The 67,062-nt window shown below is 42.4% G+C and overlaps 1 protein-coding gene across 1 annotated transcript; it reads left to right on the top strand.

Annotated features, from left to right (window-relative positions):
* The first annotated feature begins 10,699 nt into the window (after window positions 1-10,699).
* CHRNB4 (cholinergic receptor nicotinic beta 4 subunit) lies at window positions 10,700-48,750 on the top strand. Its single transcript, XM_066589936.1, has 6 exons — window positions 10,700-10,832; window positions 17,887-18,032; window positions 29,887-29,931; window positions 32,254-32,363; window positions 35,178-36,126; window positions 48,485-48,750. The coding sequence occupies exons 1-6, from the start codon at window positions 10,781-10,783 to the stop codon at window positions 48,623-48,625; spliced, it is 1,443 nt and encodes a 480-aa protein (XP_066446033.1). The 5' UTR covers window positions 10,700-10,780; the 3' UTR covers window positions 48,626-48,750.
* Window positions 48,751-67,062: the final 18,312 nt, after the last annotated feature.

Raw genomic sequence — 67,062 nt, 5'->3', positions numbered from 1 at the left:
CAAAAATGCTCAGGTCGCCCATTGACTTCAATGGGGTTTGTTACTCGAAACGAACCCTCGAGCATCGCGAAAAGTTCGTCCCGAGTAACAAGCACCCGAGCATTTTGGTGCTCGCTCATCTCTAGTGACGGGCATTGTCATGCAACAGAATGACACCTTTGAAGAGCTTTCCTCAATGTTTTTCCTTAATATTTTGTCTCAGCTTTGTCAATAACGAACAGCAATATGTTGCACTGATGGTTAAACCCTTTGGGAGGTAGTCCACAAACAGAACTCGCTTCTTATTCCAAAAAATGGTTGCCATTTGCTTCTGCGCTGTCTTTTGCACACGAAACTTCTTTGGCCTGTATTCTTTGTGCCTCCATTCCTTGGACTGTTCCTTTGTCTCTGGATCATAACAGTAGATCCATGTCTAACCAACAGTTACCAGTTTGTCCAGGAAATCTGATTAATTTTTTGCAGAATGCTCCAAAACAGCCACCAATGCCTCCACACGTCTCCTCTTCTGTTCGGTTGTCAAAAGTTTTGGCTTCCATTTGGCTGTCAGCTTTCTCATTCTTAAGTAGTCGTGGATAATGGCACCAATTTACACACGTGATATCTTCAGATATGTAGCAATACTTTTGGCTGATATTTGGCAGTCCTCCATGATCATGTCATGGATGGCTTTCAAATTTGCAGGCAAAGGAGACGGAGACAGGCCTTCCACTGGGTTTTTCACTTCAACACCGAAATGGCCACTTTTAACATTTACAATCCACTGTTTGACTGTTGCATATGAAGGGCCACTGTCACCCAAAGTTTGTGATATTTCATCATGGATCTGCTTTGTACCATTCCCTTGGAGAAACTTGACTATGGTCCATATTCACTTTGGACCAGAAATAAAAGATAAGTTAAAATCATAGGTAGTTGGTTTTTGCATCATTTAATACAGACAAATAGACAAGTACACCCTGTAATTTACAGCTTTCTAGCTCGATTCTTTTCTGGGTAAGGTTCAATACTTATTAGCACCTCCTCGTAGATGTAATATCAGCTGATCTTACTTACCTGTGTTATTAAGGGAATAAATGCAGGCTATCTATAAGCAGAGAGATGGTGAGGGAACGCTTAGCTAACTTAAATGAATTACACCCTAGGATACTAAAGGAAACAGCAGAGGTAATTGCTGAACCACTCACCGTAATCTTCAAATTCATGGTGAACAGAAGTCCCAGAAGATTAGAAAAAGGCAAATGTTGTCCCTATCGTCAAGAAAGGAAAAAAGGTGGACCCAGGAAACTAGAGGCCTGTGAGCCTGACTTCCATAATGGGAAGGATCATTGAACAAATTATTAAACAGTATGTATGCAAGTACTTGGAGAAATTAACCAGAGCCAGCATGCTTTTGTAACAAACAAGTCATGCCAGACTAATCTAATCTCCTTCTATGACTGAATCACTGACTGGGTTGATCAGGAAAATGATCTCTAGTAAAGCACTTTATAAAGTATTTAATACCATACTTATTGAAAAAATGACCAAATATGGGAATGACAAGGCAACTGTTAGGAGGATTCACAAATGGCTGAGTGATTGTACTGAGTGGTCATAAATGGCTGCACATCCAAGTGGAAGAATGTATCAAGTGGGGAACCACAAGGCTCTGTCCTGGGCCCAGTGTTGTTCGACATTATAATAAATGATCTGGAGAAGAGAATTGAGGGGAAACTGATCAAATTTGCCGACGTCACAAAGCTAGGAGGGATAGCTAACACTAGAGAAGATTCAAAAAGATTTAGAAAAGCTTGAACAATGGACGGCGAATAACAAAATGGTATTTTACAAGGAGAAATGCAAATTCCTACATCTGGGCAAGAAAAATTTATAGTCAACAGTGTAATGCAGCAGCAGAAAAGTCCAAACACAATTCTGGGATGTATTAAGAAAAGCATAGAGTCTAGATCACGTGAGGTAATTATCCCACTCTGCTCTTCCTTAGTCAGACCTCATCTGGAATACTGTGTCCAGTTCTGGCCACCTTAATTTAAAAAAGGCATAGACAAACTGGAGCAAGAAGAGAAGAGCTACCAGGATGGTGAACAGCCAGCAAATCATGTCTTATGATGAATGGTTAAAGGATCTGGAAATGTTTAGCTTACAAAATAAAAGGCTGAGAGGAGATTTAATATCTATCTACAAATATCTGAAGGGTTGTCACAGTGCATAGGAATCAGCCCTACTGTCATTTGTACAAGGAGAGACTAGAAGCAATGGGATGAAACTAAGAAGGAGGAGACACAAATTAGATATTAGAGAAAAACTTTCTGACAGTGAGGGCGATCAATGAGTGCAACAGGTTACCACGGGGGCTGGTGAGGTCTCCTTAAACGGAAGTCTTCAAACAGAGGATGGACAAATATCTGTCTGGGATGATTTAGTGAATCCTGCATTGAGCAGGGGGTTGGACCCGATGACCATGGAGGTCCCTTCCAACTCTATCATTCTATGATTCTAACAGTATGTGGATGTACCTGTGTCCTACTTGTTTTTGCAAGTTTTGAGCTGATGGCACTGCTAGAAATCTTCTGATTTAGACGGGAAGTAAGCATCTGCTACACTGTTTACTTGGCCAACCACTGCTACTACGGTCCTCAACGTTTCCCATTTCTTTGTGTTTCTTCAAGGAGCTTGAACAGCACATTTTGAAACCCCAGTCTGCTTTGAAATGTTTCTCTGCGAGAATCCTTGCTGATGCATTATAACTAGAGATGAGCGAACGTACTCGGTAAAGCACTACTCGTCCGAGTAATGTGCTTTATCCGAGTACCTCCCCGCTCGTCCTGAAAGATTCGGGGAGCGCCGCGGAGCGGGGAGCTGCAGGGGAGAGCGGGGAGGAACGGAGGGGAGATCTCTCTCTCCTTCTCTCCCGCCCGCTCTCCCCTGCTCCCCGCCGCAACTCACCTGTCAGCAGCGGCGCTCCCCGAATCTTTCAGGACCAGCGGGGAGGTACTCGGATAAAGCACATTACTCGGACGAGTAGTGCTTTACCGAGTACGTTCGCTCATCTCTAATTATAACTACCATGTATCCTATTGCTGTGCTCAGTCTTGCCATGGTGTATGACTTGAGACATGAAACTGTCTTACACCACCTCCCCTTTGTAGTAGAGTTTGGCTGCTCTTCATCCAGTTTTAAGCCTCCTACATAGCTGTTTCAGTTAATGACTGTATTTCAACCTCCATATGAAAATAATAATCATTGTCACCTGTTTGTATAATTGGCTAATCATATACCTGACTATAATTCTACAAAGCCTTTGACCTTGTGCAAGTGTACACTGAAAAAGTGGTGCTGTTTTAAAGGCAAAGGGTGGTCACATCAATTATTGATGTCATTTAGATTTCTCTCTTATTCGTTCACTTAACATTTTTTAATTGTCAAAAATAAACTATTAATGCTTCTATTTTTGAAAGCATCCGTACTTTGCAACACTTTTTCTACACCTTCCTGAAACATTTGCACAGTACTGAGTACTGTAATATATATATATATATATATATATATATATATATATATATATATATATATATATATATATATAAAATCCTTAAGCAGTCTTGAGAACACAGTCTGCATAGTACTCCCTGAGTTGTAGTTTGCTTTGCTAATGCTGTAATTTGGCTTGCGACATGTTTTAGCATGAAACATTTAAAGAAGGAAAGTGCAAGTTACAAGACAGTGAAATGTTGGTATAGAAATCCACTTTGCAATGCAGAGGATCATAATATTATATGCTGGCTGTCCAAATGAATGGCCGATCATTTAGCATATAGATTGGCAATGTCCACCAAAGTGGGTTGACATATTCCTCTCCCTGCTTGACCACGTAGAAAGTATTTGAGGCATGTATAAATGCACACCTCCAGGACTTGCTGCCATGTCTGCTGTCAATTAACAACAGCACCAAACATATTTGGCAAACAACATGAATAATTACTTATTAGGAATTCTTTATTAATTACGGTAGTTCCTCTTTAATGGATAATCCAATAGATGTGCTGATGTGATCAAAGGGAGGGACCACTGTTGTAAAATGATGAAAAGACCATGTTTATAGAGCCCTCATTTAAACAAAAGGAGGAAATGTAAGGGTACATACACATTCAATGGAAATACTGTGATTCTGCACAGGTGAAAGCGACGGTATATGAGATATTAACAAATCTCATCCACATGCTGCATCATTTTTCAGCATGGAAATTGACCAGCGGTATGTATTTTTAAAACCAAGAGATATCAATTTCTCTTGCAGATTTTCACCACATGTGGATTTTACTGCAGATTTGCGACAAAATCTGAAGTCACTTTTGCGGTGTATTTTTCCATACCATGTAGAATTAAACTAAATATTCTGAACTTTGGAAAAAATCGAGGTGGCACTCTGTAACTCACGTGGAACAGGTTGCCATGGGAGGTAGTGAGTTCTCCTTAAATGGAAGTCTTTAAACAGAGGTTGGATAGACATCTGTCTGTGATCATTAATCCTGCATTGAGCAGGTGGTTGGACTCGATGACCCTCGAGGTCCCTTCCAACTCTACCATTCTATGATTTAGGCCGTCTGTCCACGGGTGAATATGCATTGTAGGTTCAAGAGTAGGCGTCCACCTCCAGGTTCCGCAGCAAATACTGCCCATAGCATGCAATGGACAAACCCTTTTTCCTGCCAACGAGTTGAGATCAATTGCGATTTTTCCACTCATGGAAGAAAAATTGCAACATGCTCCATTTTTGCACGGATTCCACCCATGGCTTTTATTGACATTAATGGACTCCACCCGGATGGCTTTTATTGATGTTAATTGGAGCCATCCGATCTGGGGGCCGTGGATTCTGCGTCATCACTAGGCCCACAGAAGCTGTACTGCTCATTTCTCTTATTGAGGACATCAAATAAACAATAACCTGTTAATCCTCCTCTAGCAAAAATTATGTCCACCAAACATTTCTTGTAGCTGTAAATAAAATTTCTACAATGTTGAGAAGAAATTTTGAGCCATCCCTTCCAGAAAATGTGTTTGAGTTCATGAATATTTCTGGGACGTTTTGCGTGCACAGCCTTATTCAAGTCATGCCACAGCATCTCAATAGGGTTGAGGTCAGAACTCTGACTTGGCCATTCCAAAACACAAATCATCATCTTTTCAACTATTCTTTAATTGATTTACTTGTTTGCTTTGAGTCAATGTCTTCTGGTGCAACTAAACATCTCTTCAGCTTGAGGTTATGGACTGATGCCCTTATATTCTCCTGTGAAATGTTTTGATACACCTTAGACCTCTTTGTTGCCTCAATGATCACAAAGTGTCTAGGCCATGAGGCGGCAAAGCAGACCCAAACCATGATGTTCCCTCCACAATAGGATGAAGTTTTGGTGTTGATGTGCAGTGTTCTTTGGGATTCTGCATAGCGGAGATATAATATCTGGGCCAGAGATTTAAATATTTTAGAGAAAATCAGTCCAGCAGCACTCAATTAGGTAACCCACTTCATGTGGGGGAGCAATGAATCACGTTATTCATTGCAAAGCTAGATGCCAGGGTTGTGGACCATCAGCCCAAATTTCAATCAGATGTGTAAAGTATAAAGCATGGTAGCATAAATAATGCAGACAACTGTCTACATAAAAAAGCCTTTATTATTCCATAGATATGTAGGCAACGTTTCGACCTTTCCGGTCATTATCAAGCATTGTGGAATCTAGAGCACACGTCAGCCTCCAGATTCTGCAGGAAATCCTGCCCATAAACATGCTTTTAAAAATTGCTTTTTCCTGCACACGAGCAGAAATCAATTATGATTTTCCATTTGCGGAGGAAAAATCGCAGCATGTTTTATTTTTGCACGATTCCATGAAGTCAATGGAAAGTCGTCCGATCCACGGCCGTTCTACAATGACATTGCGGAAGGGTCGCTGATTCGCTAGGCAATGATGCGGTAAAAGCAGTAATCAAAACAAAGCTGTACTGCGCATGTCCGATGGCGAGCTGTGTGGACCATCTGCAGTACAGATGTAGAAAAGGGAAAGCAGGTAAGTGCGGACGCCATTACTGCCAGGGCCAGATTCCGGTACGGGATTCCACATGCGAAATCCGACCTGCCCTTGTGCAGGTGGTCTTCCTTGAAGTACAGTGTAGGGGGATCTGGATATCTGATATGTGTGGCAATGTGAGTTGCACAACTTTGGAAATAGTTTCTCATACTGTTAGGCCTCATGTCCACGGGGAAAATCGGGCCCGCTACGGATTCTACATGTAGAATCTGCAGCGGGTCCCTCCTGCCCCGCGGACGTGAGCGCTTAAAATAAGAATAAATGAGAATAAACTCACCTCCCATCCGCTCCATTTCTTCTCTGCGTCGTGGCCGGATCTTCTTTCTTCGGCCGGCGGATGAATTCGTCACGCCGGCGGCACGTCGCCGTCACGCCGGCGGCACGTCGTCGACGTGCCGCGCGCATGCGCCGGGCACATCCGCCGAGCCGAAGCAAGGGAGATGCGGCCGTAAGGAAGAGAAGACCTTCCCGGCCCGCTGCGGGTGAGTAAATGCTTTTAAATTCCTATTTTAGGTCTCCCGCGGATCCGGACGGCTTCCATAGGCTTCAATAGAAGCCCGCGGGAGCCGTCCCCGCGGGAGACCCGCATGAAAATGGAGCATGGTCCAGATTTTTTCATGCTCCATTTTTAAAAAAATCACTTTTATTGACGATCCGCGGGTATTTATCTACCCGCGGGTGGTCAATGCATCCCTATGGGGTGCGGATCCGCGCGCGGGAGAAGAGTTAAAATCCGCTGCGGATTTTAATTCTTATTTTGCCCGTGGACATGAGCCCTTAATGTTTGTGTAGTATTTGCATTTTTTTACCCTCATTTGAAAGACCCTGTTAAGAGCTAATGCCCATGGCCATGACGGACTTCGCTAGAGGAATATCGCAGTGGAGTCTGTTATGGGGCCACCCCCACTTCCCCCAAAGACCCCATACTCACCTCTCGGATCCGCTGTGGGCGCCTCACCTGACACGCCAACAGGTATGCGCAGTACAGCGCATGATGTGGGTGGGGAGACATAAATACGCAAACTTCGACTGTGCTTGACTACAATGGAAGCCGGACACGCGTATTCCCACGGCAAATAGAGCATACTGTGGTTTATTTCACGCTGTGGAATTCTGCATTAGAATTCCACAGCGTGAACATTGAGCTATTAGGTTCAATAGAAATCCGGCCGTGGGCATTAGCCCTAAGCCTGGGACGATAGAATTGGTTTGTGTCTATCATTGTTTTACCTTCTTGAGTTTACTTGGACCTAGGGTGTATTTTCTTTTTTTTAACTCTTTTTTATTGACATTTTCATGGAATACAAACATGAGCAGACTATAAAAGAGGTCCACAGAGAAAATCATTCAGCATACATTATTTTTACAGAAAAATTACAGTGTTCGATCAGGAAATTTCAAGGGGAGCCAAGTGGTAAATGTTAGGTATGTTTGCATTTTCACAAACGTTGTCATATATGAATGTCAGTAACAAAATATGTTTTTTGTGATTTTCACATGTTCGTGATTTGTGAAAAAAAACTGACGTGATACGTAATTTTGAAGGTCATGTTTGGAATCTGTGGAAAAAATCCATTCCGATACACCTCTTCATTTCAAAACCACAAAACAAAACCTTGCACATTATCATTCGTTTTAAGCAGAGCTCGTTCAGTATTTCACATTCGCCTATACAGAGAACAATATATGCTGAACAATTTTGAATGATTCTCGTTGAATGTATCTGCCTGTCTAAACAGGCTACATGAGAGCGAATGAGCTAGTGATGACTTCACTTGCTCCTTCAAACGATAATCTGCTTATCTAAGAGGATAAATGATGTCTTTAACAACAGTACTGCTGCATTTTATGACATCCCTTTAACAAGGACTATACATTTTTTTATATTCTTCATGTCTCTTCTTCTATTCTCTTACCTTTTCATTTTTCCATACTGATCTCTTTCCAACTTGATAATTCCTGTGTAATAAATGAATGCATTGTCCGGCAGTCTGGTGAAGAGGTTTAACACCTCGAGACGCATTACCTGCTAATTCTCAAAAAGATTTCTCTTTACTTTGGTGGTGTCTTTACCAGTACCACTTCATCACCAATAGGTCTTGCCAGCTTCTTAGCCTTTTACAGTTGGTCTCTCCAAAGAATTACTTGGGCCTCATCCAAAGTAAAATATTCTTCATCAGAATAACTTATGGTACTTCTGTTAGCCTCTTCCAGATCGGTATTTGGGTATCTTGACGCCACCGGAAGCTAAGGGTTTGACAGGAGGAACGCCCCTTGCACACTCCTAGCTACTGATAGGGTCAAGCAGGAAACGTCCTGGAATTAGCTAAAGCACATGGGGAAGCGCCGTTGTCAGTGAGTGAGGAGGGCTCGGTGTCAGTAATGGTCCGCTCACCTGCTGCGCTAATACATGACTTAAGCATTTGTCCCCCGTCCTCCCAGCTGTCCTCCTGCTTCTGGTGTCTGCAGCCTGGTGGTTAGAAGACAGGCTGCCTCTTCTCCTAATGTTGAGTGCGGCAGACACATGTGTTGCCCTCCACTGATGGTTCTCCGCAGTACTGCTGCAGATGTCAGTTGACTGTCTGCCGCTGTGTACTGCATTATGCCGACCGGGGGTAAGGAAAGGAGCACCTTCAGCACCGCCGACATCAATGCCAGTTCACGAGCCTGTGGGTTCCCTTATGGGCACCCCAATCAGCACTGTAATGCACAGCGGGGTGCGTTGTTCTGTCCTGGCAGCGGTGCATACTTGTTTTCTGCCAGCAGGCCAGGGAATTTCATCGGCGCAATGCGCGGCTCCTGCGGGGGCTCGTAAGTCAGGGAGGTGAAGGCCTCCATGCTTTACAGCAGAGTGCCTTCTTGTGGCCGGCCGCCGGGGAGGGGATTTATCCTGGTCTAAATTGCACGCTCCCTTCTTCTGCCCAGGCGACTGGAAGGGGCTTTAAGCTGGCCGAGAGCATGCCTCTGGAACAAAGCAAGGTCAAGGGCTCCCAAAATTGCAGCAACAGCCTTTGCTTACTGGGCTGCCAGGACCTGCAATCTTGACTCCACCAGTTCTTCCTGGTAGCGTGAAGATACACTAATACCTTCCAGATCTATGCCCTAGTCTTTTAATACAATCCTTTATCTCTGAAATAGATTTTGGACAAAAGAGTTTACCGAGGACATAGCTTCTTCACACAAAGAGATTCGGCTCAAAGTTGAAACCACTATTTTAAAGTTGTTGTTCTGTCCTATTCGTGGGGAATATGTTTGGGCCTGCAAATTGTATTTACTTGCACTCTTCTTGCTTCTAGAACTTGAGAGTTTAGGCCTCATGCCCACGGCCATGGCGGACTCCGCTAGCGGAATATCGCAGCAGAGTTCCGACACGACGCCCTCCAAAGACCCCATTCCCCCCCCTCTCCGGATCCGCCGCGTGAATCCCGTCTACCAAGCCGGTGCAAATGCCAGTACAGTGCATGACGCAGCGGCGGTGACGCGTAATAGCATGATACTTCAGCTGTGCTCACAGCGGAAGTATCGCGTGACGGACGGCTTCTATTGACTACAGTGGAAGCTGGCCACTCATTTTTCCGCGGCAATTACAGCATGCCGTGATTTCTTTCATGCTCCGGAATTCCGCAGCGTGAACATTGAAATGCAGAAAGCTATTAGGTTCAATAGAACCTAATAGCTGCGGGATAATGCCGCGGGTTTCCACCACGTGAAACGCAGCAAAAATCTGTCCATGGGCATTAGTCCTGAAGCTTATTATCCAGAATGAAGCCTGTAGTAATTGGAATACCAAGCTAGCAGTTCATCGATAGACCACCAGATGGCCTCCCAGGACAACCTATGGTGGGACATGAACCATAATACTAGGCAGAAAGGTCAGGATGCACGCTGCTGGGCAGCAAACAGCTGGATGCTCAACAGAAAGAATTCCTCTTACCTGTTTTCCTTTTATAACAGAAGAAATGAACAAGCAGGAAACCTTGGGACAGTTACTAATGCTTGTTGGCATGAACATACTACCTTGCATGTGCAAAAAGAATGCATAGGCACTCGCTGCACCTACTGTGCTCTAAGGGGAAGATTGAGAACAATGTGTATTTTCATGTATGCTGTCCAAATTTTTCAACATTTGTAGGGAGAATATAATTATAAGAAACTAACTGGAGAGAAATCGTCCAGAATTGTTTATACACCTGTCCAAGGAGAGGACAGGAAACAGCAAGAGTGGGAAACAGGAGGAGGTTGTATTTATATATGTATATACTGTAAAAGAGCTAATGACTTAATTCTATATGTGTTACACTGGAAGGAGTAACCTCTGCATGTGCTACTGCTAAGGACGTAAGGGAATGTATGATTACTTGTTTGCTCCAGTGAGTGTGATAACGCGGTGCAGAGATATTTACGGCGTATACCGCTGCAGGAGAAGCTGCACACAGACAATAACCATCCAAGAAGGAGCTTCTCCTATACAAGTGCTGCTCTGCCACCCTGGAGGCACTTGTCTGCTGCAGAAGCTACGAACCTCCTCTGTGCCTTCCCATCTCTGCTGCTCACAAACTTTAGCTGCTCTTGTCTATGTGATCCTACAGTCGGATTATCCTCCTGCCAGCTCTCTGTATCCTGGAACTTGCAGAGTTTATCATTTACAACCCCGGTGACAGGCTATAGGACACATCTGATGTACCATGGGGGATCTGACCGCCCTGCGTTTTGTGGCCGTACTCCTCTTGGTAGACTGTGAGTAATGTAGACTTGATTCATTTTTGTTATTGAGAAGAATGTGCTGGGCGTCAGCATCACGGTTGGCATGGTCTGAAATTCTTAGATTAAACAAAGAAAGCTAGCAATTTTAAGAAATGAATGTATTTTGAATGGCCCTATACAAGGTATGACAGATGCCATGGCACAGAAGATAGTGGGACATAAAATAGTTGAGTAGGTATGTGATCTGTAGGATTTATTATATCCTACAACTGTGAATATGATCAATCAGATGTCTGTGCCAGATATTCTGATGCCACTTTGTTTTCTTAGCAGAGTAATATACACTTGAAGACTAGGAATCCCTAAGAAAGAATATAGTACAGTTATCATACTTCAATACTAGCTTGTCTTTTCAAGCATATGTTAGTATCTACTTAGATATTTAATAGATAATAATTAGCTGAAAGATATATCACACCTCCTAGAAGTAGTATAAAATATGATCAGTGGTTACCTTGCCATTATCTCTACACATGTGGGGGGACATAACATGAGCTGCTATTAACAATGGGTATTCGCTAAACATTTATTATCCTAAATAATCTTCTAAATATTCAGTGCTGTCAAAGTTATTTAGAATGTCCTGTTTTCAGTTTCGTTTTTCAAGCTCCTCAATGGCATTTAGTGCTTTTTGTCCTCTTTTCCCTTTAATTCCTTCCAGCATAACTGTTCTTTCCAGTGAGCTGAGTCTTAATATAATATGACCAAAAATAAGACAGCTTCAGCATTTTCATGTGAGCTTCATGCGGAAGATTAAGCTTGATTTAGTCAAGGATCCCCTTGCTCTTCATGCCATCCATGGCACTCTTAAAAGTCTTCAGCAGCATCAAAGTTAAAGGCATGGCATGAAAACTCACAATGATTGCGATTTAAATACTTTATATGTAGAGCCCACAAATCTAGAAATAAGACTTTAGACTTGAGATCACCAATGTAACCTATACATGCAGATTACCAATGCTCAGAACCTAATCATTAAGAGTAGATAATGAGGATATTCCTCTCTCGATTAATAACATTTATAATAAAAAATATTAAAACCAGTAAGAACCCAGCTGTAATACCCCGTAACATATGAAATTGACATATTCATCTTAATGTCTATTATTATATCAGAATAAAATGGAGTTACAGGGAAGAGCCGTCAATCAGTAGTTATATAGCTAGAACAGACTCATTATTACTTTGTAGAAATAATCGGGATTAATCACATTTACACAATGCTGACATCTAGTGGCCTATAACATGTATGTAAGCTATAAAATAAGTGTTCTGAAAATAATTCATTATTGTGTTCAAGTATTCATTTTAAATATAAGGAAAAGGAAAAGACTTGTTCTTCACTGCAGTGACAATTGTGTGGGTAATAAAAAAATATTATATCCATATTCTCTAAAACTTAAGGATTTTCTTTTAACCTTCAACTTTGCAAACAGATATTACCATGATACAGCCCTTTTAGATGGAACGATTCGAAGCGAGTGAGCCAGAGTAAAAGATAATTGTTCAGTCTGAATGCGAGCCAATGACAGAATAACTAACAAGAATCGTTCACTTTTCGCTCATCATTCATTTTATGCAGGCATAGTAATCATCGTTGACTCATTCACTTATCGTTCGCTTTACACAGCAATCGTTCAGTCCTTCTCATTACTTCTACAGCGAATGTGAAAGACTGAATGATTCTTGTTTGAAAGGGCCAACAATGTAGCTGCCTGTCTAATCCGACTGCACGAGAGCGAACACGCTAGCAGTGATGTCTAAAAGGCCCCATAGATGTAGTGTCTTAAGGGGATTTCCCCAACAACGACACTGATAGCATATTTATTAAAGAAGAAGCTATATCATGAAATTCAACACAGTACCATTGACATGAATGGGCTTGCTGTGGTCAATGCACAGTATTTCATAGGCGCTTGGCAATGTATCAGGAAAAAGCCAAAAAGACAGCTGCACATTACTTCTGTGTTGATTAATTTGCAGAGCTCCAAATTCCCTACTGACATAACATTAAAGGGTAAAAGTCTACCTTTCTGCAGCTACCACTAGAGGGAGCTTAGTCGTGTACAGTGTTATTAATAGCTTAAATGTGTAAGTCATATACAGTCTGGGTTTAATTTAGTAATTGTTTTTCACCTGATTAACCACGGATCATCAAGGCCTCTCCCAGCTACAGAGTTTGCCTCATGGACCTCTTTGGCTCCTCTATTTTGCATGCTGTTTCCACGCCCTATGGCAATACAAACCACTATGTTCTGCTAGCACATATTCACTGTGATGCATTAAAATTGCAAGTGTAGCACTCCATGATGGCTATAGTGTCTTCATATACCTATAAAAAGTCCCTAACATAGTCTCATAAAAATGCCACTACTGGCCTCCTTTATTAGTGTCTGCCAGACCTACATGAACAGTATCTTGGCAGGTGTCACCATACATGAACCTGCCTAGTATTCAAGGCCGTAACTATAGGGGATGCAGAGGATCAGTTGCACCCGGGCCAGGAGCCTTAGGGGGCCCATAAGGCCTCTCTTCTCCATATAGTAAGGGCCCAATACTATAAATAAAGCATTATAGTTGGGGGCACTGTTACAGGTTTTGCATTGGGGCCCAGAAGCTTCAAGTTACACCTCTGCTGGTATTCATATAAAAGTCTGCCCATGCCCCCTTCTCTTTCACATACTCCTTTTTCTTAGCTCCCTCGTTGCCTTCCTTTCCACTTCTTTTCCTGAGTTGAATTATAGCTAAGCCCTTATCCTTCCAGTCCAAGCATGTGACCAGGAGCAACTTCATTCCAAAAAGGGCCATTTACAGCCTTCTCTTCTGCGTGACCTTTGTCCTGTGACTGTGATGTCACCTTTTCTAGTTGCACATTTGCAATGATTTCAACAGAATTGTGGCACAAACACTGCAGGTTTGCCACAAAATACATCCAGAGCAAAGTGGCCTTTCAGAGCACTCTGCTGCACCATGGCAGTCCAAAAACTCTTCATGGTAGTGCCTGGGGTACCCTGGCTTCACTACATGCCTCATTGATTTAAAGGGGTTGTACCAGAATTACAAGTTATCCCCTAACAGGGAAGAACATGCTGATTGGTGGGGGCCTCACCACTAAGTCTCGTGTTCCTCTGTTATAATCATTGTAGGAAGCCTCTCTCACCCTCAGTGATGTCACACTAAATGGAGTGCTGGACAAGCATGCGCGATCAACACTCGATTAATATCAGCTGGGGTGATGGAAGTACCTGAGCACTTGTTGCTCGGTTATCCTCACAGTCCTATTTAATGTGAATGAAGCAGCAGCGCGCTTGTATGACCGTCACTCCATTCAGTCTCCTCCTCACTGCAGGGATGCAGTAAGGGCTCTTGTCCACGAGCAAATTTTCACTGCGTTCCCCGCAGCGATAATCCAGCCGGAGGGAACGCAGTGAACACTTTCCATAGCGTTGCTATGGAAAGCGCAACATCCCTGTCCACGAGTGGAGAATCATAGCGATTCTCCGCTCGCGGTCGGCAAATCGCAGGATGCTGCGAATTGGCCCCGATTCTACGCAGTGAGCCTATCTGTCAGATAGGCTCACCGCGGAGATCCGTCAGCTGGCTCCTGCTCCCCAGCGATGGCTCCCGCGGTGGATATCGCAACGCCCGTGGACAGGCAGCCTAAGCCTGTAGTGAGGAGAAGGGGGGACATGGGAACCCAGTCTCGGAAAACGTGGGGGTTTTAGCTGTGATGCCCTCACCAAACAGCAAGTTATCTCCAAACCTGTGTTAGGGGATAACTTGTAATTCTGGTACACCCCCTTTAAGGACAAACCGATTTTTGTGCATCTGCAAATTTTGTACAATAGTCTCTAAATTATTATTTTGGCTATTCCATCCAGTATGACACATCTTTGTTACAGGTGTAGTTTTGCTATCTAATATATAGATAAGTCACAAGAGCACCTGTTAGTAGTTTATACACAAATTATTCATTAATCAAGTCAAATACATTTTTGTGAAGATAAGGCTTGTGTCGTAATTTGCAACCTTTTTTGCCACTTTTGCCATGATAAATCCCCTCATTGTTTTTTTTTTTTTAAAGAAACGTTTATTGCGCATTCTCATACAATATAATACAAACATGCATAGGAAGAGATATCAGTAGTTTTTGTTAAAAATTTCAATAATCCAAACTTTTGTACTCCTCCTGTCCTTTGTAATTACGTATACCCTTTTATTTATTTCCGCCCAAAAACAGAACCAAAGATTCCCAACCTGGGAAATAGTAGTAACTAAAACATAAAAACAAGGTTTACGACACGACTGTCATCACAGCAAGCATTCAATATTCTTGCGCATAGTGAGGAGTAGAAAAAGAAAAGCCTCCAAATTTCCCCCTGGTCAAGAAGCTAATCAGATATGCCTGATGCAGTATAAGGGCAGTCAACCCACTGGCCGCATATCTTAGCAAATTAGGCGGGGCAGCCTCAGGCCATATATGTCAATTTATGTAGAGGGATGACCCTATTCACTTCACATTGCCAAGCAGCCCTAGTAGTTTTTTTTGGATGTTTCCAATTAAGCAATATCACTTTCTTAGTGTAAAAGAATAGAAATTTATATAAAGTACATGCTGCTGTATCAACCGGAACATCCTCTATAAGGCCAAAGAGACAAGTTTTAGGATGCAGGATGCGTGGGGCCCCCAGGTGCGCTTCCATACATTCAAGGATCTCTCTGCAATAGGTCTGTAAAACATATGCATGATTGTGCCTGCACTCATCAAGCATCTTGAGCAGTCTGCATTGGGGATTAGGCCCATGGTACACAAACGGGTGGGAGTATAGTAGATTCTATGTAGGAACTTGACATGGATCAACCTGTCTTTTGCACTGATCAAGGGCAGTCCTGAGCTGGCCAAAAGGCCATCTTGGTCGTCCGAGTCTAGGTTCGGTATGTCCAAGCCCCACTTTTCGAGAGCTCAGTCCCACAGTGAGGCGAAACCCCTTATCAGTTGTCTATAAAAACAGGAGAGCAGCTTCAGAATATCTGAAGCCAGCTTCTCTATTCGGGTCAGTGTGAAGGGGTATGTTCAGGCCTCCAAACTGGGCAGCAAGTGCATGACAGAGTTGGAAATATCTAAAAAGGGAATTATTAAGAAGGCCCGATCGGATCTGTAGTTGTGAGAAGGTACTAAGAACAACAGTCTCAACCACATCCGAGAGGGTACTTATTGCATGACGTCTCCAGAAGATAATGTCGAGCATTTCTTGTAAGTGCAGAAGCTAGGATTTCTCCACAAGGGAGTATGAAGGTACCATTTTGCTGCCTCATCTTGTATGAAGTGGAGGGCTATACTCCAAAAAATTAAGGGTCACCCACATAGGTGTAGGCAGGGCAGTTATGCATGAAGTTGGGCCCCTTAGTGATAATCCTCTCAAACTTTGTTCAGAATTTACTATTCTACATAATTCATACAAATTACTGTAATAAAACTTAATAGAGCTAAATAAAATGATCGTTTCCATAGAACATCTTATATGGGCACTTATATAAATGTGTAACTGTCTCATTTTTTTACCAAAAAGTACCAGCAAGTGAAATAGGTAATTGAAGGGCCTCTCTGGTCATTTTTCTTTTCCATTCATTATGTAACTAGACCTTTAATAAATATAAATATATCTAAATCAATATATTTCGCTATCTATCCATCCATCCATCTCTCTATCCCTCTTAGAGATGAATATTACCTTGTTTAATTATTTCCTTCTAGCTGAAACATCCTGGAGTCCTTCTCCTCATGTGGGTCATGTGATCTCATCCTGATCACCTGAGAATTACTTGGCTTCGTGTTCTCTCAAGGAGTCACTTTTTAAATCACATAATTCCTGTCTGATGAAACAGCATGGACTGTACCGCACAGTCTACTCACAGGGGAGGACGAAAACTCCTATTAATGATGATGATTAGAGTCTCCTGTAACACAGATACAATGAGGGAGCTGATAGTTCAGCCTCTTGACTGTATGCTTATAGTCTTTAGCCTTTTTGATGAATGTAGAAGGCAATGATAATTACACTGACCTCCCAGCAGGCAATATGGGTAGCTGTAGTTGGTCATGTGGTACGGTGCTGATGCATCATGGGATTGACAGCACAGCACAAAAAAAGAGAAAGCAGTGAGAAATATAAAAATTTAATTGTACTTGATTATCATCAGACAGGAGGCTGCGCTGCATAGAAGTGAGTACAATATATAACACAGACTATATTACATAACATCATTAAATGGCTGTGATAGGTTAACGTAGCGCCGGCTTTCATTGGCTGACGCGGTGCTGAGTTAACCAATCAGAGCATTAGCTTGCTGGAGGCGGGGCATTCAAACCCTGCATCCAGAAATCAATGCTCTGTTGGCGTGGAGGAAGGTGTGACAGCCTGCAGCAGCGCCGAAGACCATCGCGGAACGCAGGTGGTAGGTGAGTATAGAATCCCCCTGAGCCTCAGCTTGCACATTTTTTGACTTGCAAGCAGGCTCGTAACCCGAGTTTTTGCTTGTAAATCAGAGCAAAAATTCGGGACAGAGCCTGCTCGCAAGTCAAAAAACTCACAAGCTGAGGCACTCGCATCCCGAGGTACCCCTGTACTTACCTGTTGAATTCCCCATATATCCATGTAACTGCTGCAGCCAATCCACACTGACCTCAGCAATCTCGTGCCATATGCTGCTGATACCAGTGAATGACTGCAGTGGTCACAAGGGTTTGTGGGCACATAATTGCTGTAGTCAAGTAAACTAAGACTGGTGGGCAGAGTGGGAGTCATGGGGGATTTAACAGGTAAGAAACGGTTCTTTTATTGTGTTATTACATATTTCGCCTTCAGCCACTTTTTGCAGAACTCGGAAAGTCCCTTTAACCACACATGATGTGAAATATCTTGCTAAAAAGTAACCTGTATACAATTTTGAATGGTGATAGAAACTTTTTCCGTTCAGTAAATTTTGTAATAATATGATATCTGTGTTATGTGGTTTCTTTATCTAGATAGCAAAGCAGCTGATTCAGAAGAGAGATTAATGGACACTCTGTTAAGAAGAGATAGGTACAATAAACTCATCCGTCCAGCATATAATAATACCCAGCTGGTTTCTATTAAGCTTCAGTTGTCGCTGGCTCAACTCATCAGTGTGGTAAGATTCTTCAGAAGTATTTATTACATGTCTATGAATACATTACAGATCTCTTGTTTCCTGTTGCTTATACATCTCCAACATACCTCCAACAGGACTGTGCAGATTCTCATCAGTTTCATCAGTCCCAGTTCTAAGTGGGGTGCACAATCTAATCTCCTTATCTCAAACACACACACAATGCTTCATTTACACGAGGCGACAGTTTACTAAACAACTGTAGGAGTGCTGACGTCATCGCTTGTTGTTAGCGCTTGTACAGAGCGTTTAGACAGGCAAATCACCGCTGACTATCGCTCACTTCTCGTTCAGTGGGCAGCATTTATGGGCAGCAAGAAGTGAGCAAACCAGTGATGATTTTTATGCTGGTTAAAAGGGAGCAACATTTTTAATGTAAATGTAGATGGTTGTGCATTTAGGCGTAACGATTATTGACCATTTTCATTCTTTTGAACAAATTTTACGTAATAATTGTCCCTTGCAAATGGCACATAAGCCCATTTTTACACGGACAACAGTGATATCGGCGTGGGAAAATCGCAGTGATATCACAACTGTGTTCTGTGCGATATTGCTACGATTATGTGGCACTAAAAAGTCATGCGACTTTGTGGCTCTCTTTTCCAGGGATTTTTCAGCAGGCTTGAAATATAAGTCCTACCCTGAAAATAAGCCCTAGCTGCATAAAAAAACCAAACAAACAATACCTAACAGTCGCTGTCCACTCCTCCGCACTTCGTCTCCAGCAGTACCGTGGCACTTGTTTGTAGTCTTCAGCCAGTGCTTCCTGGTCAGGGGGTTCAAAAATCTCACCTTCAGGAAGCGCTGGCTCTAATTGGTTCCCTAGCTGCGTAGAAAAAAAACAATATATTATTTAACAGGGACTGATTGGTTTCTCGAGCACCACAGCTCAGCTAATCACTGCAGTGCTTGATGAACCAATCACAGCCATCATATTAAATGGCTGTGATTAGTTCATCAAGCGCTGGAGTGATTGGCTGAGCTGTGGTGCTCGAGAAACCAATCAGTGCCTGTTAAATAATATATTGGTTTTTTTCTACGCAGCTAGGGATGATTTTAGGGACAAACAGTAGGACTGCCTACTATAAAACCACAATGCGATGCAACACAAAGGAAGGTTCCATAGGGAAACACGGGCTACAAAACATCGCAAATTGCGCTGTGTAGAGCATGCCGCAATTTTTTTCTCGCAATATAGCAGCCTACAAAACATTGCTAATAGGAAGGATCTCATTGGAATGCATTGGCTTCATAAACATGTGATTTGTAGCACTGTCGCATTGCGAGAAAATCTTGCAATTTTGTGACCCTTGTGAAAGCAGCCCAAAGCAGACATCAATTGTTAAAACTATAGTGTTAAATTACAGTAATCTTGCATCCAAATAAATAAATGCATTCCTCTATTTCAAATGACTAGTAATTATTAGGAAATTATAGCTCCGGTGTTTCTCGTGGCGTAATTCACCACACAGCTCTGCTACATGCACCTCACACACACTGCTTTGCTACACACACGCGTCACACACACACAACTCTGCTACACGCACATCAGACACAGCTGTACTACATGCGCAGCACACACAGATCTGCTACATGTGCATCACACACAGCTCTGCTACATGTACGTCACGCACACACAGCTCAGCTACACGTACGTCACGCACAGCTCTACTACATGCACGTCACATGCAGCTCTGCTACATGCACGTCACACACCACACACAACTCTGCTACATGCACATCACACACAGCTCTACTACATGCGCATTACACAGACATCACACACAGCTCTACTAAATGCATGTCACACACACAGCTCTGCTACATGCGGCCGTCACACACAGCTCTGCTACATGCGCGTCACACACACCACATACAGCTCTGCTACATGCATGTCACACACACACCACACACTGATTTGCTACATGCGCATTTCACAGACCTCACATGCAGCTCTACCAAATGTGCATCACACACAGCCCTGTTACATGTGCGTGTCACAGATACACACTGCTCTGCTACATGCGTGTGTCACACACACCACAAACAGCTCTGCTACATGCACATCACACACACCACACACAGTTCTGCTACACGCGCGTGACACAGACACCACACAGAGTTCTGCTACATGCGCGTGTCACACACACCACACACAGCTCTGCTACATGCACGTGTCTACACACACAGCTCTGCTACATTCACGTCACACACACCACACACAGCTCTGCTACATGCGTGTCACACACACCACACACAGCTCTGCTACATGCATGTCAAACACACCACACACTGCTTTGCTAAATGCGCATTTCACAGACATCACATGCAGCTCTATCAAATGTGCGTCACACACAGCTCTGCTACATGCACGTGTCACAGACACACACCGTTCTGCTACATGCATGTGTCAAATACACCACAAACAGCTCTGCTACATGCGCATGTCACAGACACGCTACTCTGCTACATGCGTGTGTCACACACACCACAAATAGCTCTGCTACATGCACATCACACAGACCACACACAGTTCTGCTACATGCGCGTGTCACACACAGGTCTGCTACATGATGCACGTGTCACACACACACAGCTCTGCTACATTTACGTCACTCACACCACACACAGCTCTGCTACATATGCATGACACACTCAGCTGTACTATATGCGAGTGTCATACACACCATACACAGCTCTGCTACATGTGCATGTCACAGACACACACAGCTTTGCTACATGTACGTGTCACACACACCACATACAACTCTGTACATGCGCGTGTCACACACACCACACAGCTCTGCTACATGCATATGTAACACACACCCTACACAGCTCTGCTACATGTGCGTGTCACACACAGCTCTGCTACATGCGTGTGTCAAACACACCACACAGCCCTGCTACATGCACATGTCACACACCCTATACACAGCTCTGCTACATGTGCGTGTCATAGACACACACAGCTCTGCTAGATGCACGTGTCATACACACAGCTGTAGTACATACATTTCTAGTTAGCCTGTGCTAGTTTAGGATCTGTAATGATGACGTCACCATCATGTGATCAGGGAAAGAGCTAAAAGCCGGTGATTCATCACATGATGGTGACATCATCACAGGTTCTGCAGAAAGTAAAAAACTAGAGCAGCATTGCTGAGTGTTTGCATAAAATCAATGCATTAAGGCAGATGCTCCTTTATTGATCCAAGTTAAAAAGAGTACACACAACATTTCAACTCTATCACAGAGTCTTTGTCAAAGAGTGCTGCTGTTTTTCCTATTTTGCCAGCAAATCATCACAGGTCCTGTAAGCACACAGCTGCTGTCTGGATCTGCAGGTGTTTAATAAAGTGAAGCACCTGTGATGACATCACCCTCATATCATCAGGGGTGGAAGTCAGAGCCCAGATGACTGATCAGATGATGGTGACATCATCACATGCTCTGCATGTTTCATGCTTTAGGACCTGCGATGATGTCACCGTCATGTGATCAGGGGCGGAGCATGTAATGCACACACTCACGGACAAGTGGTCGTTAGCACTTTCAATTAGATGTCATATAAGTCAGCAGACATCAGTTGTTCTGAAATACCATAAACACTGTAGATGCTCCACAGCTAAAATTCTTCAATAGTGTTGGCACTGAAATCAGCTCATCAAAGTAGTATTCTAGTGACATATAAAAAAGCATCTCTATTTACAGTCATGAAAAATTAAAAATATCTTATGTATAGTTTTTTATTGTTTAATTTGTAGATACATCAATATTTCATCTTCATTGAAAGAGTACATAAAGATAAATGTGATGTAAAGAGAGCTCTCCCAAGCCTTGAGGAAGAAAGTTATTGATGCCTATGAGTTTGGAAAGCGATTTAAAATGATTGTCAAACTATTGGACAATCATCATTCCACTGTTTAGAAGATTATCTACAAGCAGAGAACATTTCTAACAACTGTTAACTTTCCCAGACCAGGTGATTACAGCAAGTTCACCCCAATAGCTGAACACAAGACACTGAATTAAAAGCTATAGACACCTTTGGGGACATATGTTTAAATAAATGCATGTATTTTGGGTTAAAAAACAGTCTTCAAATAGAGTTTTATTTAAAATGTCACTGTTTGGTTTCTGCAGCCTTTGTATATCACAGTGTGTAGCAAACTGCAAAATGCTGTTACCTAGCAAATACATCAATGAGCTTGTTTGACAGCTGAGTCTCCAGCCCCTCTCTCTTCTTTGGAACGAAATTGTAAGCTGTTTTACAGTATTTTTAAAAAAAAGTTTATCTTTGTTTTGGTCATAGTTCAGCTGATAAGGTTGTCCAAGACAGGACAGAGAGGCTGGAGACTGAGCTGTCAAACAAACTCACTTAACAGATATGCTAGTGAACTACTTTCTGCAGCTTTCTATATAATGTTATATGCAGAAGCTTCAGAAGTGAAACAGTTGAAAATAAAAAAAACAAAAACACAACTATTGCAAAATACTTTTAAGCCAAAAAATACATGCATTTAAATAAATTCCCCAAATGTGTCTATAGCCTCTAAGTAACTAAGAAGCACATAAGTCTACTATTAGAAAGATGCAGTGCAAATTACCGATATATATACATGTTAGATTTGTAAGGAGGAAACTTTAACTGTCCAGAAAGAACATCATGACAAAAACAGAGATTGCCCATGAATACTGTATGTAGGAAAACACCAGAACCAAAGTTAGCTTTTCACTAGAAGTTGATACCAACTAGAAATCAAAGGCTGCATGAAGAGAATATAAGACAATCATCGCGTCCAACCAGGTTTGGTTCTGGGATCACTGCCTTGCTGATAGTCTGGTGCAGGTTTTGTAGGTGTTTCCCCATCTTCTGGCTCTGTAGTGGTATTAGGTGAGATTTCCTTAGTCTCACCTGTGGGTAATTGTCAGGGCTATTTAACCTGACCTGATGTTGAATTGCTGTTTAATCTTCAGTCTCCCTCTGACTGTGAGCGCAACAATAATTTGTCAGAACATTAGAGCTCAGCCAAAAAAATGGACTTCTCACTATGGGTTGGAATACTATTAAAGAAACATCTGTTAGACGTTTCTGCAACAGTCCATTTTTTCTTTTTGTTGTTAATAACATGATATTTTTCTTTATAAATATTATATGGTACATTAAATAGTACCATTGAAAAATACAACTCGTCCCGCAAAAAACAAGCCTTCAGACATTTATGTTGCTGGATAAACAGAAGAGTTATGATTTTTCAAAAAGGGAGGGGTTGACCGAAAATTGAAAAAAAGGGCTACATCCTTAAGGGGTTTAGAGTTAAGCTAAAAAGTAAAGACCACTTTACATGGGACAAGTGACAGTCAAACGATGCCCAACACTCGTGCCAGTGTATGCTCACTCCCGTGCTGTTACACAGGAGTGAGCATTGCTGGATTGCTGACAGCGCAGCCAGCAGGGAGGCAAGGCGGCTGGAGGAGAGTTCTCTCCCAGCTCCCCCCCAACCTCTCCATTCACTGTAAGCAGTGGCCGTTCAGTACTGAAGGGGTGCTGTTTACACTGAACGATCTTCGTTCAGGATTTTAGGCATGCCTAAAACTGAATGACTGGGCGATTCTCGTCCAGTCATTCAGTTTCTGCATGCTTTTACACAGGATGATTATCGTTGAAAACCCCGCTGGAGTGCGGGAGTCTGACCAACCAGAACAATAATCATCCCATGTAAAAGGGCCCTAACCCATCTTTACTTTTGGCTTTTCCTACCATAATCTTCTTAGGATGGAACTAATAAACTGACAGCTACTTGTCAGTCATATTAACTCTGTTGGAACTAATTTCACTGTCACACATTCATTGAATTCTCCTTCTCTCATAATGTGGTCACAGACAGCTACGTATTCCTCCTGGCCCCATTTCCCTGTACATATGCATGCTCGGCTTAATTTGTGTGAGAATAAAGCCTTGGGCATGTTGAAATCCACCATGCTTCATCTTTTTTCTCTCCTAATACTGGAACAATAGAGAAAAACACTCCACGCTCTTGTAGATGCCACTGTCTATCCATTCAAAGAATCCATTAGATTGTACGGTTTTGTCAATCTTGTTTATTTAATAAATAAAATCCAAGTAACGCGTTTCAGCAAAGATGCCTTTTTCAAGCTCAGAATAACATGACAAGTACACAACAGAAATATATATACACTTACATATTTAGTGCTCTTGATATCGGAGGACGCCGTGTGTCTTCCTCTGACGTCACAAAGGGGAGGGAATCCCAGTGTCTCTGGCGCTGCGGCAGGCTTCCGTGTCCTCTGTGCTGACATATCACTCTCTTTCTGGTGACAGACTTTGAATACCCCGCCTCCAGCAAGTAAGTGCTGTGATTGCAACAAGCACCAGCCAATCAGATCCGGCGCTCGATCATTCACAGCCATTCAGTGAATGACATCACTGAATGGCTGTGATTGGTTCATCGAGCACCGTCTCTGATTGGCTGAGACAGCAGCGCTCGTGATCCAATCACAGCACTCGCTTGCTGGAGGCAGGGTAATCAAAGCCCCGTCACCAGAAAGAGAGTGATATATCAGTGCAGAGGACACCGAAGCCTGCCGCAGAACCGGAGACCAGCGCGAGGGACTCAGACACCGTGGGCCAGGTGAGTATAAGACACCCCCCAAAAATAAGGCACTGTGTTTCTTTAGGGGCAAAAATTATTATAAGACAGTGTCTTATTTTCAGGGAAACATGGTAGTTGCTGCTGACCAGGACCTGACACTGCTGCAGCTAATTACTGACTACAGCAGTGACCTTCTATAGCCAGCGATCTCCTGCAGCAGTCACATGTCCTGGTCAGCAGCAACCAGGAAATGCAGAGTAGTTGTGAAGCAATTTTACGTACTGGGAAAACCCCTTTAAAGAGTCATATGAGACTAGAAATGAAAAGAGGTCTACTTTTTTATTTTCTCTATGGGATGTGTCTGGTATTGTATTCAAATGTATTTGACTGATGGATTGATGCGGTTTCTGGAAAAAATCATGACAACACCTTTTAAAAATACAGCTGACACAGTGATCACCTCTTCTCCACAGTCCAAGCTTCTGACAAGATGTAGTACATGGTGGTCCTTCAAATTATAGTCATTGCCTCTGCTCTTGCTCCTAGAAGTGAGTCTCGAGTGGGGGCCCTCTCTCTATGAGGTCCTTAGGCCCCAATGGGCCATGTGAACAAGAAGCAACCCCTTTAAAATATAACTGTCCCTTCAAAGTAAAGTGAGGGCAATCTTAAGCCTTTTCAGAATATATTTATCTAACTTCAAATCTAACTTCAGAGGGTGTCCCTATCCCACTCAACTATGCAGCTGAGGACTGTTGCTAAGGAAAATCTGTTTCAGGCTGCATAACTGAATAGGGCCACTGAGTTCAGGATATGACTCCTCTCCTGTTCATGCAGCCTGTTTTCTAAATCCCCACACTATTCTTGGCATAGTTTTGAGGAATTACTTTCCTATTAAAGTTGCCTTTTATATCGGTAGTGTTTATTTCACTGTTCACTAACTCATCTTCCTTTCTTTCTTGCCAACTACGGGCATGCTGTAGGGAAGTCGTCCCCCCTCAAAAGCTACTTTTAGCTTCTCTTCACAACGCCTGCTCCCTATAGAGACCTGATACACTGTATCTCTAAATCAGTGTCTCAGTGCATATACCTGCAGGTTTATACATCAATTAAAGTAAATCAAAGCATACCAACAGTACACATCCAAGAAAATTAGAGGAACTTTTTCCTCCATTGCAACCCAATGTGCATTTCACTGTAGTTCCTCTTTCATTTTCAATCTTAAGTTTCTTTCCTCTACTATTTTTCTTAGAAATGTGATGTAATGAGATACTTATTGCATATACATGCTACACAATTTGGACATCCTCCAAACAAATATAGTTGTGATGAGGAATTTTTTTTAAATATATACCCCCAAAAAAGTGATGCTTCTCTAGTTCAAAAATGGGCACAATAAGGCTTGTTGTTAAGCATTAAGCCACAATTGAAATTCTCACATACAATGTATGCCATAGTCCTTTATTCATAAAGTCTGACATCAAAAAGAGTTAAAGTTACCCCTGGATTGTCTAGCAATGTTGATATTAAGCTGCTCTGCTCTGTCTTTATGCAGGGCACCTGTAGGATAATTATGCCTCACTACAGTCAAAATTCATTTAGCAATAAGACTATAAGCAAATCAGAATGACAAGAAGTCAGACATAAATCTTCAGAAAGTCGTGTTCACCCTTTAACCTGCCCCACTGATGTGTCAAATCATTGTGGGAACAAAGTGTCACAGGATGTTTCTTGGCAGATGTCCTACAGGGCTTCTTTTTATGTGACACATGGAGACTCTAGGTTCATGATGCACACTGTCACCGAAGAGATACTTATCAGTGACAGAGGCAAGAATGAAACAAGCATGGACATCTGGATAGTGAAGAACAGAACACAAAACATGACAGCAAACAGATGCAATCTCTTACTGAGTGGAACATGTACTAGAGGCTAACATAATCAAGGATACTGGTAATCGGGTTACACTGTGCCCAGATTACATTCGTTCATTCATACAACACATATAAAGGACGCAGTAAAGAGTATTTCCAGAGATTTCAACAAAAACTGATCAGGGTGTGTCTCGGTGTACAACCAAAATTCTACATTTGCGCTAAGAAATGCCATATTTTATTTTTCTTAACATCCTAGACTGCCACCCATAACGATTTAAACTGAAAGGCAAGCTAGTTACTTGCAACCTCAGTAATGTTAAATCTAAAGTACATTTTCCAGGATGCATACATATATATATATATATATATATATAAAGCTATAACGTAGGGTAAAGAATGTGGTCTGTCTAACAGATTTCTGATGGACAATACAATTGGTCAATGATACCAGATGATGTTCTCCTTTCAGATCTGTTCCATTATGCCTTGAGGAAGGATTCTGAGAGGTCCAAAAGCTCACTATAACATCATGTATTTTTGTTAGCTATCAAAAGGTATCATATCTACAAGATTACTTGGTTTCTCTTACTGAGAACAATCACATTTTGCTCCACCAACATAGTACCAAACCTTTTGTTCTCCTTTCTTCATGCATAGATTTTTATCAGATTTGATGTTGAGTGGAAAGAATAATTGATTGTCGAGGAGGAAGCCTAAAGTTGGCTTTATACATTAGAATGTTGGCCAACAATCAAATATGTATGGGGGGGTCCTAACTTAACCGCTAAGAGAGATACCAGGAGAAAGAAAATAAAATAGTGCCAGGAGAGCGCCAAGTGAATCAATGAAATAAACAATACAGCTTATTAAGGCTGTTATACAAGAAAAATGAGTGTCAACTCACCTGGTGCAAGGTGCAATAACCCTGAGTAGGGGAAACCCACCTGTACCTCTTGTCCTGGTATACGTATCAATTAGTCCTTATCCACTATCCAGGTCAATGGAGAGATGTCGGGAGTAAAAACTACCTGATGGTCAGATGCTTTGATATAAATACTGGAACAAAGGAGAAAAGTACTCCGCATTTTTGTAGATGGGACTGTATATCCGTTCAAAGAATCCATTAGATTGTACGGTTTCGTCAATCTTGTTTATTTAATAAATAAAGTCCATAGAGCAGGGCGTTTTGGCAAAGATGCCCTTTTCAAGCTCAGAATAACATGACAAGTACACAGCACAAATATGTATACACTTACATATTTAGTGCTCTTGCTATCGGAGGACGCCATTTGTCTTACTCCGACGTCAGAAAGGTGAGGGAGTCCTAGACTCAGATGCCACCGGCTAGGTGAGTATTGATATTTTTTAAATGTAGTTTGGCTAGGGCTTATTTTCAGGGGAGGGCTTATATTTCAAGCCTCTTTCAAAAATATGGGTTGGGCTTATTTTCGGGGAAACACGGTAGGAAGTCCAAACTGGCTGTGAAGCGATTTTAAGTAGATCCCTTTAAGTACAGTTAAATGCTACAAAAAAGCTTTTCTCTGTATTTCCTTGTTTTCGGTAAATATAATACACAGTGTAGAGGTAATATTTGTAAATGTGCTCCGTTATGTCATCTCTATTGCAGGTCTCTCTAATTACACGGTAATTTGAGACACTGTTCTCTGTCCAGTGCTCCAAAGTGATTGTATAAAGAGGAAGCCGTATAATTAATGTAATGTGTTGTTTTTTCAGGGTAGCTTGAAATGTGCTCTTATAAAACAGCAAGTTGCTTTCAAATGAAATTACAAGGTCTATTAGATTTCATATGCATTATGTCTTTTATTGAATTTATCTACAAGCTCCGTTCTCTGACTCAGACAACACACTATTGTGTAACAGTAAAGCACAACAACATTGAGGTCACCGCTTGGTAAATGTTTGCACTCTTATAACAAATGTCAAAGATGTATCTTGCTTTTGAAACTATGTAGGTACTCGATTGAAGGACAACAGATTTTACGCTAAATTCAACCCCACTATCATAAATGACATGAATAGAGATGAGCGAGCACCAAAATGCTCGGGTGCTCGTTACTCGAGTCAAACTTTCAGTGATGCTCGAGAGTTCGTTTCGAGTAACGAACCCCATTGAAGTCAATGGGCGACTCGAGCATTTTTGTATATGACTGGTGCTCCGCTAAGGTTTTCATTTGTGAAAATCTTAGCAAATCACCAAAGTCATGTAAAAAACACAGAAATGGATAGGGCAGGCGAGGAGCAACATGCAGGGCTGCATTTCGGGCTCCGAGGTCTCACTGTTAAGCCACAATAGTGGCAAGAGTGAGACCCCCCCCCCCCACTGTCAGCATAACGATCGTTCTCCTCTCCTCTGTAACAGCTGTGGAAGAGAAGAACGATGTTAGTCCATTGAATTCAATGGAGCCGGCAATACAGCTGGCTCCATTGAAAGCAATGGGCTGCCAGCGAGCGCGGGATGAATTTTCGGGAAGGGCTTAAAAATATAAGCCCTTACCTGAAAAAGAAAGATTTTAGTGTAAAAAAGAATAAAAATGCAGGCATTCTCTTCAATGGAGCCGCTGCTGGCGACTCCATTGAAGACAATGGTCCGCTGGCACACCTGAATTCTTTTTCAGGGAAGGGCTTTACATATAAGCCATTCCCTGGAAATAAATTAAAAGTGATTTAAAAAACAAAAAAAATAGATACTCACCTCCCTTCAGCTGCCGGGGCACAGCCGCGTCTTCTCCTGCTGTCCCCTGCACTGTGGTGCTGAACTGCTGTCATTCAGCTGAGAGCTGCGCTGAGCCAATCAGAGGCAACACTCATTCACCCATTCATGAATTCATGAATGGGTGTGAGTGAGATCTGCCTCTGATTGGCTCAGCGCTGAGCCAATCAGGGGCATGTCTGACTCACACCCCCTTCACACCCACTGCAGGCCGGCCGCGCTGAACTCCGTCTGCCTGGACAAGGTGAGTATATATATTTTTTTTAATTTTTACACATTTCTGGATGAATTGCAGGGAAGGGCTTATATATTTAAGCCCTTCCCGACAATTCATCCCGCGATCGCCGGCAGCCCATTGCTTTCAATGGAGCCGGCTGTATTGCCGGTTCTATTGAATTCAATGGTCAGTGCTCGTTTAATCGAGACGAGTACCGCGTGGTGCTCGTCTCGAGTAACGAGCATCTCGAGCACCCTAATACTCGAACGAGCATCAAGCTCGGACGAGTGTGCTCGCTCATCTCTAGACATGAACAAACAAACATTTTTGTTTAATTAACAAATTGCATCAAAATGTTATTTTCTTAATCATCAATTTTTCCCCTTTGTCCTAGAATGAACGAGAGCAAATAATGACAACTAATGTGTGGCTCAATCAGGCAAGTACAAGTCACATTCATTTTTATGATCCTGGAACTTTGCAATGTGTAATAGGGAAGGAAAGTAGAAGAAAATGTAAATGTCCTGAAGACTCTGCAGGACACTTAATTATAAAATTAAGGCAAAAGAAGATCTGGAAGTAAACCAGTCAGATTGCAGTAGCCACAGTTTTTTCTAATAAACATGTTTGTATCAACTGTTCTAGGAAAGTTTGTATTTTTGCAAATCAATATTGATAACTATCACTATGGAAGTACTGATAAAGCAAAGTTTAGCATGACTCTTGATGCGTTAGGCCACGCTTTTTAATTGCGGTACAATGCTCCCATTAATTCAACAGGGCCTTGCAGACTTGCGCTCAAATGTGGCGTGTTCTAATGCTGTGATTTTTGAGTGCTGTTTGCTCTATTTTGGCGTGTTTCATGCTTTTTAACGTACCTCATCACCCATCAGAATAATGTGGTGTGTTAAAAAACACTGTTGAATGCAGTTACCTGCATTCAAAACTGCCACTAAAAATTACAGTAAAACACCACAATCAAAATTGCGGTATTTTACTGACGCCATGTGTGAAAGTGGCCTTAAGATAACTTTCTGTAACATGTTTTTTTTTGCCTGTTCTGTAGTTTTTTCAAAGGCTTTTGTTGTTTTAAGACAGGCATGCGCAACTCAAGTCCTCAAAAGCTCCAACAGGTCATGTTTTCAGGATATCCTATAGTGAGAACACCTGTGGCAATGTCTGAGGCACCAACAATAATTACATCACCTGTACAATACTGAGATAATCCAGAAAACATGACCTGTTGGGGCTCCACGAGGACTGGAGCTGGGAAACACTATGTTAAGATAAGAGAACAATAGCTTTTTAATGACTTAAAGGGGTTGTCCGCGCCGAAATGTTTTTTTTTTTTGCATAGGCCCCCCGTTCAGTGCAGGACAAACCCAAGGGATGTGTTAAAATAAAAAAAAAAAAATTTACGTACCCGAATCCCCTCTCTGCAACTTCTCCCTTCTTTTCCTCCAAGATGGCCGCCGGGATCTTCACCCACGATGCACCGCGGGTCTTCTCCCATGGTGCACCGTGGGCTCTGTGCGGTCCATTGCCGATTCCAGCCTCCTGATTGGCTGGAATCGGTACACATGATGGGGCGGAGCTACGCGATGACGCATAGAAGGGGGCGGAGCCAGAACGCAGCTCGTGCCCGGACCGACCAGAAGGGAGAAGACCCTTCTGCGCAAGCGCGTCTAACCGGGCGATTAGATGCTGAAATTAGACGGAGCCATGGAGACGGGGACACCAGCAACGGAGCAGGTAAGTGAATAACTTCTGTATGGCCAATATTTAATGCACGATGTATATTACAAAGTGCATTAATATGGCCATACAGAAGTGCTTAACCCCACTTGCTTTCGCGAGACAACCCCTTTAAGTAACTTTTTGGAGAAAGGTATTACAATTAAGTCAAACTTTGCTAAATTTGTATCCCATGAGAAGAAAAGAGCAGTATTAATAATCATTACATGGACGACATTCGTGGCCTAAAGCCATTTTGGTCAAACTATATGACTCTGATTGACATTGTTTGGGGTTGTAGTGGATTAAGCTGCCATGTGAAGATCAAGTCTGAAAGTACGTCCTATATTTGTATCCTGTAGGCTGTCTGTATGGGCTGGTCAGTCAGCTGTTTCTTTTTGGTCCAGGTTGTTGATTGGACACTTGAAAGGCATTGATCTGAAAAGAATGTCATAGAAGGATTACATGACTATTTATAGTGTTTATGCAGAACATTGTGTAAATCCATAGTAATATTATACATCTGATGGTTATTGTAGTATGATTATGAATATAAGGAGATTTGTTGTCATTTTAAAAGGAAGCCTGAGTTTATGGGTTTATAGGACTGGGACTGCTGAGGGCGGGTGTGTGTTTTTTTTACACTCACCTGTCTCCTTGTTCCCTCGCTGTCCAGCCTAAAAGTTGGCACTCGGCCTGTGCTTTGGACTTTTTTCTGCATTCAGTGTTAACACACTGTACTCTATTATTGCTTACGTGCACTGAATACAGAGATGAGTCTGAAGTATGGGCCGTCTGCCGACTTCCAGACTTCCAGGGTTGGCAGCCAGAGAACAGAGAGGCTGATGAGTATAAACAGCAAACCCCTAATCTCAATGACCCTGGTCCTAGCAGCCCACTAATTTAGTTTATGGTGCTCATACGATCTGTCAGCTTCTCTTTCAAAGCCACTTTATCTCCTTAAATATGCTTGAATTACAGACAAACTAAAGCAGAGGATAAGAATTTTTGATTTTCTCTTTTATAGGAGTGGGTAGATTATCGCTTGACCTGGAATCCAGCTGAATTTGACGGCATAAGGAAACTTCGCATTCCATCGAAACAAATCTGGCTGCCAGACATTGTGCTTTACAATAAGTAATAACTGTATATTGTATTTGCAGGTTGATATATCCATTGTAGACTCACGCGAAACATAACTTTAATTAAGCCTAAAAGTCTCAATACAAAAGTCTCAATAGAAAATAGTGCGATGCAAAGATTAATGCAAGAGTAATTGCTATTAGTCCCTTTAGATAGAGTAAATGGGTTGCCAATAGAGATGAGCGAACGTGTCCGTAACGGACACATCCGCACCCGGACACCGGCTTTAGCGAACACTGGAGTGTTCGCGCGTAAGTGTCCGGGTGCCGCCGGGGGGCGGGGAGATGCGCGGCGGCGCGGGCGGCAGTAGCGGGGAACAGGGGGGAGCCCTCTCTCCCTCTCCCCCCCACTCCCCGCCGCACCCCCCCGCGCTGCCACGGCGGCCCCCGAACTTTTTCGCCCGAACACCGAGGTGTTCGCAAAGTTCGGTGTTCGGGCGAAAAAGGGGCGGGGCCGAACGTGTTCGCTCATCTCTAGTTGCCAATCAATGAAATGAAACAAACAAAAATAACAAATGATAGAGACTGTGGCTCTGATGGTGAGCCACAGTTAAAATGACCATCAGAGCCACAGTCTCTATCATTTGTTATTTTTGTTTGTTTCATTTCATTGATTGGAAACCCATTTACTCTATCTAAAGGGACTAATAGCAATTACTCTTGCATTAATCTTTGCATCGCACTATTTTCTATTGAGACTTTTGTATCACAGTCCTAGTCCTTATTATAGGACTTGCTTATTTAGGACTGTTGGGTACGCAGTGCGAGTATAACTCTCAACTCCATTTACCTTGACTACGGCTCTTTTTGCTCATAGCACTACCTCTGACACACTACAGCTGTCAGTGAATAGATCTGGGCTCTTACTTTTAGCTTGCTTTTTCATCTTATTTTTCTCTACGTAGACCTTATCTAAGAGACCTATTGCTATAAAAGTTTTGAGAACTATTTATAGTGAGAACTGTGAGTTTTGTAACTCTGCTGCCACTCAGGCACCATTGCTCATTGGCTACATATTAACTCTATCTTAGTGATTAAGAGCATTTAACTCTTACACTATCCTTTGTACTACACTACTCCTATAGGGACTCTTGCATGAGACCTTTTTTTGTTAACCCGATGCAAGTTATAGTGGACTATGAGGTTTGCAGTATAATCATAGTTCTCAACTGAGGCTATCTGACTACGGCTTGTTTGCTCGGATCACTACCTATGACACACCACAGGTGTCGGGGAGGAGACTTGAACCCTAGCTTGCCTTACATCTTATATCTTGCCGGTCCATCTCACTGTCTTGTTTTCTACGTAGACCACATCAGAGAGTATTATCGCTAAAAAAGTTTTAGAGAACCGTTCAATAGTGTGAACAGAGAGTATTCTAACTTAGTTGCCACTCTTACACCAGTGACTCTAATAATTGAGAGGGTTGAATCTCTGCTGACATAATACGGTCAGCTCCATTTTGTGTTCCCTGACCAAATGGTCAGTCCTACTCTTTGGCTTCTGGTCAAACGGTCAGCTTTATTATTGTGGCTCCTGATGAACCTCTCCTACGGGATTGGGGAAACGCGTTGAGCCGAAACTCTAACGACTTCTGTGACTTATTATTAGTCCCTAGTCGGTACCCTAATATATGAGTCTTAATCATTGGATTTCTCACATACTATTGTGTCTAGTCCATAAGTGCATTTATAGATCATATGCACTTAATACTGACCTCTGTCATCATATATATGAAGCTTGTACTTTAACGATCTATGTGACATACCGTCTGCCACTATTCATTATTGAAATACATGAGAAGGGTGACTCCTCGCACATCACTGTGACGAGTCACTAAGTGGATTATATTATCATATATATCTCATGTATTACTTGATACTGTCCTTTGTCATCGGATGAATTTTGTGCACACCTTTATGGTTATAAGCTGCACCTTACATCCCTCCTCTTTCTTTTGGTGTGTCTTTTTATGTTGGTCTGTATTGTTAGTCAGCCCATGTGTTTTTAAAGAGTTTCAAAGAGCGATCAAAAAGTCGTATGTATTGCAAATCATTACTTACGTAAACTACAGGACATCCAGCAGAAAATGCGTCCTTGCACAACTACGTCGACGGAGAAATAAAAAAGTTATTGTGTGCAGAAGATGACAGCAGAAAATAATTGAAAAAAATTAAATGTCTTTGAAAAACAAAAAAGAGTAGTAAAGTAAAAAAAAAACTATACAGGTTTGGTATCGTAGTAATTGTACTGACACATAGAATAAAGTTATCATGTCATTTTTGTTGCACTTTGTGCGCCGTAGAAACAAGACGCACTCAAAAATGGCGGAATGTAATTTTTTTTTTTTCATTTTACTCTACTTAGAATTTTTAAAAAGTTTTTCAGTACATTATATGGTACAGTAAATGGCACCATTAAAAAAAACTCTTCCCAAAAAAATCAAGCCCTCATACAGCGATGTCAATGGATATATAAACGAGTTACGATTTTCTTTGAAGGGGGGAGGAAAATTGAAAATGGAAAAAGCAAAAGGGGCCGCGTCATTAAGGGGTTAAAGTCTATATGAAAATTAAAAACACACTACTAATACACATTATTGTGTATTTTTTTTGGATGAGTGATTTTTTTTCAAAACACATTTTTTTTCCTGGAATTTTTCTTACAGGTTTCTCTATAGAACTTTAAAAAAGTGATCACAAAATGCTGTTTGAGAAACATTTATCTAGTAATGAAATGTACCTCTCATGTGAGTTAATGCTATGTTCTATTTGTCATGCTCTCTAACATGTACTGTTTATCTTACCAGTGCTGATGGAACATATGAAGTATCCCTGTTCACCAACGCAATTGTGCAGAATAATGGAAGCATTGCTTGGCTTCCTCCAGCCATTTACAAAAGTGCATGCAAAATTGAAGTCAAGCATTTCCCCTTTGATCAACAGAACTGCACTTTAAAATTTCGTTCCTGGACTTATGATTATACAGAAATTGATCTTGTACTTGGCTCAGAGTCGGCCAGTATGGATGATTTCACACCAAGTGGAGAATGGGATATCATTAAACTTCCTGGAAGGAGAACTATCAACCCTCTAGATCCAACTTATGTTGATGTTACCTACGATTTCATCATCAAGAGAAAGCCTCTCTTCTATACTATTAATTTGATTATACCCTGCATCCTTATTACCTCATTAGCAATATTAGTGTTTTACCTACCATCTGACTGTGGACAGAAGATGACCCTGTGTATATCCGTTCTCCTTGCACTGACTGTATTTCTGCTTTTAATTTCTAAAATTGTCCCACCAACATCACTTGATGTTCCACTGATTGGAAAATACTTAATGTTTACAATGGTACTGGTGACATTTTCCATAGTTACTAGTGTCTGTGTCCTCAATGTTCACCACAGATCTCCTAGCACGCACACAATGCCACTATGGGTAAAAAACTGTTTTTTGGAAAAACTTCCAATCTTCCTGTTTATGAGGCGCCCAGAGCACAATCCATCCAGTAAAATAACACGAGGACAATTGTGGGCAAAGCAAACAGACTCCTGTAAGAACTCTGCTTTTGTGGTTAATGCTGCAACATCAAGGTCATATGATCAGAGGATTAACGAACAGGTGGAACAGCACAGAAAGCAAGAATTTCGATACAGACATTCTAGAAAGTTCTCTCCACAGGTTCAAGAAGCAATGGAGGGCGTTGGCTTTATAGCAGATCACATGAAAAGTGATGATGAAGATCAAAGTGTAAGAGCCATGCTTTTATATATGAATTGCATTGTCAAATATGGAGCCAATTCATGATACTGACCAGTAGTCAGCAAATCAAAATCCATAGGAAAAAGGGATTGAATACATCAGTTAGATGGCTAGAAGGGATTAGGGTTACATGTACCGGTTGTAAGATCAAATATTTTTTTGGATTGCCTTGAAATCTTTCAAATAACTGATCAAGATCTCTGCTTATAGTCATGACTGTTGATTGTTTAGTTTCAGGGGATAAAAATATGTCCTCCTCACGTGATGGACACAGAGGTGCACAGCTCCTTATGTGATGACTAGTAATTATTAGGAAATTATAGTACCAGTGTTGCCATGCAGCTCTGCTACATGCACATCACACACAGCTCTGCTACGTTGCTTTTGCATATGAGCTGCACGTGATTCATGAAGTTCAACAGCTTGCTGAGGAGACATGTTTGCTTGTAGCTTTCGCATATGAGCTGGTTGTGTTTTACAAACTTCAGCTGGTGGCTGAGGTGAAATCGTGGCAGGTCGCTGTGTCATGTAAGCTGCATTAGCTGCAAGGTGGCGTTGAACCCTCTGTGGTGACATGTTTGCACAACAGCGACGGTTTTTTTCAATACTGGACAAGGGTTGACGATTAGATGAAGGCTGGACTGGTGTTGGCGGCAGTAGCACTTGAGATGACATAATATCACGTTCAGGAGATGTGAAGATAGTGGTAAAGGACTATGCTTCAATGTTTTTGGTCAATATGCACTGCCAGCTTTGTATGTGGACATTTGTGAGGTGTCATTTATTGGAGTCTCCACACAGGTGTGCAGCTACAAACCACCAGACTGAGTACTGCTGTATCGATAGCAACTGGGGCCGCAGGGGTTTGTGGGGGATGTAGTCTGCCCATAATTCCTCATTCAATGCAGAAGGAGGATAAAGGACCTGTGATAATGTCACTGTAATGTGATCAGGGGCGGAGCTGAGAGCCAGTAACTGACATCACAGCTGCTTTCAGGCATGTAACTCACACACCAATTGACGACAAGTGGTTGTTAGTAGTTTGATTTAAACCTAGAGCCTCCCGTGTCCCACACAGTGGCTCTGCTTATAGAACTACTGATATTGGACAGCTCTTTCGAATTCATTGCCCTAGTTCTAAGCACGTTGGAAATCACCTTGTCTTGTTTTGCCCTTGATTGTCATGAGAAGCTCTACCTCTGCACTCCCTATAAAAGTCCTTCCTCTTCCTCATTGCAGGATTATTCTGTAATGATCTGGAGTCAAGGGTTAGACTCCAGGAACTGTATTAGTACAAACAGAGGTTTGTAAACGGATATCAGAAGTAGAGATCTGGACAAAGCCATGATCTTGTAGTTAGCCAGAGGTCAATACATGGATATCAGCAGTAGATGTTTGTCCAAGAGGAACATAGCAGAAGAAGCAAGGAGCTAGACTAGAGCTAAACACAATAATCTTTTAATGAGGAACAAGAAGTGCCATATTGTATAAGGTGTGCTTAGGTGGAGACAATCAGACAATCAAGGGCAAGGATTCCAACATGCTGGGATCTAGGGCAATGAGTACCATGTTGCTGTTTAATCAAAATTAGTCAGCAGAACCACTGTGTGGGACACAGGAGTCTTCAGGTTTGAGTCCTGACACTTTACAAGACAGGCCTCTGATGACTGTACTGGAACTGTATTGTAATGGCCCATTTGCCTGTGAGAACAACACACAACCAGAACAGATTCTAAATAATGAAAGTCCTTGAAAGTCACGAGGAATAAATAGGGAAACCCCTAATGCCATGCCTGCCTCAAAGAAGCTTGGTGTAAAGAATTGTATAATTCTTGTCCAAGGTTTTAATTTGGTTCACATATACATTATTTACAGCTTTGCAAAGCATCTTTGAACAGTCTGAAATCAGTTTGCCTTTCCTATTGTAAAAGAACAGATCTTGGTGTTACTGTAATCTGGGGGATTCCTATCAGGGCTCAAAGTAACCCCTGTTGGGAAACACTAGTATATGGTATAACCTTTCATTATATGGATAATAAATAGAGATGAGCAAGCACCAAAATGCTTGGGTGCTCGTTACTCGAGTCGAACTTCCCGTGATGCTCGAGGGTTCGTTTCGAGTAACGAACCCCATTGAAGTCAATGGGCGACTCGAGCATTTTTGTATATCGCCGATGCTCGCTAAGGTTTTCATTTGTGAAAATCTGGGAAATTCAAGAAAGTGATGGGAACGACACAGAAATGGATAAGGCAGGCGAGGGGCTACATGTTGGGCTGCATCTAAAGTTCCCTGGTCCCACTATTAAGCCACAATAGCGGCAAGAGTGGGCCCCCCCCCAACAATTTTTACTTCTGAAAAACCCTCATTAGCAAGGCATACCTTAGCTAAGCACCACACTACCTCCAACAAAGCACAATCACTGCCTGCATGACACTCCGCTGCCACTTCTCTTGGGTTACATGCTGCCCAACCCCCCCCGCACGACCCAGTGTCCACAGCACACACCAAAGTGTCCCTGCGCAGCCTTCAGCTGCCCTCATGCCACACGCTGGCCTCATAGCCACACCACCCTCATGTCTATTTATAATTGCATCTGCCATGAGGAGGAACCGGAGGCACACACTGCAGAGGGTTGGCAGGGCCAGGTAGCGACCCTCTTTAAAAGGGGCGGGGCGATGGCCCACAATGCTGTACAGAAGCAATGAGAACTCCAATCCTGTGCCACCTCCGTCAGGAGCTGCAAACGTGGGCATAGCAATGGGGAATCCTTGTGCCACACAGTATTCATTCTGTCAAGGTGTCGCATAGCTCAATCCACACTGCAAGGGGAAAGCCGTCTGCGCTCTGCCCCCTACCCAAGTCAGTCAGTGCCTTTGTGCCAGACAGGTCAAACACCGCAATGGGAACTAAGTTTGCACCAACAGCATAGGTGGGTCCTAGGAAACCCAAGACATGAACCAAAAATTGATCTGAGCAGCCAAACATGGCAGACTTGCACCGTGCCTACGGCATAGGCCTCGGCCCACAGATTCAGCAATCCTAGGCTGGAAGTGGACTTTCACTGCACCCAGGACCTAGGCCTCTGCACAAACCCTCAGCAATCGCGTGCCTACAGCAGACTCCAATGCTAGCGTAGCTGTGCACGTCTCATTAGAACTGTATTGTTCCTGTAGTTTGTCCCAATGCAGTGCCCCGGATAGTAGAGCTAACGTCAGATTAAATACAGGTGGGCTTCGGCCCACACTGCATGCCCCAGTCAGACTGGGGTTCTTTATAAGTAGACACAGGCAGGTACAACTCCGTGTGGACCGACAGCATGGGTGGGTCCCAGGAAGCCACCGGCGTTACATAAATAAATCCCATTGCATTGCCCAGCACAGCTGAGGTAACATCAGATTAAATGCAGGTGGGCTTCGGCCCACACTGCATGCCCCAGTCTGATCAGGGTTTTTAATACATAGACACTGGCAGGTACAAATCCGTAATGTGAACTCCCTGTGGACCCACAGCATGGGTGGCTCCCTGGAACCCACCGGCGGTACATAAATGTATCCCATTGCAGTGCCCTGCTCAGCAGAGCTAACGTCAGATACAATACAGGTGGGCTTCGGCCCACAGTGCATGCCCCAGTCAGACTGGTAATATGTACCTTAACAGTAACCGCGTTGGTGGGAATGTGGTCGCGACTGTGGACCTAGTAGCGCGGTTTTATTTAGTTGGTTTTCGGAATGTGGCCAGGATTAAGTGGGCCGTGGCGGGGGGATGGTGGGGGGGCTCTCTTGTTGTGTCGTTAAAGGTGAAATTCTTGGACTGCCACCAGACGGACCAATGCAAAGGTATTTGCCAAGAATGTTTTCATTGTTGGAGGAGGAGGGGGATGTTTTTGAGGCACTACGTGTCCGTGGTTATATGCACCTTAACAGTAACCGCGTTGGTGGAAAATGGCCTCGCCACCATCATGTCTTTGGGAAGCCTCCGTTTCCACATCCCAGTAACATAGCATTACCAGCGGTATAGGCAGAGCCCAGAATTAGTAACATTTCAGTGGTAGCATTAGGGACAGGCCCCAGTAACATATCACTAGCAGCAGTATAGGGGGAGCACAGTATTAGTTCCATTTCAGTAGTAGTAGCAGTCAAGACAGGGCCCAGTAACATATCACTAGCAGCAGTATAGGGGGAGCACAGTATTAGTTCCATTTCAGTAATAGTAACAGTCAAGACAGGCCCCAGTAACATATCACTAGCAGCAGTATAGGGGGAGCACAGTATTAGTTCCATTTCAGTAGTAGTAGCAGTCTGGACAGGCCCCAGTAACATATCACTAGCAGCAGTATAGGGGGAGCACAGTATTAGTTCCATTTCAGTAGTAGTTGCAGTCTAGACAGGCCCCAGTAACATATCACTAGCAGCAGTATAGGGGGAGCACAGTATTACCCTGTTTCCCCGAAAATAAGACGCGTCTTATACTAATTTTTGCTCCCAAATATGCGCTACGTCTTATTTTCAGGGGGTGTCTTATTTTGCCACGGCAAATCCGTCTGTGGCTGCTAATCCCTCAATTGGCCAGCTTTGTGGACGAAATTTCTCAGAAATCTCGTCCACATGGGACAGCAAATCTGTCACGGCAAAGCTGGGAGACGCCGGTGTTGTAGTGCAGATTTATCGGCCACAGAAACGGAAAAGCATGCAGCCAGGTTGCTTCAAAACAAGCGGAAATCTCGCTGTTTATCGCTGTGGCCAAACTGCGAGATTTCTGCTGGAAATACGCTCTGTGAGAACCCAGCCTTAAGAATCACACACAGGTTGCCTGACTCACACACAGAGCCATAAAAAAATAAGGGCTGTAAAGTAACACACCTGTCTGCAGACAGAAGTTCCTGTACCACTTGTAAGCAGGGATGGTATTGCAGTTTCTGGCCACCAGGGGGAGCTCATCACAGCAGACATGTACAGCAGGAACAGAACGTACAGTATGGACTTTTCCAGCCAGCAAGGGGAGCTCACAACAGCACACTCGTACAGCACAGCAGGGACAGGATAACAGCAGACTGTCTGCAGATCTACCTATACATCTGGAGGTAGGAGACAACGGGGATAGCAGCAGGGGACAGGCCTCTTGACTTGCCTGCACACTTTACTATGCCTTACTATCGGGGGTGCCTTATATTTGGGACTTCTGCAAATTTCATGGGGTGCCTTATTTTCGGGGAAACACGGTAGTTCCATTTCAGTAGTAGTTGCAGTCTAGACAGGCCCCAGTAACATATCACTAGCAGCAGTATAGGGGGAGCACGTCCTCTAGGCCTACCCCTACCCCTCAGCATGGTGTATTACAAGTAGAGCAGAAACAGAACGCTGTAATTAAATGTGCCGCTTATTGGCCTGTGGTTGGAGGCTGACTTCGCTTACGGAGCGTACAGCAGAGCCAGGAAACAATTATGCGCAAGCCTGTAGTGAGACCTAGGTGCGTATGACTGAGCTACTGGAATTCACAGTGAAGAACCAGTCAAGTGGCCAAAGGCCAGTGGTAGGCCTTAAGTATTTTGCTTGAATTGTTTAAAATGGTAAGGTGAAAAACCAGACAGACACCGTATGCAGCGTATATTATGTATACTGTTTCCCTCTGGCGGGATGACGGTGGGCATGTAACTGGCACAGCAGAGCCAGGAAACAATTATGCGCAAGCCTGTATGTAGCGAGACCTAGGTGCGTATGACTGAGCTACTGGAATTCACAGCGAAGAACCAGTCAAGTGGCCAAAGGCCAGTGGTAGGCCTTAAGTATTTTGCTTCAATTTTTTTAAATGGTGAGGTGAGAAACCAGACAGACACCGTATGCAGCGTACATATGTATACTGTTTCCCTCTGGCGGGATGACGGCGATCATGTAACGGACACAGCAGAGCCAGGAAACAGTTATGCGCAAGCCTGCTGTAACGCTTAGCTGGGTAATAATGAGCGACTACTAGTACCCCCAGCAGACATGCAGTACACTGAAGACGGTCACAGGCAGCCCAAATATTGTATTTTTTTCCAATTTTTGGGAAAAAGCACGCTGCCTATATAGCCTTTATATGGATTTCCCTGTTGGAGGATGACTGTGGTTATTGAAATCACCGTGCAGCCAGAAAAAATTATGCGCAAGGCTGCAGTAACACCTAGCTGGGTAATTAGTGAGCGACTACTACCCCCAGCAGAGACACAGTAAACTGAAGACGGTCACAGGCAGCCCAAAGATTTTTTTTTCCAATTTTTTTGAAAAAGCCCACTGCCTATATAGCCAGTATACCTCTTTCCCTGCCTCACCAGTACTGCCCCTATACTCAGTAAAATGACTGCAGACTAAGGACGCTATGGTCTGCACGCCCGATATACAAAAAAAAAAAAGTGCAACACTGCTAAAACCAGCCTCAACAGTACTGCACAGTGTGGCCTTAAGAAGGACCGTTGGGGTTCTTGAAGATGAATATAACAGCCTAACACTCTCCCTATAGCAGCTACAGCAAGACGGCACTTTCCCTAATGTCTCTCAGCGTGCATCTGTGGCGAGCCGCGGCCGGCCCCAGTTTAGATACTCGGGTGTCACCTGATCTCCCCAGCCACTCACTGCAGGGGGGTGGGATAGGGCTGGAACTTCACAGGAGGAAGTTGTAATGCCTTCCCTGTGTTACTATTGGCCAGAAAACGGCGCAAAATTTTCTGGGAAGAAAATGAAAGTGACTCGAACACCGCGTGGTGCTCGTCTCGAGTAACGAGCATCTCGAGTACCCGAATACTCGAACGAGTATCAAGCTCGGACGAGTACGCTCGCTCATCTCTAATAATAAACTATATTTGCTGTAATTAGAATATAACTTTAAAGGGGTTGTGCAGAGATTACAAGTTATTCCCTATCCTGAGAATAGGGGTCCTATGTCCCCTGCCTGTCAGCACTATTAACCCTTTAAATGCCAACGTCAATTCTGACAGCGGCACTTAAATCCCCTGAACAATGTTCGGGGGTCCTGTAAGGCCCCCCTTTCCCACCTCACGATGAGATCGCAGGGAGCCGTGCCGATGTCATAGGAGCCGGGGCCTTCTGAAAGGCCCCAGGGCTGTCTCAGTAGACTGCCTATCAAGCCATCCCCGTGGGGTGGTTTGGTAGACTTCCTGTCAGATCGCAGTATGATGTAATGCTGTGGCATTATATCACACTGCAGGAGCGACCAAAGCATCACTAGCTGTTGTGCCCTGTGGGACTAAAAAAAAGTAAAAATCAGAACAATAAAGTTTTCCCAAATATTATAAAAAAGTTATAAAAGTTCAAAAAAGAACCCTTTTGCGATATTTATAGTAAAAGACTCTAAATGATAAAAGAAAAATACATATTTGGTATCGCTGCGTCTGAAAACTCCAATCTATCAAATTACTGCATTATTTACCCGTACAATGAACGTCGTCTGCAAAGAAAAAAAAAACACCTGAAATGCACTTTTTTGGTCACCCTGTCTCTAAGAAACAAAAATGCAATAAAAAGTGATCAAGAAGTCATATGTATTCAGAAATAGTACCAATGTAAACTACAGGACATCCCGCAAAAAATGAGCCCTCGCACAACTATGTTGACGGAAAACTAAAAAAGTTATTGCACACAGAAGATGGTGGCAGAAAATTATTTTAAAAAATTAAATGTCTTTGAAAAAAAAGAATAAAAGTAGTACGGCAAAAAAAACTATATAAGTTTGATATCGTAGTAATTGAACTGACCCATAGAATAGAGTTATCATGTCATTTTTGCTGCAGTTTGTGGGCCGTAAAAGCAAGGCGCACTGAAAGTTGACGGAATGTTGTTTTTTCCCCGTTTTACTGCACTTAGAATTTTTTAAAAGATTTTCAGTACATTATATGGTACATTAAATGGTACTATTGAAAAATACAACTTGTCCCGCAAAAAACAAGCCCTCATACAGCAACGTCGATGAAAAAAAATAAACTAGCTCCGATTTTTTAAAAGGGGGGAAAAACAAACGAAAATGGAAAAAAAACGCTGCGTTATTAAGGGGTTAAGGAAGGCAGTGGTGGTGTGATTACCTACATTTTGTGAACTCATACACTATAAAAGAAAAGAAAAATTTCAGAATTAGTAACACACCATTACATGTGTTCCAATGCTACTCTAAAATGTTTTGTTAAAGACAGTGTATCAGAAATAGGCTTTTTTATACAATATCATGCTATATTTTACAATGCCCCTTACAAAGAACACAAGTGCAAAGAATGAAGGTAATCCAACAATTGTATTCCTGAATGTCTGGAATAACTCAGCATAAAAATTTTCCTTTTCTTTAGTAGGACCATAAAAATTAACCAGTATGAGATCAAATTATGTCATTTCCTGTCCAACACATACTGTATTATCTTTTCAGGGCTTCAGATGTATTTGTAATTGTAAAACTCAATACCAATATGAAGAGGGCTGAACAAAGCAGACAACTCCTTATTAAAGCAAAATGCAGAAATAATTTTCTGCAATAACTACAATCCAGAAAGTTGTTATAAGTTACGATGGATTACATCATGCCCTTATATGCTCAGAGATCTTCTCATAGTATTTGAATTGTACTTTATCATTCCTAATTATACACTAGGCAATGCGATTTTTGTGTCTAAGAAAAGTGTATTTGTTCCTGTTGATTATTGTAAAATATAAGGGAAAATAACTTTAAAGTTTGCTTTTGTCGTCAGGACATTGATAATTAAAAATACATGATTTTAAATTTCAAATGTTTCAAGGACATACACAATGAGAAATGAAATTACTTACAATCATGAGCCAAAGTCATTATACAATGCAGAGCATGTCTATACAGTTTAAAATAGTGAAAATGTCTGTTTCCTTTTGATTGACGATTGTGTGCTTGGTCACTTTCACGTACCAGCCCCCAGATGTAGTCGGCCATCATATTCTCGTTGTATTGTTCTTGATAGCGAGGCTCAAACTGCTGCATATCTTGGTGGAACCTTTCTCCTTGTTCCTCGGAGTATGCTCCCGTGTTTATGCTTGAATTTATGTAGAGAATCCAGAATATGAATCTTGAGCGACATCCTGCAGCCCCTTAGTGTGGTATTTCTTCACCATTGTTTCCACCAACTCCACATAGTTGTCTGCTTTGTGATTTCCCCAGAATCCCTGAACCACGGCAACAAAACTGTTCCAAGCTGCTTTCTGTACGTCTGTGAGCATGTCAGGAAATTTCGGACATTCTATGATCCTCTTGATTTGTGGTCCCACAAAGAAAGCAGCTTTTACCTTGGCCTCATTCAGCTTCGGGAGGAAGTTTAGTAGATGTTTCATCGCTGCATATTCTTTATCTAGAGCTGTGACAAACTGTTTCATAAGCCCGAGTTTTATGTGAAGAGGTGGCATCAGAATCACCTTAGGATCTACTAGGGGTTCCCACTTTACATTGCTTCGTCCGACAGCGAATCCAATATGTTCAGGTGAGTCTTGTCAATGGTAGTGTTCGGTTTTGGCTCTGCTATACCAAAGACAGAGTTAGCAAGGAAACTTTGTGAAACCACCTTGAAGACCCATTAGGAAAGCAACCATTTTGAAGTCTCCAATTACCTTCCAACAATATTGATCGTACTTTACAACTTGCAACAGGAATTTGACACTACTGTACTCCTCCTTGAGATGTGCAGAGCGAGCCACTGGAAGGGAAGGAAGTTGATTTCTATTGTGGAGCAGAACTGCTTTCAGAGTCTTAGAAAAACTGTCGATAAAAAGGCACCAATCCTGTGCGCTACAATATATACCAATTTCACTGAATATACCTGTCACGTCATGGCAGTAACAGAGTCCATCGTGAAGGTAGAAAATATTTAATGACGATTTCTTTGACTTGCAACTTGCACGCTATCATCCAGCAAGTTCCACTGTTTCAGCCTGGATGTCAGCTTTAGCTTTTGCAAGTCTAAGATCTTCTACCAAATCATTAATATCCTTCTGGTTTGGGTAGTATGGTCTTCTGTCATCTGCGCCAGCATAGAAAGGATCAGTTGTATCTTCACTGTCCGAGCTCATGTTTTCTGCACACATCTGCATGCTATGCATACACTATGTGGAGGCGTTGGAATGGGGAGATCAGAGCAATGTGGTACCGGAGCCATAAAAATGTTTGGATATGTCACAGCAACTGCATTTTTTCCACTTCGACGTTTGGATGGGTCTACCATGCAGAAATAGCAGTTGGTGGAATGATCAGTTGGCTCCTGCCAAATTCTTGGTATCGCAAATTTCATGGCTCTATTTTCACTTTTGAACCAACTTTCAAGAGTTTTCTTGCAATTATCGCAGCTTAAGTGAGGTGCCCATGACTTATCTTGATTACTCATAGCCATCCCAAAATATGCTTTGTAGGCTGGATTCATTTTTGCCGTTGTTGCCAATGAGTGCTTCTTTGCCTGTTTTGATGAACTTCCGACATACATAACAGAAAGCATCTGCAGGATATTTGCAACCTTTTGATACTATACATGATTCAAATAATTATCAATTTATCTACAGATGTAAAAAAAACCCAAAAAATAACAGCATTGTATTAGCATCCAAAATAATTGCTGTACATGTATAATCATCAACCTGCAATGTGCATATACACTCGAGTATAAGCCAACTTTTTCAGCACATTTTTTAGGGTGAAAAAGCCCCCCTCGACTTATACTCGAATGAGGGTCCCATGCACCATTGCTTTCAATGGTCGGCCGGCAACCCCTGAAGTGATTTTTGGGGAAGGGCTTTAAATATAAGCCCTTCCCTGAAAATCATCCCTAGTTGTAGTAAAAAATTTTAAAAAATCTATACTTACCTTTCCGCCACTGATGGGGCTCAGGCGTGTCTAGCCGTTTGGGTCCCATCACTGTAATGAAGTTCTTTCAGCAGGTGGGGATTTAAAATGCATCTGCGTCTCAGCCAATCACAGCAGTGCTCAGACCTTCGTTGAATGACAGCTGAGTGCTGCCTGTGATTGGTCACAGAGTTCAGCCAATCACAGGCAGTGCTCAGCCATTCATTGAATTCATTGGGGTTGGGGTCTTTTCTGGATCAAGACCTGCTGTGGTGGCTAAGCATACACCTGTCCAGCTGGATACAGCTTTAAAATTGTGCTGTTGGCATCTCTCCTATTTACTAGGCAGCGCTCAGCTGTTATTCAATGAATGCCTGAGCGATGCCTGTGATTGGCTGAGCGCTCAGCCAATCAGATACAGCCCTTTCATTAGGCGGGCATTTTAAATCCCCGCTTACTGAAAGAACTTCATTACAACCCCGGAATGACAAGCAGCTAGACGCGCCTTGTCATTGTAATGAATAGTCATTCCGGGATTGTCTATTTTTTTATTTTTTACTACAACTAGGATTGATTTTCAGGGAACGGCTTATATTTAAACCCTTTCCCCCAAAATCACTGCGGGGTGCTGACATCCTAGTGCTTTCAATGGGGCCACCGGCAGCGGTATCCCCATTAAAATCAATGGGAGAGCTTTGCGATTCTCTGTCACAGCTGTCAGCAATGTGACAATCAAACATTTGGCTAAATAACTGTTAATAACCATTTGTTTGTTATCCAATAATGTGAAAATACCACTGATTTCCCGGACACAAATAAAATAAAAAATTTTGTTGCCTAGTTGCCTAGTCTAACCACAAGTCTGATTCCTTTCCATGTTTTCTTCCGAATAGGCAAACTAACATGATCTGTAGCAGTATTCTATCCAGTAAAAAAAAAACAGAAATCAAATAATGTGATCTGTCCAGTAATTAGAGATGAGTGAGCACCAAAATGCTCGGGTCCTCGTTATTCGAGTCGAGCTTTTCGTAAAATTTGAGAGCTCTATTCGAGTAACGAACCTCATTGACTTTAATGGGAGACTCGAGCATTTTTATATGTGACCCGCCGGTTGCCGATCGATCTCTCTCTCACAGCGGGGAGGGGTCAAATCTGCGCGCTAGCGGCGGGAAGGGGCCAAAACTGGGACAGGGTCGAACACGGCGTGATGCTTGCTCAAGTAGCGAGCACCATCGAGTATGCTAATACTTGAACAAGCATCAAGCTCGGCAGAGTGCATTCGCTCAACTCTACCAGTAATACAACTTTTTTTAGATCCATTACAAAACGGATTAAAATGATTGCATGTTTTAAAATTAGAACCCATAATACAGATGTGAACAGAGCCTTAGTGCCATGTGATGAAAGAAGTAAATGGAAAGTACTATCCATTAAATATATCTAGGTTATTTATTGCCAGATTCACACATTTCAAAGATGTGATATTAACACAAACATATTAATTTTTTTTTACAGATTATTGAAGATTGGAAGTATGTTGCCATGGTTGTAGACAGACTCTTTCTATGGATTTTCATCATTGTATGCATTGTAGGGACTGTTGGACTCTTCATACAGCCACTTCTACATAACCAAGCACCAACTGGAAGTCACTAGAGGGCAAAATACTGTGCAATATTACTTTACTAATGACAAATTGTGACAATGCTTCCTAATCTATATCCTTGCTGGAGTCCAAAGGATAATTGATGATTTTTTTTTCTATGACTACATAAATAGAGATAAGAGACTGTTTTCTCATATAGCTTACTTTGGAAAGTCTGGACTTGCTTTGCATTTATATCGAATAAAAAACTTTTTTTTTTTTACAAGGAAAGAGTGTCATTAAATAATCATGCTTAATTTTTTCAGTTTTTATTCAGACGTGTCATAAATGTCAAGTAATACGAGTTTGGCAGATGAGAATGTGTCCTAAGGTGCCCAAATGCATTAGACTTAAGTTGATGAAAATGGATGACTTCAACCAAAAAGATAATTTTCATTTGAAATATAACAATGAACAATCATTTTTGCCAACTGATGACAGAGCATCATTATCTGGAACGAAGCCTGCCATGATTGGAATTTTTCTTTGATAGTCAGATAAAAGAGCTTTAATTTTCCCGAAATATCTTTTGTCCAAGAAAAATCCTTCTTTAAATGAATGTTCCAGAAAGATTGTTCATGTGTCATCCAGTGTCATTGAACAAGTATGGCCAGATAAAAGAGTACTTCTCTCATTGATCAATGCTCATCACCTGGAAGAATTCTACTGGTGTAAAAGGACTCATAAGCTAAAACGATAGACTGTTATACCACTGCCCTGTGTGGGGTAACTACTATTCACCTACTTTGTATCAGTACTGTAAAACATTATTTTCACAGATACCTCATATAGCCAAAAGAATGGTGACACCCCGCCTATTTACTGAATTCAGGTGTTTCAGCAGCACATATGGCAAACAGGTGTATAAAATCAAGCACAAAGCTATGTAATCTCCATATATAAGCATTGGTATTAGGATGGGTCAGTGTATTGTAGTCTGATGATTTCATTTATTACTTTAGTTGCCCACCTTTGTACCTGCTCAAGTTCTGATATGTCCTTCTTGAGTACCAGTGCCCAAAACTGTACACAATATTCTATGTGTGTTTGTGTGGATGTGTGTGGATGTGTGGATGTGTGGACAGACTAATATTTGTAAAGCTAAAGAACAATGTTCCAATCATGTTCCCCAAGACCTTTTTTGATGCATTCCATCATCCTATTTGCCTTGGCTGTAGCTGCCTGACACTGGTTGCTCAAATTAAGTTTACAGTTAAAAGTCGTGTCAGAGTTATAACTTATGGGTAAAATGCCTTTCCCATACACTAAAATAGCAAATAAGCATATACTCACCCCTTCCCACTCCTGCTGTGTCCTGTGCTGGTATCCAGCCCTCTGCACTTGTGTGTGTTTACAGCCTGCAATCCCACCTAGTTTACAGAATGTCACAGCACCACAGCCAAAACAGAGCTCAGTAATCGATCCTTGAGCTCTGTTATTGGCTGCAGCACCTGTGACATCCTGTAAACAGGCTGGAGCTGCCTTTAAACGTGACACCAGAGGGAAGAAGCAGCGACACGGGACACAGCAGGAGCGTGGAGAGGTAAGTATATGTCTAGTTGGTGTTTCAATGCATGGGAAAGGCATTTTACCCATAAGCTATTGTAGTGGCCCAGAAGGTCCTCCAAAATAGCCACACAATCATTTGTCCTGTCAGACTTTGCTCTGTGCTTCCAGGATACATAGAAAGTGCCGTACGTTGGAGAAACCCTGTTTCCTCTTTCTTCTTAAGCTTAAAGCTTGGCAACAGCTGGCTGCTTATTGGTTATACTTCATCCCATCACTGATTGCTGGAGGGGGATGGTGAGAGTTCAGAGCGGGAAACTCCAGTATGAGCCAGTATGCTGAGGGAGAGGAGTAGAGAGAAAGTGCAGGAACAAGACAGGAAGTGAAAGAGAATCAGTAGTCAGTCTGCAGAGACAGTCGTTGGAGGAGGTCGTGCAGGAGGAGGTCTGCAGAGTGAACATCTACAACACGCTTGTCAACAGGGAAGCCAGGATTCACCAGCTCTCTAGTGTACTAGTGAGAGGGAAATATATACATTTGTAGGTAGAAAATTCGAATATATATATATCGTTGTGTGTCTTTCTTTTTATATGTATACTAATTCTATTTTTCAATACATACTAATTCTAGGCTAAAATGAGAAAAACTTAATATGTAGGCTTATATCAGATATTCCAAAGCTTTGCAAGGCTGAAAGAGATGTGTCCAGAAATTCAGAGATGATACAGAACCGGATACGAAGGCCGCGTGCTTGGCTGTTTTCCCAGAATTGCCGTATCAAGATAACAACTGTTTAACTACGTATATAACTATCACTGCCTCAGGCGGAAATGCGGACTTCACATATATGGTTATGCAGTGGATTTGAGCCAAAGAGACCATTACCCATTCCTAGTGATGTGACCAAAGGGTATAAGACCCCATGTAATCTGTAATAAAGTGCGCAGTTATTTCCCCGTGTGAGGAACTATACCAGACCTCTGTATGTGGTGTCTCTTCTTTACCGCCGTCAATGGGGCATTGGGCTGGGCCTGATTGGTGCTGTACGCAGAATTTCCCTGACACTAGCAGTGAGGAGAAGAGAAGCTGGGACCCGTTCCACTAAAACGGTGAATTACACAAAACCCAGTGAAGTCAAAGCCAGGGATGGTAAAGAGGTCCATCTTAATCTCAACTCTAGTTACTTCCAGTAAGCCCAACAGATAACTAGGCCTGTGGGAATTTCTACTGTCTAACCTCTAGATACAAATATAGAGAGCATTGAAGAGAAAACTGTGTTTCATCTTAATTTAACTGTACCGCAAAGTGTTGTACTACTGCATAACTATTTGTTCTGCCAAGCTTCTAGAAGACTGCTATTGTTTTCCTTGTACTGCAAATTCGAGCTTAAGTAAAACTGTGCACTTCCAGTTTACTAAACCAAAAGCTACCAGGATTCATGTCAAATTATTTTTGCCATTGAGACCTTGAAGCCCTGAATGAAGTGCTGGCATTACGTGACAAACCACCAGTCATCATAAGAGTATATATATATATATTATATATATATCTTTTGTGCCACCGTGCGGCGACCGAGTAGGGCACCGTTGCCGCCATTGTTGGGAGAGGTTGCAGAGCCACCAGTGACATCCATCTTGCAATCCCTGTGGTCACGTCTCGCTCAGATGCTGCACTTTAACTTGGACAACCCCTTTAAGTAAAATCCTATTTTTCCATGTCAGGGTTACCCAGTGGTGTCCCGTTTAGTGTGTAATGATGACATGTATTTCCATTGCCAATCTGCATAACTGTACATTTATCAGTGTTAAACCTCATTTGCCACTGTTCTGCTCAATCCTCCAACTTATACAGATCCATTTGTAACTGTATATTGTCCTCTCTTGTATTAATTACTTTAGATAGCTTTGCATTTTCTGCAAAAATTGATATTTTACTGTACAATTCCTTCATAATTGAGACCGTTACTTATGCACTTTCACACATTCTCACCCAGACCAAGCAGTCTCATGTGGATTGGATAAAATATAGTCTTTTATTCCTCTATTGTTCCAATTACAGGCAAGGTTTCTACCAAGTGACGGTCTTTATCAGCCTGATAAAGACTGTCACTAGGTCGAAACGTCGCCTGTAATTGGAATAATGGAGGAATAAAAGACTATGTTTTATCCAGATCATATGCTGCCATGAATTTGTTACCCATCTTGTATTTCTTTTGGATTGAGGTTCAGATCCGTTTTGTGGTGTTGCGATAGAACCTCCTCACCCTGTTGGGTTACTTCACCAATTTTGTTGCTGGTAAACTCTTCTGTACTCAGGTATACAAGATTCAGTGACTTTCTCTGGTCCAGTCTAGAACTTACCTCGTCATGGAAGCTGACCAGATTGGTTTGACAGGACCCACTCCTCATAAACCTATGCTGATATGGAGATATACAGCTATTTTCATTGAGGTATTCCAAGATAGCATCTCTTATAAACTTCTCAAACACTTTACCCACAGTAGAAGTTAGATTTACTGGCATGTAGTTTTCCAGGATCACTTTTTCAGCACTTTTTGAATATCGGCACCAATCTAGTGCAACAGACCCTATCACTATAGAGTCATTAAATATAAGAAACAATGGTCTGTCTATTACATTGCTTAACTCCCTTAGAACCCAGGGGTGTATGCCATTGAGACCCGACGATTTGTCTATTTTAATCTTTTTAAGGCAGCTCTGCACATCTGCCTGTGTCAGGCTGGTGACATTTAATGGAGAGTTTCCCTTATCACTCTACATTTCACCTAACAATTCATTTTTCTGAGTAAATAAACTGGCAAAAAAAACATTAACGCACAGGATTCAAGGGGTTGTACTAGAATTTCAAGTTATCCCTTAACCACCTTGACAGAAACTCATCCGCATCTTTCAGTTTCCCAGTTTATATCCAGATAGTTAAAATCTCCCATAATAATTACCTCATTGGGATTTGTGCGTCATCTGTTTGCCTTAGTAATAGCTTTTCAATGGGTTCTGTTATATTTGGTTGGCCACATCACCCCAGTGATGATTTTATTCTTGTTTTTCCCTCCATATATTTCTGCCCATAGAGACTCTACATTTTCATTTCCCTCACATATATCTTTATCTGGTGTGGGCTTTAAAAAGGACTTTACATAAAGATAAATCCCTCTCCTTCCCCCTTTTATGGTCTTTTCTGAACAAACTAAAAGCCTGTAAGCTAAGCACCCAATCACAGCTTTCATACAACCAGATCTCCATTATTCCCACTATGTAATAGCTTTAGTTTGTTAGCCTTATTGGTCATATTTCTAGCACTAGTCACCATACAGTTTAGAAGTTTTTGGTTAATTTTATTTTAAGTGTATCCCTATTAACTGTTATGTCAGTCCTAACTGTACTCACCCTTCCCTCCACTCCACCCTCATTTCTATTACTTAGTCCCAGATTACTGTCTATAGTATTTTTCCCCTCTACCTTTCTGGTTGCCCTTCCCCTAGTCCCTAGTTTAAACACTTCTCCAACCTTTTATCCGGGGGTATAAGTATAGGGGGTGCAGAGGGTGCAGTCACACATGGGCCCAGAAGCTCTAGGGGGCTCATAAAGTCTTTCTTCCCCATATTGCAAACCAATACCATCAATGAAGCTTTATAGTTGGGGGCCCATTTCCATATATTGCACTGGGGCCCAGCAGCTTCAAGTTACGCCTCTGCTTTGAGCCATCTTCTTTCTCAGCATAGCTGCATCCTCCCTATTGTGATGCAGCCCATCTCTACGGTAGAAGCTGTAACCAACAGCAAAGTCAGCCCAGTTCTCTACCAACCCAAATCCCTCCTGCCTACATCAACTTTTGAGCCACTTGTTCACCTCCCTAACCTTCCTCTGCCTTTCTGATGTGGCACATGGTGCAGGTATTTCAGAATATACTACTTTGGAAGTCCTTGCCCTAAGCTTATATCCTAGTTCCCTAAAAATGTTTTTAAGGATCGTCACCTACCTCTTAACTTTGTCATTGGTGCCAATATGCACCATGACCCCTGGGTCCTCCCTAGCCCCTCCCAGGAATTTGTCAACCTGATCCACAATGTGTTGAACCTGAGCACTAGGAAGCCAATGCACCACTTGACAATCCTGTTTTTTAGCAGATTGCTCTGTCTACCCTCCTAATAATTGAATCCCCCACTAACAGGACCTGTCTAGCCTGCTCTTCACTCCTTATTCCCCTTATTACTAGAGCAAACATCCCTGCTTTAAAATCTACTCATCAAGTCTAACAAGACACTTTGTGGATATACATGCACAACGTGTAACAGATTTTTTGTTTTTTGCTTTTCAGTTGCTTTCAAAACCTAAACATGGTGGGGGTTGACAGAGTAAGCTCTACACCAGAAAGGCTTACGGGATTTTAAGTTTTAAAAGTGTTGTTTGGGACTGAACGATTGATAACCTACGCTCAGGTTAGGTCATGAATGGTTCAGCAGGTGTCCACTGCTAATCAGCTGTTCACCTAGGGTTTGTGCTCATACACTGAGCTTATTTCAGCAGGAAATTTCTCTCTCCTCCAGCTGTTTGCAATGGAAGGGGGCAGGGGCGGAGCTAAGCTCTGCCTCGTCTCCCCCCTCCTATTGCTGACTGTGGACAGGGAATGGGAGCTTAGCTCCGCCCCCTCCTATTGCAAACAGCCAGAGGGGAGGAGAGAGGCAGAGAGTCGGCGAGGGGGAGGGAAGGGGGAAGACAACTCAGATGGTAGCGTATATCGGCGGGCCATGAAAACGGCAGCTGATGTCCGCTCCTGTGAATAAGCCCTAAGAGTTTCTACCCACTAGCATTTTTTACCGCTGCAATATCGCTGCGTTTCTTTCTAATGTTAAAATCATGTCCCACAAAAATGCGATTTTAACATTGGAAAGTCCCATTGAAAAAAAACGCAGGGATATCGCAGCGTTAAAAAAAATGCTAGTGGGTAGAAGCTCTAATCCTGTATGTGATGTTAGTGAGATGACTGCTGCTAAGCTTTCTCTATAGATCAGGAAGTGACAGACTAATATGTAGGATTTTAGGATTATTTTGGAATATAGAGCTTAACAATTACCATATTTTTCGTTCTATTAGACGCACCGGTCTATAGGACGCACCCCCGTTTTAGTGCGGGAAAATAGGGGGAAAAAAAATTTGAACCCACACAGGGACAGCGCAGGGTTAGTGCCGGGTGACTGAGCAGAGGGAGCAGCAGAGGTCTGAAAAACTGGCACTCCATATCACAGCGGCGCTTGTGTGCAGCAGGAGGAAGGAAGGAAGCCGTTTGGTGGAGGAGGGGAGCAGCAGTAGTATCCGCCGGCGCTCACGACCAATCACAGGTATGTATGGGCGGCAGTGGGGAAGAGACTGGTCGCACATTTGTTTGTGCGATTGCGAGTTTAACACGCAATCGCGCTAACTAAATCACGTTCGCGTGTTAAATTTGCGATCGCGCTAAAAATGGCGATCGGAACAAATTTTTTGGCACATTTGCTCTATAAGACGCAGCAACTCCCCACCCCCCCCGCTTTGGAGGGGGAAAAAGTGCGTCTTATAAAGCGAAAAATACGGTAACAATTCTTACAAATATTGTTACCATAAAAACTTGATTTATGCAACAGGTCATTTTCTGATGACAAATTCCCTTTAACATTCTATCTATTAAAGTAGATTCTGTGTGAAGACAGACCACAGTAGTATTATTGTAAAATTATTTTAGGAATATGACTGCAGTAGTCTTACCTGGGGCAAGCCTTATTTATCTGGGGCAAGCCTTATTTTTTATGCATGCAGAACTAGACATTTGGAATGTGGATATGTGGATAGTAGAAAATGTTCTACGTATCTTCTTAATTGGACAAGGGTTAAAGAAATATCAACACTGCAATATTGTAGAAGAAAAGAGGAAAAATTAGCTCACCAGTCTTCTTGTATTAACCATGAAAGAGTTAATACAAAGCAATGCACTGGTTTATTTTGTGTCAGTGCACACAGATGAAGTCTGCATGCAGCTATGTGTTCTGATTGATATCAGGCGGCACCTGTCAGTTAGGACAGAGAAGAGAACATGGATTTGCCATTCACCTTTGTGTAGAGGTATTCCAATGTCTTTATTCAGTCTGTGTGTCTCTATGTGAATACTAGGTTTTTAAACAAGTATTATGGCATATTTAGATCTGCCGTTTAGTTATAACACTCAATTAGATGAGCACAATAGTGATGCAGTACTGAGCATGGATGGCTACTTAGTGTCGATAGGTGTCAGGGTACTTAATATAGCAGTTTTTAAGTGACATTTTTAATATACCATGTTTCCCTGAAAATAAGTCCTACCAGGAAAATAAGGCCTAGCATGACTTTTAACTAGAGATGAGCGAACGTACTCGGTAAGGGCGATTTCGCAATCGAGCACCACGATTTTCGAGTACTTCACTACTCGGGTGAAAAGTACTTGGGTGCGCTGTGGGTGAGCGGGGGGTTGCAGCGGGGAGTGGGGGGGAGAGGGAAAGAGAGAGGGCTCCCCCCTGTTCCCCGCTGCTACCCCCCACTCCCCTCTGCAACCCCCCGCCCCACAGCGCACCCGAGTACTTTTCACCCGAGTAGTGAAGTACTCGAAAATCGCGGTGCTCGATTGCGAAATCGCCCTTACCGAGTACGTTCGCTCATCTCTACTTTTAACGTTTTCTGAGGATGCAGCATGATTTTTTAGGATTTTTGAGGATGTTTGAACCATAAGCCCTACTCTAAAAATAAGTCCTATTTACAGGTAATAAAAAAAAGTCAATTTAAAAAGTGTCCAGACAGCTGTACATGGAAAAAAATTATATATTTTAGAGCAAAAATAAATATATGACCCCTTGGGGAAATAGGGGTAGTATAATATTGAATTTTTCAATGAATCTACTCTTCTCATAATGAAAGAGTTAACACAAAGGAATGCACTGGTTTCTTTTGTGTCAGTGCGTGCAGATGATGCGCTCTAATATCAGGCAGTGCCTGTCAATAGAGATATGGATCTGCTATTCATCTTTATGTAAAGGTATTTCAAAGGATTTATTTATTCTGTTTGTCTTAGGCCTTAGTCAGATGGGCGTTGTTTCGCGCGATTTGCGCATGCGCATGCGTCCGGCGATTTTTTAAAACCATTGCTTTGCAATGGTATCGGACACATGAGCGCTTTTTATGCGCTCGTCCGATAAATTATAGAACAGAAATCGCAGATCGCACCTATCTGCGATCTGCGATTCCTGTTCTCTTCTCTATATGCGCTCAATGGGGCCGGCGGCAGCAGCGCCGACCCCATTGAGAACATATAGAAGACAAAACATTCTTCTCTGCCACAGCTGTAACAGCTGTGGCAGAGAAGAACGATGTTCGCCCATTGAATTCAATGGAGCCGGCAATACAGCCGACTCCATTGAAAGCAATGGGCTGCCGGCGTGCGCGGGATGAATTGTCGGGAAGGGCTTAAATATATAAGCCCTTCCCTGCAATTCATCCAGAAAAGTGTTAAAATAAAAAATATATATATACTCACCTGCTCCCGGCAGCCGGAGTTCCGCGCGGCCGGCCTGCAGTGGGTGTGAAGGGGGTGTGAGTCAGACCTGCCCCCTGATTGGCTCAGCGCTGAGCCAATCAGAGGCAGGTCTGATTCACACCCATTCATGAATTCATCAATTCATCCCACACTCGCCCGCAGCGCATTGCTTTCAATTGAGTCGGCTGTATTGCCGGCTCCATTGAATGCAATGCGCTGGACAGCTCCGGCCCGTTTCTAATGAAACGCGGCTAGGAGCAGATTTTCGGGCGATTTTCGGGAACCGGTCACGCGATTTGCGGATGCGCATCCGTCATACGATCCGCAAATCGCGCGAAAAAACACCCGTCCGACTAAGGCCTTAATGTGCATACTTAACAAGGATTGCTGGTCAGTAGAGATGAGCGAACCTACTCGTTTTGAGTAATTACTCGATCGAGCACGGCGATTTTCGAGTACTTCAGTACTCGGGTGCAAAGATTCGGGGGGCGGGGGGAGGCGTGACGGAGTGGGGGGTAGCAGCGGGGAACAGGGGGAAGCCCTCTCTCTCTCCTTCTACACCCCACTCCCCGCTGCAACCCCCCACTCACCCACGGGGCCCCCCGAATCTTTTTGCCCGAGTACGGAAGTACTCGAAAATCTCGGTACTCGGGCGAAAAAGGGGTGTGGCCGAGTAGGTTCGCTCATCTCTACGTCAGTGTTGTTAAATGTTAGGATATATAATATAGCAGTCTGTAGACACCTTTATTTCATAAATATAAGGATAAATAGAGATTTGTTTTATAGTGATATCACTGCAAAGCATGATAGACCAAACTACAGTAGGGCTTCTTTCCCACGATCGTATATCGGCCAGCCGTTTTCGCGGCCCGCTGATATACACTGTGATCTGATGCATTGGATTCCAATGCATCAGATCACATGGCCGTATTCCAGACACATAAAAGCACCTGGCAAGCCCATTATAGCGCTGGGCGTTTTTATGCCAGGCCCAAAAGATAGTCCTGGAACTATCTTTTGGGCCGGAATACATCGGTAAAGGCCTTAGGTGGAAGGGAGTTTAGTAGCGTGGCTGCTAAACATCCTCTCTCTGCTCTCCTCCCCCCGTGCAGGCTCACCATTCTTCTCCTCCCTGCTGGCTCCCTGCAATAGGAGAGGGCAGGACCGGGGTGGAGATAAGCATCATCGCCTCCTCCCATAGCTGGCTGTGGACAAGGGGTGGGGCGTGGGCAGAGCTAAGCTTTCGCCCCTTGTCCATAGCCATCAATGGGAGGAGGCGGGACGGGACGGCACTTAGCACCCACCCCACTCCCATTGCAAATAACGAGTGGGGAGGAGAATACGGGTAAGCCTGCATCTGCGCTGGGACCCATGTCGTCTGAATGGGTGCACAAACGTTTGATTTGTGAGCCCGTTCACCAATTTGATCTCTCCCAACATAGCGTATATCGGCCAGCGTGAAAACAGACGGTTGTTATACGCTCGTGGGAAAGAAGCCTGATGCAAAGAATGCTAATGCAAAGTGGTTTAACAGTACATAATTTATATGTGAATACTATACTCAGTGGAGTTGTGGATACAGCATTATTTTATACCTTATATGCAGATACAAATCTTAATAGTCCATTGAAAAGTCAGTGGGAGTGTCAAGAGGGTTGAGGGTTGAGAGCAAAGTGTTAAAATTAAAGTGAAAAGCTTCACCCGAGACTTCACCTTGTAGGAGGTGCTGTAGAATTTTAAATGTGAGCCATTGTCATGTGTATGCAACTTTGAGTAAGACCGCAAGTCGGTGGAAACGTGTTAGTTGCCATGGCATAAAGCTACACAAAGATTTCAATTTTTGGGCTCAAGCTTTTATGTGAAAACTTCAAATAAAGGAATAAAAGTTTCTTGCACGTTGAACTGGCTATATTTACTTTATTAAAGAAATATCACTTTGGCAACATAAATCTTGTCTTGAGTCCTGCTATACAAATTGTGGTGAGTAAGATTTTACAAATAAATGTCTACTTATAAGATGATAATGTGATAAGTCACATATTGCGCACAACCTTTAATTTAGACCTGCGCTAGGCCCACACTAAGGGCTCACTCACACAAGCGTAATTTGGCTGTGTATTACGTGCGTATCTTTTACCTGAACAAGAACTAATAAAATTCCATGAGAGATTCAATACATTTCACCCCACCATAAACCTGATATTAAGCTACGAGTATATTGAAATCAACTTTTTGGACATCAACATAAAATTTTTAAACCACTCAATAGAGACATCCCTATACCGAAAACCGATTGATCAACCCACATACCTCAGATGGGACAGTTCCCATCCTAAACACATCAAAAAGTCCATTGTCTACAGCCAGGCCATCAAATACAACTAGATCTGCTCCAACACAACAGACAGAGAGGAACATTTACACAATCCCAAAAAATCAGGGCTACCATTCCTCCTCAATTGATGACCAAATCGCCAGAGCCACCAGGATACCCAGGAATCAATTACTCTAATACATGGGGAAAGAAAAAAACGGACGCGTGCCTCTAGTAGTGACCTACAATTCACAGCTAGAGGTACTAAGGAAGACTGCAAAGAAACTCCATATCCTACAAAAGGATGACTGTCTGAAAACCATATTCCCAGACCCTCTGCTTCTGTAATACAGGCAACCTCCTAATTTGAGGAACTTTATAGTCAGGAGTGCATTGCCCTCTACCACACAAAAAGAAACTTATCCCTGTAATGTAAGGAGCTGTAAGACCTGCTCACATGTACTGACCATGGACAGGATACGGATCCCCAACACATAACAGGACTATAAGATCCTGGAGACATTCACATGTTCCATATCTGATGTTCTATACCTGATCATGTACAGTAAATGTCCTGTTGGAGGGCTTTATGTTGGAAAAACAGGACAAAAACTGAGAGCCAAGATGAGATTTTATCGCCACACAATAAGAGAGGGAAAGATGAAATTACCTGTGGCAAAGGATTTTTTGAGTCACGGACATGGCATAGAGCAGATGAGAGTTATCATACTGAATTGCAACTTCAAGTCGCAGCAGCATAGAAAAATTTGGGAGTATAAATTTGTGGCCATTTTTGATACCCTCAAAAATAAAATGAATCTCGGAGCGGGATTTTTGCATCAGTTGAGAATATGAAAGTTCTGAAGGAGGTCAAGAGGTGTGTCCTTAAGTAGAGCACCCAGAGAGTTTGGAGACACACCTAGGGGGGTGAGTGGGTCGGAGGATGGTGTTGTCTCTCTCCAAGGAGAGGACCCGAAAGGGGTGCTATTCTTAATCATTGTTTTACAGACTTGGTAAAAACTCATACATTGATTTGAAGGAATGCTGCCATCCAATAGGTGGTGCTGCAGAGGTATTGCTCCATGTTCTTTATTTGCAGGTCTGAAGGAGAGATAACACACAGGCCTGTGATCATAAAACTGTCATATTCCTTACCAGTGGACTAATTAAGTATTTACTTCTCTGCTCATCTTGTATGGTATTGTTTTAAGTGGAAATTAGTCTTGCTATGTCTGTGCCTTTTCATATGTGGACATTTGTACACATCTGTTTCATTATGCCTGAAGAAGAATTCTGAAGAGGTTTGAAAGCTTACAATAACATCATGTATTTTTGTTAGCCATTAAAAGTTATCATATCTACAAGATTACTTGGTTTCTCTTACTGAGAACAATCACATTTTTCTTGTTTTTTTTTATTTTACCTTCATAATGCGCAGGGCTAAAACCACTTTCATTTACATTTGGCCATTCATACTTGTATTTTTCACAAGTGTAAAACATGTAAAAACTCAGCATGTCCTAATTTGTGTGTATTACGTGCATTATAGTATATGGATGTGTAAAATATGCATGTATATTTGCTGCGTACTGTGTATTACATGCATAATACGCAGCCAAAATTTGCTCGCGTGAGTCAGCCCTAAGTGAGAGAGTGCGCTTATAAACATTGATGATCACGATTTCAAAGGATACTGACTGTACAATATCATATCTGCTGTATACTCATCATATATTCTGATGGACAACAGTTACTAGAGGGGATGAAGAAAGGGATATTTGATAGTCTTTCAAGGCAAAAAAAAGCCTGTAATACTCTGTTTACTGTAATGCACAGCAAAAGAATAGCACAATCTCTAAGTCAATAAAACCATAATACAAAGGGGATTGTTTGGAAGGGTGGTTTCTAGGGGTATCTACAACTGAAAGACTATATAGAAACATAGGCCAGATTGATGACGTGAGCTATCTAGGGTAAAGCAGAAACAGTCAGAGGTTAGTAATGGAGTTCAGGCAGATCAGGGATGTGGTACTGTGTAATAATCAGAAGTGTAGTCAGACAAACCAGGGTAAAAACAGATTCAGGCAAATAGAACACAGAACTAACACAAATTAGAACAGTAAATAACCTACTGTAACTGGTACAGTTATATTATTTTATTCACAGTAGGACGGACATTGCAAAATGTTAATCAAATATTATATCCATTTTGTTAGTATTTTTGGTCCATCCACCGCATTAGCAGTTTCCTCTTACTTTAGTCTACATGGCAGAAGCACTGTACTGAGCATGGTAATGCAGTGAGGTTGCTAGCCTTTTTTCATAATGCCTCTACTTTCCGCTGTGAAATCAAGGGGCAGAGTGGAGGTAATTGGAGATGTCACAGAGCAGTATTGTCCCAGCGAGGAGAAGTCTGCACATGAGGAGGGTGGACTGGGAGGGGACGTAAGGACTGGCGAGGGTGTACAACAGTACTGATGTCAGTTTATACTTTAGTGAAAGTCAGGCACTGGTATGGAAGACTGACTTCTGGTCTTAGCATAAACTGCTACTCCTGGCTGGTAGTCCAAGTGAAGTTATGTGACTGAGTTCAGCAATTCCTATTTGGAGTGAAATTGGCAGGGGGAATAATCAGAGAAGGAGATTATATATCTCGTATAATGATGGCGTGTATTATTCATACAAGGAATAAAATATCAGATTGTTCCTTTAAATGTCTTTGATTGGCTGGACTGCCAAAAGCATTGTGCATGGGCTGCATTTCTAGCATAGCAGAAGATAGTAGGAAAAGGGCATGTCTCCAGAGTAAGACGGGTAAGCTTATAACACCATTGAGCAGGTACTGACGTTTTAAGCAGGCAGCCTAACTTTGGTTTTGTGGACTTACCAGTATGTACTATTGAATGTTTGGTATCCACATATAGAATTTGAGAATGATAATTAAAAGTTAAAGAAGTTTTCCAGAATTAAAAATGATTGGTGATCTATCCATTGGATAGGTCATTAATTGCAGATCAATGGTGGTCTGCCACTCGAGGCACCCACTTATCAGCTGAAATAAAGATGCTATAGATATCTGGAATTGTAGCACAGTTGCCCAGTTTGATATTGCAGCTCTTTCCCATTCACTTCACTGACAGAGAGTTGCAATAACAAATCAGGCCACCGAGCTAGGGACAACATTTTGACAGTTCCAGGCCATCTGCAGCAGCCTGTCATCAATTGATCAGCGGGGTCCCTAGTAGTAGACTACCACCAATCTGCTATCAATTAATTACCTATCCCAAGGTTAGTTTTGATCCTGGAAAACCCCTTTAAGTTTAGGTTACTTTTTGCTTTTCGGTGATGATTCATTATGTTGCCGTATAAAATTAGGGTTCTTTGACATTCTGTCTACAAATGCGTTCAGATTTTCTTTTCTTGAACATAATTTTTATTAGCATATTTTCATAATAAAAAGTATATTGCAAAACATTATACAAAGCATGAAATATTGTTCATAACATTATTAGCTTGGTTAATTAGGCTTAGAAAAGTAATTTTTGCTTATTGAAAGTGTAAACTGTAATACAGATTAATACAGATATAAAACAGCAAAAACAGAACAAATATCTCTGTCTCTGGGTTTCATATCTTTATAAGATCAAGTGTTTTGATATACAAAATATGATACATATTGCATGATTACACAACTACAGAATCACAGAGGACTCTACAATCTAAGTAAATGAAAATGTGATTCTACATAATGCTTCTGAAAATTCAGCCATTTAATCCACATTTGTTCTGATTTGCTTACATTGGTGATCTAATGTGATGGATTTATAACATGAAAGAGACTTCAACCACAAGGGTTTGATCTTGACATGCATTACAGCATAGCACATTCAGAATAGAACTTACCAGAATACTGCAGCTAAAAAAACTAGACAAAAAGAAAAGTATTTTACCACTAATGAATAGCACTAATGAGAATGGAAATGTGTGCTTTTTCATTAATGGGAGCTGCTCAGGAAACCATTATTATGTAGTGCAGGAAACTGAGTTATAGTTTAATTGTGGATTACACAGACATTCTGAGGTCTGGAGGTGTGGGGCAGAGAAAAACTAATTCATGATTAAAATCTGTAAGAGGAAAGAAAAACATTTAGAAACTTTCACAAAAGTTTAGATACATTTTCTTGAACAGAAATCAATACCTTGTCAAATGCAGACAGGTCCCAACAAGTGATTTGGTCATTGACTCGACCAGGAGAAAGCATGGTAGGCCGGTTTGGTTCTGGGCCCAGCGTAGGTGCAGACATACAGTCTAGTCGGAGAAGTGTAGAAAAATAAAAAACAGCTACAGTATACTAACCTGCATCTCTCTTCCCAGGCTCTGCAGTAAGTGCTGTTACAGTCCCATGTCCCATGTTGGGACATGGGACTGTAACAGCTCCTGGGTACCAAGCGCATGTACTCGCTGAAGACAATCTTCTGTCTCATTGTTATTAAGGCTGGGGACTGGCTGCAGCCATTATCTGATCTTTGTGCTACTTGGAAGTCAGCAGGGGATAAACGTGAAAGAGTGACAGAGCTAAGTATAGATGTTTTTTGTTTTAATCCATATAAGGGGCATTAGTACTGAATGCCCTCTAAGGAGCACTATCATTAAATGGGGCATAAGAGCCCTAAGATTTCCGAACAGCAAATTTTGTAGAGATGAGTCGTAGCTAGAAAAAGTGTCATAGTTGTAGCTGGAAATAGTATCATGATGGTCTGGGCTGAACAGAGAAGATGTGGAAAGAGAATGTCTACAGAGAAAATGTAATCTTTGAGTCCCTGGATGTAATTTTTAGGCATTTTGCAGGTGGCTGTGTCTAATCAGTGCTGAATTCTCCTATATGTTCTAGAGCACAGAAATAAATTTAAAAAGTAATATCTACCCAGGAACAGTGCCTTCTAAAGGGACTACATACTGTGCTTGTGCTGCAGGACATAAACACTGATTTTATTTAAAAAAAAAGTACTGCAGCTAAGAAAGTAAGTGACCTGGCACTAGTGTATGCTGTTCTCAGATAATTTAGCATAAATCTGGTGACAGATTCTCTTTAGAATCCTAGAAATGCTCCTGATAACACAGCTTTTTTCCATGGTCCTCTTGCATATTGGCACCGAGTAAACCTCAAAACTCTCCCAAGTTACAACACTAGGTCTTCATCTCTCTAAAGTTGCCTGTCCATGTTCTAGAGTAAGTTAAACTTTAAAATGCCAAATTGTGTATCACTTTAATAGGATACATCATAGAATCTGATTGGGACTGTTAGGGTATGTTCACATGGTGTAACTGAATACACTGGCCATCACCAACTTCAACTTTAAGGCTGGAATGACACATGCAGTTTCTTTGTCAATTTGTGATGCAGTTTCTTGCGCCAAACACCCAAAGCCACTCCTAGCTGTTACGTCCATGTGGCGCACTAAAGCGCCACGCCTCAGCATGGACGCAAGATGGTGTTCTAATAAAACCGCAACAACTCTCATAATGTTGCATAGACCAATTACACCTCTCCAAGTAAAGATGGAAGGACACCGGTCCCTTACTAATCAGGGAAAGCGAGGAACCCCTGCCTAAAAGCGAGGTGATTGTCCCAATAAGGACAGCCCAAGTGACTTAATCTGGGACTTGGCCATGCCTGATTAGGAACCTGGAAATATGCAAAAAACACAGGACACAATACTTCACACACACTGAACACAGAACACAACAGTTCACACCTCATGTCTGGCCACCTGCACAGACATACAGAACAAGTTGCTGTTCACACCAACACACAAGGTCATGCATACCACACAGAACAGGACTGCACATACAACACATGTCTGGCCACCTGCACAGACATACAAAACATGTCACTGTTCACTCCAACACACAGGGTTAAGCATACCACATAGAACAGGAACCACACCCAGAAGTCACATGCCTACAATTAGTAAACCATAGCTAGTCTAAGTGTCTTCACACTAGGGGAAAAGAGAGTCAGCCACCATGCTGACATACAGGGAATAGTGTCAGGCATCACCCATCTGACACACTCATATGCCATCAGACCTCTGAAGGCCGCACCTGTAAAGCGATAGGGAGAAACCTGCGAGTGTATGCACCTGTGCGGTGACCATACCGCACACTACTTGATGCATGTACCCCAGAACGCTAAGGATGGGAGGGACAACAGTTATCCAGACTGCATCAGGGAAAGTGAGAGACACCTCAGTCAAGCATGCATAACACCAGCTCTGAGTGAGATTAATACAGAGTGTGGGGCATACCACACCCAGCCAGCTCAATTAACCCACAGCTGAGAAGGTGTGCTCAAGGAATCTCATTGAAGTACAGATCTCAGAAGCCCAACCTAACACTAGCCTTGACTAGAAACATTAAAAACTGCATGTGTGAAACCAGTCTTTCTTTTCTCTGCATTTTATGTAGATTTCCATTAATTCTTTTGTCTTGCCAAAACAGCGCTTGGATTGAAAAAAAGACATGAAATATTTCTTTCCAGGTGACTTGTGCAGAGACAGACACAAAAAACGGGGAGCCCCAATGATTGGCGGTCCTCCTTTAAGGAGGGCTGTTTCTAATCTTGACTACTTTGGTCTTAGGACCTTTTTTGGTTTATATCCTGTTTCATTGGTGATGTTCCTCTGGGATGGGGGGGGGGGGGGGGGAGAGGGCATCTTGTGCAAGTTTGTTTGTTTGTTTTTGTTTCTTCAGAGTTTTAGGTCTTCAATCTCATAATAAGTTTGGTAAACAAACCAATCTAGCAATACCAGGAAATCTAGGGGGAAGAAAGATAGAGACGTCCAATGATATGTATAATCTCCCATAACGTAAGGGGGTTCAATTCTCTCAACAAAAGAAAAATGGCTCTCCTGTCGTACTTTAAACATAAGCCAGATATAATTTGTCTTCAGGAGACCCATTTTTCCCACACCTCTGGCCCCAGATATTTTCACCAACACTACTCTAGGTATTTCATGGCCACTGCACCTAAAAAGCACAGAGGAGTACTCACCCTGCTACACAACTCT

Source organism: Eleutherodactylus coqui, chromosome 2 (genome assembly GCF_035609145.1).
Source record: "Eleutherodactylus coqui strain aEleCoq1 chromosome 2, aEleCoq1.hap1, whole genome shotgun sequence".
Taxonomy (NCBI): Eukaryota; Metazoa; Chordata; class Amphibia; order Anura; family Eleutherodactylidae; genus Eleutherodactylus; species Eleutherodactylus coqui.
This window is presented reverse-complemented; position numbering and strand designations above follow the sequence as displayed.

What these genes read in the sequence shown, in the direction of transcription:
- CHRNB4 (XM_066589936.1), top strand. Translation starts at nt 10,781, where the DNA reads ATGGGGGATCTGACCGCCCTGCGTTTTGTGGCCGTACTCCTCTTGGTA. An exon ending in CTAATGTGTGGCTCAATCAG is followed by an intron (nt 29,932 to 32,253) that starts GCAAGTACAAGT and finishes TCTCTTTTATAG; the next exon opens with GAGTGGGTAGATTATCGCTT. An exon ending in GTGATGATGAAGATCAAAGT is followed by an intron (nt 36,127 to 48,484) that starts GTAAGAGCCATG and finishes TTTTTTTTACAG; the next exon opens with ATTATTGAAGATTGGAAGTA.